The following is a 72089-nucleotide window of genomic DNA, read 5'->3' on the forward strand; positions in this document are numbered from 1 at the left end:
TATTAGCGTATTGTTGGTGGCTACAGATAAAATCCACTAAACTACATTTAGGCATGACGTACTTTATCTAGTCTACCTAGCTCCTACCTTCCAACGCACACAGTCATCTGACTGACGTCGAATAGCTGATCACTGTTGTCTAGTCAACATTCTTACTTTACTCAGTTGTTGGTAAGAAGCTTCCAAAGATAAATAAAGTAAGGGAAGTAACCTGAGACTTTACTAAGTTGTTGGTAAGAAGCTTCCAACGATAACAATTAAAGTAAGGGAAGTAACCTGAGACTTTACTAAGTTGTTGGTAAGAGGCTTCCAAAGATAACAATTAATGTAAGGGAAGTAACCTGAGACTTTACTAAGTTGTTGGTAAGAGGCTTCCAAAGATAACAATTAAAGTAAGGGAAGTAACCTGAGACTTTACTAAGTTGTTGGTAAGAGGCTTCCAAAGATAACAATTAACATTAAAGTAAGGGAAGTAACCTGAGACTTTACTAAGTTGTTGGTAAGAGGCTTCCAAAGATAACAATTAACATTAAAATAAGGGAAGTAACCTGAGACTTTAGTAAGATAACAGAATACTGGTACATGAAATTTGAGTTATTTCATTGGACCATGAAATTGTGTATACTTTGTTTTATTATTATATGAGACTAATAGTAAGACTTTAGGTCTTCCAAAATATAGTTTAATCAACCCAATCACTACTGCATATAAATGCTTTGCCCCTATAATTAAATAGTAATCTATGCATGACTATCAAAGACTCCTGAGCAACACACATCTAATTTTCCAAAGATGATTCAGAGTAACACATCTCGTGTGTTTTAGTTTTCAAATAATAAGTTTAAAAAAAAATTATTTTTAATTCAAAAAAGCTTATGTACATACTCATTTTTTATTTTTTTAAGAAAGAAAAAATAGACCAAAATACTTAAACAATTTCCACATGAAGTTTACAATACATAACAAGTCAACAATGTAAATTATTCTTTAAAGACATGCTAGCCCTTTATATAAGTGATCTACTATTCCCACATTGTAATTAACAAGGTTATAATGTAGTTATAGCATAAATCTAATGGTTTAACTTTCGCTGACCAGTTAGGTATCTGCTAGAATGGATGTTAGTTTGTTTTACATAATTTAGATGTTCCTTCAGAAGTGAAGATTATGACATCCTAGCCCAAATCTTCTGTGGGACAGCAGGGGATGGCAATGGGCAAGATTCGATTCAGGGACCATTGAGACAAACAGTCTAGAGCGCATATCACACAACCAAACAAATAGAAATTCATCCTTGACACTCCTGGTTCCAAAGTTCACATTACAAGAAATAAATATGTGACATTAACTAGTCAAAAATGGAAAAAAATATATTTATAAATATATTTAAAAGCATGTAGATAAGATAAACAAAACAATACATTTCATTATTTTATTTTTAAAAATCTTAAAGTTAAAAAAAAATCATCTTTTATATTCACAATGTAATAACAAAATCTTCTATGACTGCTTGGACTAACATTATCAGGAAAATCAATGACTAAGTCAATTTCATGGTGCTTGTATTTATTTACCAAAAATCATATTCAATAGCGGATTCCATTCTAGCTAATTAATATGATGATAATAGTGGATTCCATTCTAGCTAATTAACATGATGGTAATAGTGGATTCTATTCTAGCTCATTAATATGATGGTAATAGTGGACTCCATTCCAGTAAATTAACATGATAGAAAAGTTTTTTATAGTCATGTGTGTGATAAATAATAAGACAAAAAGTTAAGGCTTATGTTACATCAATAATATCACAGCTTTAGACAAAAAACATTCAAAATCTAAGTAAGGAATACTTATTTTGAAACAAAATAATACAAGTATTTAAAAAAATATAGTTTTCAATTCAATTAAAAACAAACTTGTATTTCAATAACAATACATTCTGAGGCTTTATTGAAGTCTGAAAAATAGGGTAAATATTGAGTTACAACAAGCTTTAAACCTAAAGGGTTTACTGCGCCATTCAAAATCTTTTTTAATTGTCAAGACCTAAAATTTTTCTAACATAGCTTCGCACATTTACATGGAGGAATCTTTCTGTCTCATGGTATACTTCAAGGGCGAATTTTTGTAAATCTTCAGAAGCTTTCATCATCAACTCATACAGAGGCTTAGTGTACTTCTGCTTACCTGAGGAGGACAAGAGTTATCTTCAAATCAACAGAACAAAGTGTTGAAATCCTTTAAAAAAAAAAAAAAACATGAGTGTTTTTCTGTATTTGTGGTTATTTAACTGTTTGTCTCAGTCCATACATTACATTATATTAAAAGCTGATCAGGAGAGACTTTCCTATCTTATGTCCCATAATTTAGATGAATTATTGAGTTAATCACCTTTGTAGCAACATATAGAAGTAGATGAGCCAGCAAAAACACTTAATTGCATAACTAGCAGCTAAATAGAATTAACATAAGTACAAACAATATCAGACTATAGGAGATACAAATAATTCTTCAATTCTACCACTCAGCATGAAGTTATCTTATTTTATAATTTAAAGATGTTCTTTGAAAAAAGATAAAAGATATCCTATGCATATCCACACAATCTAGTTGTGCATGTTAACTGGTTTTCCTGGCTGATTCAGACAACTCATTCCCTGGTCTAAAAGGTACTAGAGAAGAAGAAGGAGTTATAATAAACTTTTGTCCTTCCTAATGGACTAAGAAATGTGATTTTATCTTTGTGTCACTGTTTTATGTATTTTTCCTACTTTACGTTTAAGTCATCTGTTTCTAGATTTTGAAATTTTACTAGTGGTGTTACTCTAGTCAAATTTGAGCATTCGTCTGTTATAAATCTCACTTGCTCTATAGAGCACATATTCTATATTAGAAAAACCGAGGTTAAATAGCCTTTCAGTTTTATTTTCTTGTTTGAAACATTTCTTCACCAAAATATGTAAAATGAGTTATAAATTCTATACAAAATGGTTCAAAGCAAATCAAGAATTAAAATAAATCTTAAGTTAGTCTTTGTGTTTTCCACCCACACAGCTACAGCAGAGCTAGAATTGACCTCACTTATTTACAGAAGGAAAAAAAACATCACTAATTGATAGGGTGTGTCCAAAGACCGTGAACTCAAGTAATTAGAAATTGAGAAAGGGAGTTAATGATGTATAGAAATTGCAGCCAAACAATTGGAGGGCGAGTCTATAAGGACAGGAAATTGCATGCCCCCACTGAAACAATTGCCATTCTTTAATTATTAATTATATGTTCTATATCTAGAACAATATGTGAGGAGTAGTCCCAGTTCAAAGATATATAATCCCCTTCCCCACAAAAAAAAAATGAAATAAAATCTACTTTTTGTTCCTCTTAATAGCATTTCTCTGTCAGATTTTAATTACTAGGGTATTATCTATTATATTATACTTGCAATACATGTAATATTAAACATAATTATAGGCCTACAAGCTAACAAGAAAAACATAAAAAATACTTTTTAAAAACAAAAGTTTTACAAAGTGTAATTGTATCGATTAGTTTGGATCAGTCATGCAAGTATATTTGTAATAGACCGACAACAACAAATCTGTGTGATTAATAATTTTTACCACTTGTTTTTGTTGAGCACTATTTCGTACTTTTAGCTTTTTCAATTCACTATGATCATATCACTTACCGGGACAAGTGGGGAGGGGGGGGGCGGAGAAAGGGATATCTGGGTGGATTTTACCGGAAACGGTTTTTAAAAGCATTTACAAAAAAATAAATAATGGAAAACAACCTAAATTCAAAATCATGGCTCAAGCCTGCTTGGGTTCATTACAGATACAAGGCAAAGTTACTTAAGATGCTTGAAAGAGAGATCTCACTGATTCAAAGTCATTTAATCTTAACCATTAAGAAACTCAGCTCCTAATGTTCCCTTATTTTCCCCTAAAAACTTGTCAGATGTCTGAGTACCCTGTAAAGCTCTTTAATGTCACAATTCAAGCAAGCAATAATCCACTGGTTCTCAAGCCACCAGATGAGATATTGACCTACTACATATCAGCATAATTATAATAACTCTTGAATGTCAGGTAGATGGCCATAGACCATATTTTGACCATGGCTTTCTTAAAGAATAAGATACTTAATCTTAATTGTCAAAAGGTATTTATAATTAGAGTAATGAATTTTAAGAATCTTCATTCTATATTAACTTATGAATGTACAAAAACAAAAAGAAAAAAAACAAGGTGGTGCTTTAAATATTTTTAACTTATGTGACCTATTGACCTTTACCACTTAACTTGTGTGACCTATTGACCTTTACCACATAAAGGATGAAAACAAAACAAAGCGATGAAGAGGAAACAAAGAAACATTAAAGACTGGGGGGGGGGGGGGGGGGGGGTCGATTAACTCAATGAGTGCAGGGCGTCTTTCCCAGAGTCTGACTACCCTAAATGCACGGAGCGTCTCTGGGAAAGACGCTTGTACCCTACCTTAGTTTCATTGCGTTTTTTTATCTAAATTTTTAACTAACAATGCTAGAACTATTTTCTCTCTATAAAAGAGTTCTTCATCCTATGTTTACATAGCAATAACAAGCTTTTAGCCTTATTTAGACTTTATTTAAAATTTTGTTTTTACGATTTTTGATTTGTAAAAAATGTCACCATGGCTACAGTAGTCCAAGACACACCCACAATGTTTACTACTGAAGAAACTTTAAAATTATTCTATAATTTATCACAAATAAATAGTGATTTTGATCGAGATAAGATCCAGTAAGTTTAGATTTAGTCAGTGTACTAGTTTATTAGAATCTAGATTTGTATAGATATTTTTATATCTATAATATTTAGATCTAGAACTAGTATTGTCATAAGGCTAGGTGTAAAGTGTGGATCGAGATTGACTAGACCTAAGCTATTGTCTCTAGTCTAGATCTAAGCCTAGAACAAATAAAAAGAACAGAAATATTAGATCTTCATTTAATAATCATCCACTGTTGGAATTTTTTGCCCATTTTAGATTTTTTTTTGTATTGTTTTTCTGCAAAAATCAACGTCATGGCTAGGCTAGTCCAAGACACACCCACAATGTTTACTAGAGAAGAGAAGAAACTTTATAATATTTCTTAGAATTTCTATAATAGTGATATAAGTGATAATGAAGATAGATACAGTAGGTCTAGATTTAGCAACAGACTTGGATATTATTAGTATTTACTATTTAGATCCAGATCTAGTATTGTTCAAGGGTGGCTAAGGCTAGGTCTGGAATGTATATCAAGATTGACTAGATCTAAGCTTGTATCTCTATATCTAGCTAGATCTCTAGATATATGGAAGCGTGGTCGAGAGGCCAAGTGCGCTTGAACTTGGCTTGGCTTGGCTACCTAGAAGGGGGCTCGAGGTTCGACACCCGACTCGGGCAGAGTTGTGTTTACTGAGCGCCTAAAGGCAGCACGGAAAACCAACTCCTAGATACCCCCTCCCCCCCCCCCACTGGTCTACAAATGAGATTGGACCAAAAGCGCTCTGAGCATGCTATAAGCATGAAAGTAGCGCTATATAAAAGCTATAATAATAATAATATATAATAAAGTATATAATTGAAAACAACAGAAATGGTAGATCTACATCCACTAATTATCCATGCTAGGCATTTTTTGCTTATTTTGTTGTTAGTATTTTTTAGTATTGTTTATTTGTAAAAATCATCTTCGCTAAGGCTTTATTTGTTCATATTGCACTCTGACTTGTAAGTAAAATAAATACTGGTAAATAAAAGTGAAATATAAAATTATTCTACATTCATTATTTTATTACAAATGAACAGTAATAAGGAAAATCTAGGTCTAGATCTTAGGTAAACTGAATTAGAATTGGTATTGTCCTTCGTCTATTTGGAGATGTATGCTTGGATCTCTTGCTAGCCTATATCTTGCACTGGTATTAGAGTCAAAGATGTCTTAGGCAATTAAAAGTAAGAGAAATATAGATCTAAATCCCATTGATTCACATGTACATAATATTTCAGTACATTTGATTGATAGATTTTGTGCTGGTATCTATTGCTATTAGTAGTCATAAAAAGTGCAATAACTTTCCCTTTTTGGCTGACTAGAAAGCCAGGTAAAAATAATAATATAATCAGTGATTCTCATCTTTTATTGACTGTCTTATGACTATTCTTTTTGATAAAGCTGTAAGTATTCTAATATGCTGTTTCAACAGTAATGCAAAGATGAAAATCTAGATTTAGGTCTCACAAGTACTAAGGCTGGCATCCATTTTTTTGTTATAATGTCATATTATTAAGATTATAATTTGTATCTTATATTTAAATGAAAAGTTGTTTACATTTTCAATTTCTCCATTCATTTACCTTTAATTTGATACCAAAAATGTTACTATAGCATCATTGGTACTTGAATTACAAATTTTTGTTTTAGTCATATTAGGAAGAAAAAAAAGTTTTTCTAAAAAAGTAGCATTTTTTTGACAAAATAGCACGGCACTCAATGAGTTAAAGACTGGGGGGTCAACTCTTTCCCCAAAATCACTGATTTTACAGAACAAGGGAGGCCAACCAATAATAAATTATGATTCCAAGTGTGAAATAGTTGGACAAGTTAAGTACCTTGGCTGTGAAGGAAACTTCTAATATCTTCTTTATGCTCCAGCATTTCATTTTTGATGACTACCTCACACCATCTTTGTCGGATCTGATGAAAAAAACAAACATACAATGTTTGGGTGTTTATTTTTAGTAAAGATTTGTGTAAATCTGAAAATGAAGTATACAAGTGGATATGAAGTATATAAGTGGATGTAATGTGGATGTGAAGTGGATGTGATGTACATAATGTGAAGCATATCAGTGGATGTGAAGTATGTAATTGTATAAAGACATATAAAAGTGGATAAGTATATAAGTGGATGTAAAGAATATAAGTGGATGTCAACTATATAAGTGGATGTAAAGAATATAAGTGGTTGTAAAGAATATAAGTGGATGTAAAGAATAGAAGTGGTTGTAAAGAATAGAAGTGGATGTCAACTATATAAGTGGATGTAAAGAATATAAGTGGATGTCAACTATATAAGTGGTTGTAAAGAATATAAGTGGTTGTAAAGAATAGAAGTGGATGTAATGAGTAGAAGTGGATGTAAAGAATAGAAGTGGATGTAAAGAATATAAGTGGATGTCAACTATATAAGTGGATGTAAAGAATAGAAGTGGATGTAAAGAATAGAAGTGTATGTAAAGAATAGAAGTGGATGTAAAGAACAGAAGTGGATGTAAAGAATAGAAGTGGATGTAAAGAACAGAAGTGGATGTAAAGAATAGAAGTGGATGTAAAGAACAGAAGTGGATGTAAAGAATAGAAGTGGATGTAAAGTATACAAGAGGATATGAAATATACAGGTGGATGTTAAATATATAAATGGTTTTAAGTATACAAATGTATATGAAGTATAAAAGTCAATGTCAAGTATATAGATATTTAAATATAAATTGTCAGTTTTGGCACTAGATAGTTTTAAGTTAAAGTGTTGCCAGCCTAATGTCTAGCTATCAACTACTTCTATGAGCAAATTTTTATACTTAAAGTACAGGAGTATATTGATAAACATGGGGGAAGGGGGTACTTCATCAGTGCAACAGAATAAATGTGCCTAAACAAACAATTGACATCGGCTATCACCCACTGACATCTAAATAGGGGTACCAAGAACTACTTCAAATAGCTTGTTAGAGGATGAATCCAGCACTGAATTATTTGCAAAGCTAAAGACAATTGAGTTCTACATAATCAATGGCCAGCTCCTCTACCACCCAAGCGAACGCCACCTTGACCTGCAAAATAGGGCTCTGCAGCCATTAGAAAAAGTGTTCGAGGTGAACCATTCTACAACTAAAGATGATTAGAAATGATAAATATAACACAAACGATCAGGCTGGTCCTAGTCACTTTCTTACATGCTGTATGTCTAGGACTCTAACAACTGAGTTAGAAAGAACGCTTCATGCCATATAGATTCATTATCTCTAGAACCTTTACTATGAATCAAAAGAAATCTTACCTCAGCATTGCGTGATTGTTTCAGTATTGGATAATCTAAGACAAGCCTTTGTTTACTAGCATCAGACAGCGGAGACTTAGCAGATAGATCATCAAGGAAATACATAAGTTGGTAAGTAGTCCATAGACTTATTTCTTGAGGCTTGTCCTAGAACAAAAGAATGAAACTAGATAAAGTATTAAAATAGAAAAATAATAATCGGGCCTGACATCAAGAGAAAACTGAAGATTTTGGTGAAGAAATATCAGTTTCCTACCATGTGTGTTACTTATACATTTGTGCAATATAGTCACTGAAAGCTTGGGTTTAATGCGAAAAATTTAGGTCTTTGAAAATAAATTATTAAACATTTAACATTAATAAAAAAAAATTTAAATCAATAAATCTTTTATAACTATGATGGTGGTCTTTTTTTCCTTTAATTTATTTATTATAGTGCTTCATTATTGTAAGGAGTCTTACCAGTGAGTTCTACATAATCAAGTTCTTTTATTTACAATCCAGCTAATGATTTCTACATGCAAATGTTCATGTTCCAGAATGTTTATTTATTTTAACTCTTTAATGAATACATTGAAACATTTGAGTCTAGTGTTAAAGATTTAAGACAAATTTTTAAAATTATATTAAATTATATTTTTAAAAATCATAATGGACAAACCAAAGTTCTCAATGTGTGGCCAATTACATAGTTATTTTTTTCAAAGATATATATAAACTGTCAACTTTCTAGGAGAAATCATTAGAGCCATTTTTGAAATACCCATCCAGTTTCTATCCAGTAGACCCAAAAAGAATTTGCAAAGCTAATAGGAGGAATTTTTCAAAGATTGTTTTGTTTTTGATGCCATGAGAAGGAAAATAAAGTTGTCTTGTTTCAAAAAGATCAAATATTTCCTTAAAAATTTTTTTTAAATTAAAAAATGTGTGCTTGACAGAGAAGGTAATCAAAAATTAAAAAAAAAAAAGAAATATTGTTTAACACAATATATATAAATTTTTATTTCTCATTTTTTGACTAATTTAAAAAATGTACTTTCTATTGTTTTTTTAAATTATGCTAGTATCTTCTAAGCATTTCTTTTGCCTTTACTCTAATAAAATATTTTAAATGTGACAAAAGACAAGTATTTTGGGTTTTCTTTAGGTCTAAGTTGTTCCCAAAATCCAAATAAAAAAAACAAACTTACCTGTACATCAACCTCTGTGACACGTTTGATCTCTAGATCAACAGGCCCTGTCAGTTCAGCAGAAGCTGAAAGATCTGGCTTATAAGGTGAATGTCCTGTTCCCTGCAACCAGGTCTTGGCAAAGTCAAAGCCTTGCCTGCACAGAGATACATAATAATATAGCTTAAAATCAATTCAAACGTTTTAAGGGAAACACCGCACTGAAAAATGAAAAAGCTAAGTAAGAAAACAACATTTAAACAATGAAAAAAAAATCTGGCTTTTATAGGAAGTGCCACCCACTTACCAACCCGTACACCAATCTAGGTTACAACTTTTTTTTTTCAAATCAAGAGACAAGATTCATCATGCTTAATTTCTTTGCACTAAACTAAGAAATTAAACACATGGTCTTTAATAAATTAGACACTAAAGAGCTCTTCAGTAGGCTGGGAAGAATTAATTCCTATGCCTTGCATATGTAGAATGTTTACTCAGCATAACTAACTTATGAATAGTATGCAAACTGAATGTTAGAATTCCAGAATTTGCAATTATTTTTTTAAATATATGTAAAACTACATTTATAAGTTCTTAATTGAGCCTCATGAGAATTCATACAGCGTATATAGAGAGTATATAATTAGAGAGACAATACAAAATCAATTGATAAACATACCTTTCATGAACATGTTTCTCTTTCAATTCAGGGAAGTAATCCAAGAAGAAATCAAACAAGTCTTCTGCTACAATACTCTGCAAACATTTTAAAAAATAACACTGAGCTCCCTTTATTTCATGAGTATTTTAGGTCATAATTGAGCTAAGGAAATCAAAATGAGTAACTTATGAAGGGAATTTTTTTTTCTGAAGGTTGAAAATGTTAAACCTAACCCTAACCTGATAATATATCATACCAAATAAATAGAGAAACTAATGCTGTTCAACTGGATATGGTGGTAGAGGATTAGAGCACTTGGATCTCAAGTGCAGGTCTTAGGTTCAAAAGCTGAGACCATAGATTTTATGAAAGTTTCACTCAGCTCTTGCAGGAATAATGAGTCTGCTAGACAATAAGATTGCTGAGACCTCAAATCACCCTTCTAAAATGTTGGTCACAAAAAAGGTTAACTCTACTACCATATCTTATATATTACAGCCGTTACTTCAAATAGATAAATTACATAGTACACATATCTGTGTGCCAATTTAGTCATGCATGTCAATAGGTGACTTAAGATCTCCCAAATCATTAGTTTTTCCTGTATTATTCAGGCAACCTATTCCATGCTCGAATTGCACTAGAGAAGATGGAACAATTGTAAAAATCTGTCCTAGCATATGGAATAAGAAATATTCCTTTATCTTTGTGTCTTTCTGGGTATTTTATTGGGTTGTTTGTTGTTGCTTTTTTTGTAAATTATGGTTTTCAGTGTATTATATACTATTGCTACTTTACTTTTTAGTCTTCTGTCTTGAAGGGTCTTTAATTTTACTAATAGTGTAACGCTAATGTGAATACTCATTTGTTATAAATCTCCATATGTTCTAGTTTCTTTGTCTTCTAGAGCTGAAGAGTTCTATACAGAGGATGCATATTCTAATATTGGTCTTACCAAGGTTAGATAACATTTTAGTTTTATGTTCTTGTTTGGTTTGTACAAATTTCTGTTTATAAACCCTAATGCTTTGTTTGATTTTTCCCAAATTTTTTTCAAAATGGGGATTCCATAACATTAATTTTTCTCGACAGAAACTTACTAGGAGTTTAGATTTAGAAAAACAAGACAAGCAAAAAGGTGGAAAATAAAACATAAATCAGTCTAACTTGATATTTAAACTTCTGAATGTAAGCTCGGAGAAACTTGTCAAATTTCTCGACATCATTCACAAGACTCTGCAGGTAGCAAACAAAGGAGAATCCTTTCTCATAGGGAGTTTCATTGTAAGTGTCATCAGGGTCGACACCTTTTTCAATGATTACACGAAGTCTAGTTAATGGGTGGTCCTGAAAAACAACACTATATAACTGGATACATTTTAGAAGTAAATATTTCGAAAGTCAGATTTACTCTATTATAAACTGCAAAAATATCTCAATTTAAAAAAAATTAAATATTCAAATTTAAACTAGAAATACTTTGAAAGTATTATTTATTTCACAAATAGCAGAAACCAGAAGAAACAGCTTTAATGTGAAGAAAACATTAGCAAAGTTTTTTCCTGTGTTTTTTTTTATTTCATTGTCTCTGTAATTAATGCTACAATTAGCATAGCACAAACGAAGAAGATCTAACATACTTGCCCAATATGCTCAATGTGTCGATGCAGCAGATTTTGACCAGTTGTGGCCTCAAGACACATACTTGCTCGTCCATAGAGTGTTTCTGAAATCCTTCGCTGCCCAAACATAGTGAAGCCCTGGATTAACAAATTTTTTAGAGAATAAAAATGAAGCTAAAGTTGTGGTTAAATGTTGTTAATTGCATTTTTTTAAATTTTATTTTTGATCATCAAAACATTTTTTAATGAGTTAAATCTGATTTTTGTTTTTTCCATGTTGTTATGATTTTAACCTTAATTTATAAGAATCCCATTTACAACCAAATATCAAAAACATGTTGCTAACCTCATTCAGCCAGAACTCACTCCAATTTGCATTGGTAACTAAATTGCCAAACCAGCTGTGAGTCTGTTATGAATATGAAATAGTTATACATAGTTAGGACATTAATTTTTCATTAATTACGTCAAATACAATAATACTGAATGTTAAGTTTAAACATAATATTAAACATTGATCTGATTATTGAAAAATAATGATCAGGTTTGAGCTTACCTTTCTAAAGCCTGTAGTAATAAATATATATTTAATCATTTCATAGTGTTTTTTAAAAACTGAATTATTTCTATTAAAAGTTGAAGTATTACTGTCACATACTCATTTGAGACTCACTGTGACATGAAGTGACTTTGTAGTCAGTTAATATCTCGTGCCTTCTTCACGAGGAAATTATTGGTCTGTAACTGACCACGAGGTGAAAACCTCAGTTAACTGTGGGTTGTAGCAGGAAGAGGAGACATGTAAGCTCTCTGATATGAAATATATTTTGTGAAGTTAATTCGTTTGGATATGGAGGTATACTTATATTTGATGGTATTCAACATATTGCTATGTGTAACCTTGTGGCTAGTTTAGCCAGGATATATTTTATTATTAAACTTATTGTCTGCTGATACCTGTGTTTATTTAGTGTATTCAGAGAGTTATGTTGTTATATGAGTTATTCAAGTTATTCGCGATAGCGTTAGTAAACAACTTCAAGGAGAAGAGAAACCACATCTACTAATACAGCACAAGACTACACACCTTAGATGACCTGCAGCAAACAGGTTACAATTACCTATTATTTATCTCCTTTGGAGAACACTAGCACTATATTAGAGAATGATTTAAAATAAAGTCCATAACAACATAATGTATTGTGTACGTACAATCTCATGTATGACGACATCAGTCAAAGATTTGTCCCCAACAATTATGCAAGGTGTCACAAAAGTTAGGCATGGGTTCTCCATTCCACCGTAAGGAAAAGAAGGAGGCATCACTAATATGTCATATGTTCCCCACACATATGGTCCAAAGAGTTGCTCCCCTGTCTTTAAAAAGTCTTCCACCACACCATCAAACTCATTGCGAGCAGACTCCTGTATAAAAACAAACATATAATAATTATCGCTTTTATATAACGCTGCTTTCATGCTTATAGCATGCTCAGAGCGCTATGGTCCAATCTCATTTGTGGACCAGTGGGGGGGAGGGGGTATCTAGGAGTAGGTTTTCCGTGCTGCCTTTAGGCGCTCAGTAAACATAACTCTGCCCGAGTTGGGTGTCAAACCTCGAGTCCCCTTCATAGGTAGCCAAGACAAGCCAAGTTAAAGCGTACTTAGCCTTTCGACCATGCTTCCCACGCTATGAAAACATTCAGAAACAAAGTATTACACTACAATGAATAATGACAAAATAAATTTAACGTAAATTACAAAAATAATTTTTTACAGAAATAATCAAATTTTGTAACACTTGCTACCATATTATTAGCCTCAAGTAAGCGAAAGCTGACCTTTTGAGATTTAGTTTAAGTATAATCAAATATAATCTACCAAAAAAAAAATTCCAGTTTTCAGTAGTCTGGTCATGCGGTTTGCATGCTGGACTGTTGTTCTGATTTATCGACGATCGAGGGTTCAAACCCTGCCCGCTCCCATCCCCCGTCGTCCTGCGGGAGGTTTGGACTAGGAAGTAAACTATCTTCAACTCTGAAGGAACATCCGAAACAGTAAAACATTTTACAAACATTTTACAACTAATCTTTATTTCAGATAATGCAATGTATATGTGTGTAATATTTAAATTATCATACTTTAGCTCCCATAAGCCACAAAAGTTGATTTTGCTTAGTTTCATTGTAAATTAACTGAATGGGACATATGGCTTAATCCAAATTTCATGCTAAATAAAACTGAATGGGATACATAGCTCAATCCAAATGTCACGCATAAAACTGAATGGTACACATGCCTCAGTCCAAATGTCATGCTAAATAAAACTTACTAGAATACTAGGCTCTGCCCAAACTTCACTTCTAAGTCCAATCCTGGCAGACTTTATATGACCAACCGCTAACACTATCAAGTATGACTGAATTGGAACTGTTTGCTAAATAAAGAAAAAAAAAAGAAAGTTTATTGTATTTATATTATTGTGCGGAATCAATAAAAAATATTTTTAATTGATGTTTTGCTTTAATTTTGATATGCATACCACTACTAAAATGAACAATTCAAAATTGTTCAAAACTTTCTATAATAAACTGGAAGGTTCTAGCACATTTTCAGCTATGTCACAGAAGTATGTTGCTGAATAATTATTTGCACACAATAAACTATATGTAAAGGCTACTTCTACACAAGATTATCTAAAGTATAATCAACCTATTCTATACTTTACTCAAGATTAAAACTAAACTAAAAAAAGGTCCTGAATATTCACTGCTTTTTGTCAATGAAGTATTTATTGTTGAATCAGACAATAAACTTTAGAACAGAAGTTTAGCCAAAGCAAAACTCAAAGTGCAAAAAACACTGGAAATAGCCAAAAAGTACAGACATCCAAAATCTAAAATTATATGCATAGAGCCATAGAGTTTTAGTTTGCCTTTTTGCTACAGTAGTCAGCAGATCAACGTGGGGTCCAATCACTGTATTATCCTGTTTCTAATCTTTTCGTTTGTGTATATTCAATAGCATCTAAATTCAATTGCTTTGATCCTCCTCTCTAGTTCTGCAGGCAGCGTCCAAGATTCATAAGCATATAAGAATGTGGTCATGACTAAGGAGGGCATTAGTTTGATTTTAGTGTCAAGCGCTATGCCTTTGTCTTTCCATATAGTTTGAGTTTTGCAAGTGCTGCTGTGGACTGTGCAATTCTGGCCAGTAGTTCAGGTTAGTTTCCTTCATCTGAATTGATAGCTCAGAGGAATTTAAAACTACTGACACTGGTCAGCTTTTCACCTCCAATACTGATGTTTATTTCAAAGCCCTGATGGCTACCTGTCATTATTTTTGTTTTTTTCTGTATTGATTTGAATATCATATGCAGCGAATGTCATGTCTACGTGCAACACCAAGTCCGCTAGCTATTCTTCTGTCCATGCCAGATAATCCATGACGCCAGGGAAGTGCAAGTTAATAATTCTTCTTCCTCCAATGCTTCATAGACCTTGAGAGCTTCTTCTATTGTCCTTTCAAGGAAGATATTGAAAAGAGTTGGTGAAAGTAGACAGCCTTGTCTCACTCCGACTGTGGTTTTAAACAATGTTGTTTTTGAAGAACACAGCACTACTGGCCGCCTTGTAGAGGTTCTGGATAACTTTTATAATGTTTTTATTTTCATTGTACAGAGTTGTACAGAGTGACCCATGCCACACTGTCGAAAGCTTTCTTGAAATCAATAAAGACATGATTTTGAACATATTTCTTGCAGAGTATCCTAAGGTTTAGGATTTGTTCTGTTGTGCTGTAACCTTGTCTAAAACCCGCTTGTTCTTATGATATAATTTTGGTTGCTATCAGTTTTAGCTGGTTTAATAAATTTTTAACAGCACTAAGAACCATACACATGCATATGAACCATACATATGAATAAAAAAAAATCCACTTTATGTTAATTATTAAGTAAAACATACTTCAAATGAGAAACAATTTGTGTCTCCCTTCCTATTGGCCTTCTCCCCAAAACTTTTCTTGTTTGCACTCATGACAGCTGTGAAGCCTTTTGGAACAGTAACCAAAGCAGAGTATGTTGCTTTGACTGCAGGCGTGTCTTGACAGGGAAAAAAAGATCTGTTCAGAACTGACTGACCTTGTGTGTACATGTAGGGCTTCACTTTATCTGAGAAGAATTATGCTTAAAGGTTTTATTATGATTAGAAAATATATATTCAGGTATGCATTCCTTTCCCTTCTAATTATAAACAAACAAAGCAAACTCCAAAAGAAAAGAAAAGTAATATAACCTTTTTACTAAAAATTTTGAAAATCTATGAATTTTTTTTAGGCTCAAAATTAGATTTATAAGAGTGAACTCATCAGGTGCTGAGAAACATAAAGTTTATTCATTCCACAAGTGTAGAGCAACAAAGAGATCATTAATTGTATGAAATGTTAGTTTGACTTCTATTTGTGAGACCAAGTTTTTTTTTAAGTTTATTGTTGGGGGTGTCTACACTGTAACCATCATCTCTTTAACTGGAACTGACCTTTATTTGATCAGTTCTAAATAGCTTATTAAAGTGATTACTGATACATTTAACTTTATAAGAAATAGTTAATGATATTGCTTTCCAATACATTTCTTAAATTGGATTGGAAGTGTTGAATGTTTTTTTTTCAGGAATCTCAATGTGTTGATTTAAGTTATATGAAATGTGTTGACTAAAAAGTTGGAAGGATTTACAAAGTTCATGCTAATAAACATTAGTATGTTGGCTTTAATAAACGTATCATGACATATTAGTATATATTATAGATTTTGTATTTTCTTTATTCATTACAATTTTATTGTGCATTTAAATTAGTTTATATCTTTTTTTTTTAAATCAGTCTGGAAGGGAAAAAAAAGAAAATGAATTCTATAGATGAAACTTTCTAATAGAAAACAATATTTCCCCCATACATCCTTACATTTAATTTACAGCAGAAGTTAAAACTGTTTCCAAGTTACTTGACTATTGATAACAGGCCTCAGAAAAGTATTTTAAAAAAAAGTTACTAATTTAGTAACAATTTTTAAAAGAGGGGGAAAATCTAGCCTGATGTTAGCTTGGTATTTCATTTTTTTTTAAATTAATAATTAGAATCTATCAGTGTTTGTTTTTTGTTAATATAATTTTTACCTTATATGAAATTCAGAAAAAAACATTTTTATTAGAAGCTTATTAAGATTACGAACCTGCAGTTTGCTCAGGCTCCAGCCAGCATATAGAAGAACCTTCTCCGGCCTGATACTCAATTTCTAGATTGAACTTCTCATCTTTCTTGACTTCTTTAGGTAACTATTTGTTTTTAAATATATAATTGCAGCAGAACACTATTTATAGGTTAACCAAGACAGCTAAAAAAAATACTGGCTAAATATACTACCTCAACAACCAAACTCTCTCCATAATTGGTAAACTTACTTTTAGATTAAAATTCATATTAGTACACAATTGTTTTAAAAATTAAATTCTAAAAAAAAAAATATTTTGTTTCAATTTTATCATATAGCAGGAGAACAATATTTATAGTTTAACCAAGACAGCTTAAGAAATACTGGCTAAATATACTACCTCAACAACCAAACTCTCTCCATAATCTGTAAACTCTTTCACACTAAATTGAGCATTTGTTTCACCACACTTGACACTGCTGACTTTCAGGGTATTGTGTATGTCCAAGATCACTAGAATCAAATAAAAAGTATATTCACATTTTTGTGTACCATTCAAATATACATGCTGTTCAAAATAAAAAATAATTATCAAAGAGACTGAGTTACATTAAGACAAACTAAATGATAAGAAAATAAAGGTAGAGTTAATTAAATAAGCTTTTGGTCAAAAATGTGATCTCACAACTTTTTATTAACTTAGCAATATCCTAAATCATAAAGGTATGAAGTTAATGTACTGTAACCCATTTGAGCACAATCTGTTATATTTAAGACAAGAATTCAACCTATCCACTAAAAAAGTTCATTCAATTGACTTTTGATCACTGTTAATTACTGATATCTTCTTCTTCTTATATAATACAGATGTTACTTCAAAAAAAAAAGATGATTACGTCCTACGATATCTTGCATTAATGTTAGAGTTAATTAATAAGAAGCTTTTTTATTTCACAGATGGAACAGTACATAATTGGAGAAATCAGGAAGGTTTTATTGGCTTAAGAATAAAAATCTTACCAGACTTAAGATTACTATCCGACACCATTAAATGATACTCAATAATGCAATTTTTTAAAAAGTAACATTTAACAAACAAGTAACATCAGTTATGTTTATGGTATTTAATCTATTGAATCACCAGTGTTGAGGTTATCCTTGAGACTCATGAAAGTGATTTCCAAAACTCCAGTGATCTTTTTAGTTTCAAAGTTCACATCTAAGTCAAGGTTGAGTTTGGTTGTCCTAACTTGTTTGAAATTGGAACTAGTTGCAACATCCTCAACATTCTCAGAATGTAATCCCATGATTAACAGAAAAATATGGATTTACTTTTGTTTCCTAAGCAACTCTGAAAGGAATAAAAAAAAACAAGTAGATGCATGAGGAACTATTTGAAACAAAGGTTTTGTGTTTGTGATAATGTCACAGTCATAGTAAACAATTTCAATGTGGACATCTAGATTATTTTAAATCTATATATTCTAACGTAGTTTATTAATAGATCTAGATTGCTATTCTAATGTAGTTTTAATGTTAGACCTAAATTATAAAACTTGTTACCAAAGTTTAGGTAAAATCTAGATTTTTTTCTAGTTTTAAAATCAAATAAAATAAAGTCTTTATCTATATGACTGCATGGTCAATTGGTATGCTGCATTTTTTACTGTCATCTCAATGGTCTCAGGTTCAAATCCTCACTGCCACAATTCCCTGACGTCCTGGAGCAGGTTTGGGCTAGGATATAATAATTTTCAATTCTGAAGAAACTGAATATATATATAATATGCAACCTTTTTATGTGAGTAAAGAGGCCAAACCTTGATACACATGTTGGGCATCTGTAATCACCAGGCTCTGTTACACTTTCACCCTTTTTTCTACTATTATTGTGTGTGGCATCTGCCATGGACAGGCTACATCTGCAGGATGGAAGATTCTTGCATCCCTAAACGATTCCTTTAAGGTTAATTAAAGAAAGGGAAGCACTCACAAGCTGGAAAAAGAAAACTCTTCAGGGGCACCCTCAAGCTTCAGCATTGACCCTGCCACCTAGGAGACAGAAGCACATGATAGAGCATCATGATATTGCAATGTGAAAACTGGCGTACAAATTGCAGAGGACAAGAAAACATCGCTGGCAGAAGATGAGCATTACTGCATTACAGAAAACAAAAGCTCTAGTTCCAGCTCGAATAGCCTGCCCAGTGTGCAGCCAAACATTCCAGGCTCACATAGGTCTCACCAGCCACATGATGAGTGCAAAACACTCAGCAACAAGAATGACCAGAGTGGTCATCATCGAACCACTTATGGATGAACTATAATATAAATATATATATTATCATTAAATTATTTGAATAGTCTCCTCTGACTTTGTTAGTTTGTTACTATGTAGATTTAATAGATCTAGATCAGTAGATCTACTGCCCACCACTGTCATTAGTGTCAGAGCTGTGTTTTGACTTGTATTATCATATATGATATAATGATTGTATATATATAACATTATCATATTATATCAATTCAATATAAAATTATAAATATATATACTTAAGACTTAATAGATTCAAATTCTAGATATATCTATCTAGTATAGATTTTAGATCGAGAACTAGTCTAGACCAGTGATGCCCAAACTACGGCCTGCGGGCCGGATGTGGTTCAGACCGGCCCGCCAAAACATTGGCACAAAAGATAAGAAATAGAACAAAATTAAAAAGGTTGAAAAATTTATTCTCTATGTTAGGACTCGCTTTTTCTTTGATGGATTTCATTCTAATTTTTCGTCTTGTAGTAGTCACGTTAATTATTTTTTTCTATAAGAACACAAGTTGTTGTTTTTTCGGCGACAAGAATTAACAGTTGTTTTAGAGTCTTGGATAGTTCCATGGCTGTCTTGAGCTAGCCGTGTCCTTGACATCTCATGTGTATAACACAGTGCAACTTTTCTGCATCATTTTGATACCAATATGATTGGTGCTGTTCCATATAACATTTGTTGGTTATTGAAATGGGATGGTCGAAGAAATGAAAATTGGAAGTTGAAACTTTAAGAAAAAGTGGACGGATCTTTTTTTTTTGTGGAACATAATAAGTCAATATGTTTGATCTGTACAGTAATGGTTTTAAGTAACATAACATAAAATGCATTCTAAAACAAACCATTACAAAAATATTGAGGAATTGTTGTCTTAAGCCGCTAAGAAAAGATACGCCAAAAGTTGAGTAGAGTTTTGCAATTGGCGAAAATATTTACCAAGAAGTCAAGAAATGAGTCAGCTGTAATGTAGACTACAGAGTTGATCACATTTTAAGAAGAGAAATGAAGCATACAAAAGTGATTGCTGACAGAGATGGAATAAAATCAACAGTTGTAGCTTTCAGCTTTTCTGCCATGATAATTGCAAAATGAGTGAAAAATGTTAGTGAAAATCCAAATTCAAAACTAAACGACAGAGCAGCAGATTTTGAAATCATTTCTATTTCCGCTGAGGAGTGACACCAACTGGAATTGATTGACTTACAAAGCCAGACTTTCATGCTTGAGAAATTTTGAGCGATACAGACAATAAATTTCTACGCCTTGTTGTCCTCATAAACCTTGCACTTTTCCATTTCCAAATACAGTTTCTGGGTATGATCACAATGTTTACAAGAACTTAATTTAATGGAAAAACTTTCAGTTACAAGACGCCTGAAACCATTGTTACAAATTGACTTATGGGTGTAAGTAGATCTACACTTCTACAGCATTCATGGGATTGTGATAAAACTATTTAAAATGTTTTAGTCTCTATTTCTTTCTTTTTTTATCTTTCGCTAATGTGGCCAGCGACACGAGTGTCGGAAATTAAAATGGCCAGCAGGCCGTATAAGGTTGGGCAGCACTGGTCTAGACTATAGATATAGATCTAGATCTATACTGTCTAGTCAGTTTATAGTAACATTAGCCTATAGCTATAGTTACATAGTATAAATTATAATAATATCTAAATTTCTAAATAGTTAGATCTACTTACAAGTTACATAGATCTAAGATAATAAGTGTATTCAACACAGTATTATAACTATAAATATTTATCATACTTAACTGATACTATACTATTGTCAGTATTGACAATAATAGCATCTAATAGTTACTATAAATAGTATAAGTATAAATAAGTAGATTCTACTTTAATTCTAGATCTACTTTACTGTCTAGATCTATACTTAATACTAGTGACTAGTCTATTTAATCTATTATTATCTAAATCTATAATATAGTATTTATAGTTATAATAGAGTCTAGTATAGTCACAGTCACAGTGTACACTCAGTAGGTAGGCCTACAGTGTAGTATAGGCAGTATATTAAAATAAAGGTATAGGTATATACTTATATAGGCTTACTATAGTGATATATCATATAGTGACACTATAGTATAGTCAAAGTCTATACTACTATACTTAGACTATCTATACTATAAAAATACTATAATAGTAGCATACTAACTTAACTATTAGTAACTATTACTATACTTATACTACTTACTTATAGATCTTATCATCTAGTTAGGCCCTATACTCTTAGCATACTCAGCATAGTTATAATAGTATTAATAGCATACTTACTTATCAAATCATAGAATCTACTTACTTAGTTACTACGAGTACGAGTACTACTACTAATAGTACTAAACTTAAATTTAAAATTACTACAACTACAACTAAATTTTACTAAATCTAAAGACTAATCTATATCTACTGTCGTACTGTATAAACTTTATCTAGCCGTAAGCCTCTGGCTCTATTATATCTAAGAAGAGTATTTAATACTAACTAAGTCTTAGAAAGAGACAGGGCCTCTCATGTGACAGATAACGCCTTCTAATTTTAAATATATTTGTTTTCTTGCTATCTCTCCGGTAACATTCGGTATTGTTTTTATATTTTTCGGGATTTCCATTAGATCTACATAGATCTATGTTATGATATGTTGTAATATATAGTCTATGGTTATCAATGATAGATCTAAGATCTAAACGACAGAGGAAAGGTTTAGATCAAGGGTGGCCAACCTTTTTCTGCCGAGAGCCGCATTAAATAAAAAAAAAACTAGTCGACCCACGGCGTAGCATACGCCGTAATTTTGCAGGGCCGGCCTTAGGCCAATGCAAGTACCTATGCGACCGCAGTGGGCCCCGCACTTTCAAAGGACCCGCGCTATTTCTAGGTGTAAATTATTAAATTAAACCATTTTATAACTTATAACAGAATTCCCGCAGCCTCCTGATTTACCAGGAGCTCCTGGAAATCTCCTGAAATTGCAAAATATACGAAAAAGTCCCGGAAATCTCCGAAAATTATTTAAAATCTTTTGAAAACTCGTACAAATCTCATGAAATATATAGACAAAAATTGTCATTTTGGGGTGTCATTCAATATGGAAAACGCTAATCTTACTCGCGATAAGTAAAAACATCATTATATGCATTCAAGACTAAAACTACGTGAGGTAGAAATAAAAAGAGTGATCTTTCCATGACTTGGTCACAAATTTAACGGCTTAGTCCGGCCCTGCTATTTTGTGATGGGTGAATACTACTTGTTCTCCCCCCCCCCTCTTTTTTTTTCGTTGGATAACTCTAGTCCGTCCGATCTTTCCTTTACGTGGTGTCCAAACTCTTGAGCCATGAAGAGAATTATATATAGATATATATATATATATATATATATATATATATATATATATATATATATATATATATATATATATATATATATATATATATATATATATATATATACTGCACTCTCAATGGAGGAATTAGGCCTATAACAAGAGTTAGTAGGCCTAATTTCTTGAAAAAATTTTACGAATGATTTTTTCTTTAAATTCTACAATAATGTATTTCACAACATTTCACCACAACGTTATATAGTTGTACCATAATGTGAAGGAACGTATATAACTGTTTACTCTCGTGCATAATGTTCCGCGTACCATGGAGCTAGCTCATTGTGACTGTTGTCAAATTACAGTCAATAAACATGTTCACATATAAATGTTGTTCCAAATAATGTGAAAATTTAGCAGCAAAGTTGTTTTTTTTTAAGTGTGGATATACAGCTTCTGGCACCCATGAACTCCCGCGCAAGAATTGGCTGGAACTTCACTTTCAGGTCATATAAATTTGCTAGGAGGTATGTCATCTAGAGTTTAGTCAGCTTCTGCATCAAATGGTTAGCTGAGGGTACTGAAAACTGGTTCCAAGTTGCTGGTGCCCTCAGACAGGACAGGGGTGAAGAGCCCCATGTCCAGGCCTGGTGGTTGGATAAAAGCCTTTCTAACCATCAACGGGATAATGGCGCCTCCGGCGCCGATTCCCTACTGGACTTCATCGAAGGTTCCAAGTTGCTGACATCTTGAAATTTGCTTTCCAATTCCACAATCAAGGAATCCAGATAGGCCTAAGTCTTGTACTTTTCAATCATTGCACTAGAAATACTAGTTTCAGCTAAGGAAAATAATTAATCCTAATTTCACTTGATGGCCTCAAAAATTGGAATAGCTTTTTTTTTTTTTTTTTTTTTGAAAAAAATTAAGATGCACATACATTTCATATGTCAAAAACAAATTGCAATACTTCTGAAGTTCTGATGATAAGTCTTTAACTCTTCTTTAGAAATATTAGTAACAAAGTCACAGTCAATAAAAAAAAAAGGCACCTAACAATTTTTTACTTGAGATTCCATTCTTCTGCGAGGCCAGCGAATACTACTGTGTTACCGAACATCAGAATGTTTTGATTCAAAATCTTCAAGTACTTTTTTAGATAGTTGGACGCCCTGTGAGATGTGAATTTGTTGTCACCAAATAAAATAGATAAATTAAAAGCGAAAAAAAAATATGCAGCTTATTAAAAGCCTAGTGTACTTTACAAGTTTCGCTTTTTCTCTAAAATAATAAAATATATATTATGTGCGGGGCTCTCAACAATCGTAGGCCCTAATACTAGAGATGGGAATCGAACCCAACTTTTTAAGTTCGGGTTCGGTTTGGTTCGTTAAAATTTAAGTTCGGGTTCGGTTCGCTTCAATGACCAGTATACTTCGGGTTCGCTTCGGACCGTTCGGTTCGGTCAGATCTAAAGTTCGAGTTCGAAGTTAATAATAGCAAAACCTAGGTAGCCTACATGTAATAAGGTTGAATTCAATTATTGATTAAATAAAACAACGATGTGAAACCTTATTTTGGCCGGTGTCGCGGGCCACATAGGTAACAGAAAAGGTTTTTTAAAAAATACATAAAAAAATAAATCATTTTTATTAGAAACCCGTGGATATCATTTTAAAAAGTTTCCCCCTTAGACCTTACGATCTATAGGACAGATGATGTAAAGGTCATCTATTTCTGTGGTCCACGGTTAACGATGGCGTCATGTAACCATCACAATGACCAACCGCCTTTACTCCCCCCCCCCCCCAACTAACTTCAGGTACCCATTAGAGCTTGGTGAACTCAAGAGGTGACCTTAAGATCCCGAAATTAAAAATCTCAGTCTTCATCAAGATTCAAACATGGGACCCTCGAATTGCAAATAAAACGCTTTACCACTCAGCCACCGCGCCTGCCTCGAGGATATAATATCTACACTAATTCATGGGATGAAGGAAGTTACCCAAAACCAACTTCTGCTGAGGATCCCACTGCATTGATGAGACACCAAGCTCAAGCACTGAATCTAGACGTTCGTCTGTGAGGCGATTACGCCACAATGGTTTTGCCCCTTGCCGCCTGCTAAATGAAGAGTTGCTATTTCGTTTAGAAAGCGCGTATGTCAACCTCATGGGTGGATTGGGTGTCGAAATCGGCCTGGGCATTTATATACCATTCGGCCCATAACTTGTAGGCCTATATCATATGATGGGCACCTTATTAACGCACAAATATTTATGTTAAGGTACTATTTACGTTGAATCAGAAGAAGACGACCCAAAATGAATCAGTTGAGTTTTCCAATAATTAAAAATAACTGTCAAATCATCTCACTGAAACTAAGAATTTATTTTTTTCTTAATAAAAATATTACAAAATCTTTGATCCATTTCGGTCCAGGTAAGGACAGTTCGTTCGATTCGGTTCGTACCGATCAGTTCGGTTCGGTTCGGTCGTAAGTGAGGTTCGTTCGGGTTCGGCTTGTTTCCCATCTCTACCAAGAAGCTGCATAGTTTGCCTATGCCTTTTATATGCAGATTTACAAATGTAATTGAATAACTTGATCTCTATTCAATGCAGATTTGTGTAAACTTTCCCTTAATGAGTTTATGGTTGGGATATTGCTCTTTATTTTATTACAAAGCCTATTTTTTTCAGTCAAAGCACGGTCTCCATAAGTTGTTACCCTTGCCATCCTATACAATCCAACCCAACACTTGCAACACAGTTCTTCATAGCATTGAATAAATACTGGCCTGGGTTTGTGTCTTTGGATGAATTTTTCGAAATATTGCCATTTAAAATAATCTTTGCTTACTTTAAACTTTTTAGAATGACGTTTAGAGAAAATGTTTCTTTAGCCTCTTCATTGTAAGTGATAAGTATCAAAAGTTTCAATAATTTCTATACATATTTACAATTATTTATTCTAAATACATTTGTATATTTGTATGTGTAATGTGTGGTCACACCTGATTTCTTTAGGTGTCCACGGGTCGCATAAAACACTTCGGCGGGCAGCATGTGGCCCACGGGTCGTAATTTGCTCACCCCTGGTTTAGACCAATAGAGACAGAGGCAATAAAAAGTAGACAAACGTGGAAATATGTCACGGTGAATGGAGTTTCTCTTGAAAGAGTTACAGAAATTATTGTTTATTCAAACAATATTTAAAAAAAAAAAAACGGCAAAGCAGAATATGGTTTATTGGTCTCTTAGAAAATTGCATAGCTTTTTTTTTCCACAATAAAAAAAATAAATTAAAAAGTCTTATGATGGTTTTTAATTGATTAAAACTGAAACTACATAGTCAAATGTAACACGAAAAGACTTTTTTTCCGTTAGAAATGAAATATTATTTCAAAATTGTGTAGTTGTGTAACTTATTGCGACTTATGGGGCACCATCAGTGGTTGGACTCTACAAAGGCTTCATAAGTAATAAAAAAAAATCCAGGTGTATACACTATTCACCTTGTGAGTTGTGATACACAAGCAACATCTTGTTTAAATTTTATCCCACACGCTTATTCCTATTTGAATCTAATTATAAAGAGAGTAAATTAAATACAAACCCACGCCGAAAATAACAAACAGCTGTGTGAAACAAATGATGAGATCATGAGTAACGTGTTCAACTCCTAATGTAGGCCCTACTCTGTGGTCCGCTGCTTTCAAGAGTGAGTGTATATTGCTTGTTTTGTTAAACTCTTTAATAACATTTTTTGGAATTATTTCAGAGGTAGGAAGATTCATCGGTTGGCGATGACTTAAAGATGGCTAAAAAAAAAATGTTTGTTTTACATGGTTGGCATCTATTGCTATTGAATGAAACCAAACTCCGACTGCAAAGAAGGAAATTGACTTTCATTGATTAAATCAGTTTCTATTTTATTGAGATATCTATTTTAAAGGGTTTTACAGTGTTGACAAATGAATTAGCCTACTACCTTAGGACAACAATATATATGCGATGGGCTATGTTGCGCGGATGTGTTTCTTTTCTTTGATTTGAATTTAAAACTAGAAATGCTAAATTGAGCCGGAAGTACCTTTTTCCTGATATATCTTTTGCATTTTTTTATTTCTCATTTTAAATTAACCCTTAAAGTGCTGAGCTGTTTCACAATGAGTGCATACACAATGGAATTACAATTCTGATGTTTAGAGGCTAAACTACCACACGCGTTTTAAGGGTTAAACTGGCATTATAAGGCTGCGAATTTAAGTGTACCTGATAGAAGAAAATAATTCAGCACAAAAATAAGGGGAGTTGGAATCAAACCCGATAGATAAAAAGAAAAAAAAACTGAAACAAGCGCCTAAAAGTACAAATTTACAGTAATTTATTTGACGAGCTTTTTGCCCAAGATCTGTGTATTTTTTAGGACTAGCCATAGACATAATTAAATATAGACAGGCCGATTAAAGAGTTTTATGAAACGAAAATTTGTGACTAGCTTATTCCAAGTACCCAGAATTTTTCGGTACACAATTTCACACACAAAATAATTGTAGAAAAAGAAATTGAAGTGATTTTAAAACTTTTAATCAATTTGGAATATTCGTTTGTTATGAAAGTCACTGTCTATTTTGTGTCTGTTCTAGAATCTAGAGTCTTAGACAGTCATTATTTTAGACTAGATTGAAGTCTAGTATACACTATAACCCATGGGCGTAGACAGGGGGGTCTTGGGGCTCAAACATGGAGGCCATTACGAGGAAGCGGAAACAGGGAAATCCTAGCATTACTTTACGCCACTCTTTCATGGAGGAGCTCAGAGCAGTGGACATCAGGTGGGAAGAGGCTTTAGACATTGCGAGTGACAGATTTTTGTGGAGACAGTTTGCTGCCCAATGCGCCGAACGGAGTGGGAGGATCCAAGTCTTAAGTAACTAAGAACAGCAGTTTAGGTTTGAAAGAAAACAAAATTAAAAGCAGTATAATGCACTGTAGATACACCACAATATGTTTTTTTTTGTTTTAAATACCGAAATGTACCTGACGGCGGGGCTCCGCCCCAAACCTCGCTGAGGTATCCCACAGCGCCCCCCTAAAGCCCCTTGTTGGCAAGGGCGGGGTGTCTACAGTTTTTTTTAATAACTCCAGGAAGAACCTACTCTAGGGTACAATAAACTTTCGAAAGAATGAAGGGTCAGAATGTAATAAAGATTAATTATGTACACACACACACTAATGCGTTGTAGATGCCAGGAGAATGAATTTATGAAGCTCAGACTGCAGATAATGATTGTTGGCTGGTGAGACCTATGTGAGCCCGGAATGTTCGGCTGCACACTGGGCAGGTTATTCCAGCTGGAGCTAGTGTCATTGGCCTTGCTTTTCTTCTCTGGCGTTTTTCTTCTGCCAGCGTTGTTCTCTTTTCCTCAGCAACCTGTGCGCCAGTTTTCACAGTGCGACGCCATGTCATGTGCCCCTGTCTCCCAGGTGGCTGGGTCTATGCTGAACGAATTCAGAGAAGCTTTGAGGGTGTCCCTGAAGCGCTTCCTGACCGCCTTGCGAGCGCTTTTATTCGCTTAGTTGGCCATACAAGAGTCGTTTAGGAATGCGGCGGTCTTCCATTCTGCAGACATATCCTGCCCATTGCAGCTGGGACTGCATCAGGATTGTGCGAATGCTTTGCAGACCCGCTCTTCGAAGGACTTCAGTATCTGGTATTTTGTCTTGCCATTTGACTATTACTAGTTATGTTAACCACTTAGTGATGTCTATAATATATATATATATATATATATATATATATATATATATATATATATAATATATATTTTTAAAAAAGTATTGTATACTTACAGACACGTTCTAACGAAACATTTTATAACTTAAGTTATTTAAGCTTAGCCAAGTTAGAAATTATCGTTGACAAAATTATTCTAAATAACAGCAGAACAGGACTACATCAGGACCTAATATCGATAGACATACTTCAGATATATATATATGCCAAATATCCTTTGTTAAATATTTTTTCTAAAGAAACCTGATTTCTGAAGAATCTAATGGTTCCAATACCATGAATAGAAGCTTGTCATTTAAACCACATTATTGACTTTTTTTTTCTGAGGAAAAGTGTTTCGCTCTGGTGGGGGGGGGGGTGTTACAAAATATTTGTATTCGTAAAGCTTACAGTGAGAAGAAATAGGATTAGCCTACATGGGAAGAGGAGTGCAGCTTTGTTTATCCGTGGGCTATATGTCTGTGCGGTAATATAGCACCCTTTAATAGAGTCTCGCTTGCGTTGTCCTTTCTGCTAAATCGATATTAGACTTTCAAAAAAAAAAAAAACAACACTTGTGTATAGTACATCTTTCATGCTCTGGCCCATTTCCCTTTGCGGACGTGTGTGTGGGTGGGGAGGTTTGATCAATTTCTTATATCTGATTTTAAAGGTTTTCCTATAATTAGTCAATGAATTAAACAATGAAATTAGCTTTTTAGCTTTCTTTCTAAAGGCTTTAATACAAGGTAAAAATACACACACAAACGCACATCTTTGTTTTATTTTATTATGCAAATAATTACTAGGCCTACTGATTTTGACGTGTTTTCTGTAATTGTAACAAATTGGGCAAGGTAGTAAGCCTAATGGTGTCAGGCGTGGCTTGAAGTGATCACCTGTCTATCAGTGAATTCAATATGATGGACAAAGGGGGTGGGAGTTGTTCATCTCTACCTCTGGATATATACCTGCACAGCTATACAGACAGCGTGACATCGTCAAGGACTAAAGCATCTTAACATGTTAGCCAACCCACTCAAAGGCCGAGACACAATGAAAAAAATGTGCCAGCCATTGCTGCTCTTTATGTCAAGCGCATTTATAATGTAAAGTTTCATTTCAATGGCAATGTTTATATATATAGTAAGAATGGGTTGCCTGAGCTAGCCAGGGAAATCAGTGACTTAGCGCAGTATAAGTCATTGGTTAATATGCATGACGCGCAGGACGTAATCATCTTCTTTTTTTAAGTAACGTCTGTATTACATAAGATAAGATAAGAAATGAGAATTCCAGATAAGTCTAATACCGTTAATTAAATTTTTGGGATGATTTCGTATGAAAATTATACATACCATAGCCATGTGGAGAGATTTTTATACCACACTGGACCTCATTCGCCAATCGTAAACAGAAAAGGCAAAGATTCCTTATCTCTTGTATACAAATTACACAATCCATAAAGGCTGTCACGTAATACGTTTTTTTTTATTGTTTTATCAATATTATCACGTGGCTAAATGTTGTTGGGTTTACAATGGGTGAATGAGGTCCCTTTGGTGTTAGGAAGTTGTTTTCCTCTAAATCGGAACTTAATATTAACGATAATTAGATTTTGTAACTTTTTAGCTAGAAAATTAAATGTAGTGTAAGAAAGAAGTGCGATTTGACATAAATAGAGTAAAAATGTTTATCATTTTAAAAATCCGGAACAACCTATTTTTGTAAATGAGAAGAAAAGTATTTGTTTTATTTATTAGCAGAGGGATTTTAAACAGTAATTAGTTAAATAATAATAATAATAATAATCTTTATTATCCGTAAGGAAATTTGTCTTACAATTAGTGCATTACACCAAACAAAAAACATTATAACTATAAGAAACCAAAATGTACATTCACACCAGACTCACTCATAATTTACATGTGACAAAGTTTATACCAGATTGTTCTTATTTAATGATTTGATTGCCAGGGGAACAAAAGAGTGTTTATATCTGTTTGTCTTTGCTATCGATGTCTTGTATCTCTTTTGTGATGGTAAAATCACAAAATCCTGACACAAAGAGTGATTCTTTATTTCGAGGATCTTGTTAGCTTTTTTTATAGATGTTTGTCTCAAACAACTGCCCAAATGGGGTTTGTTTTTTTGCCAATGATTTTGCCAGCAGCATTTAGGATTCTATGAAGTTTATTTTTATTTTTAATGCTCAGATTGCCATACCAGGCAGTGATATTGAAACTTAAAATATTGCAGATGTGAGCGTGATAAAACATAGCCAAGGCCTTTTCGCTAACATTAAACGAGGACAGTTTTCTTAGTAATCGTAATCTTTGCTGCCCTTTTTTGCTGATATAATCAGTATTTGCAGTAAAATTTAGTTTATTGTCTAGGATAGTACCAAGGTATTTAAAGGTTTGCACAATTTCAATAGTTTCTCCAGCTACAGAAACACTATCGTTAGTAGATTTTTCATATAAAATTCGGAACAAATTTGACGACGATTTGTAAAAAATTAAAATAATGTAGGTCGATTTCTTTTTCAAAACAAAATCCGGAACCTTCTTTACTGATAAAAAAAAACAAACTTTTGTTATGTTTCAGCAAGAAAATTAAATGTAATATAGTCTAAGAAGTGATTTTCAGTAATCGTTTCTAGTAAATTACTTTCTTATTTTAAAATTCTGAAAAACCTATTGTCGATATTTTTGAGAAAAAAAAAGGCATTTGAAATAAAATTGTTTTAAGTTTAAAATACGGAACTATTTGATATTGATAATTAAGAGACCACTTGTCCAAGAATATAAGTGTAATGTAAGTCAATTATGCAATAAAAAAACAACAACATCTGACATAATTTATTTTTATAAAACAATATCGGAACAATTTAATAGTTAATTAAACATAAGTCTGAATAGAGATTTTCTTTGCATTTATATGCCATTTACATTTTTAAATAACCGGAACGACGTTTAAGGACGGAAATGTAATATAAGTTTAAAGAGCAAGAAAACATTCGTTGACATTGATTTGTTTTTCACAAAAACATTCATTACAACTTATTACAGATAATAATTATAATAATTATTGCTTTTATAGAGCGATACTTTCATGCTTATAGCATGCTCAGAGCGTTATGGTCCAATCTCATTTGTGGACCGGGGGGGGGGTATCCTGGAGAAGGTTTTCCGTGCAGCCTTTAGGCAACACAACTCTGCTCGAGTCGGGTGTCGAACCTCGAGCCCCCTTCATAGGTAGCCAAGCCAAGTTCAAGCGTACGTAGTCTTTCGACCACGATTCCAACTTAAAACTAATGCAATGTTTCGGAAGGAACATAGAAGATTAAAATAGATTTTCAATATCTTTTATTGCTGTTGCTTCTAAATGTGAAGAACAGACAAACGAACAGATAAAACGCACAAAAATTAAATCTGAATATTTGAAAATTTTGAGGGAACTAGTTTGGTATTGTGACTAGCTGTAACCGTCACGCTACTGCACGAAATTCGCTGCACAAAAAGTCCGTTTTAAAAAATGTGCGTAATATTTACATGCTAAGTGCATTCTTAGCCTTTATAAACAAACATGAGTGATTTCTTTTAATTTTAGCAGCTAGTTGACAAAAATATAACTAATATTTATATTTGTTGTGAACATTTCTTGTACATTTGATAAATATATTTGGCATAGTGATACTGAAAATACACAAAAAATACCGTTCTTTATTGATATATTGTAACATTATCTCCCTTACAATTGTGTATTGTTTAAGAATTGCTGTATTTTTATGAAAAAAATATTTCAAAATATAGTTAAACTAAACGAAAAAACAATTAACCTATACAATCTCTTTGTAATTTTTTTTTTGGGGGGGGGGGGGGGGGGGGGCGGGCTGACCTAGACCGTGCTAATCATCCGGCTGTATGCCTACGGTTCGATCAAATTCTTTTAACATTGTAGAAATTATTTATTGATAATTGATAATAAAATCAGTAATAAGAAAAGATGTTTCTCACATTAAACGTTATTGCAAGATAAAATTCGAAAAATAAAGATGTCTAAATAAATATATTTGCTTGTATTTTTTTCCTTGAATTAAAATCTTTAGAAAAATTATATTAACTTATTATGTAACGGAAAATTTTACTTATACCGGTAAAGTTTAAAATGTCATTAAAGAAAATTAGTTTGGAATTTCACATTTAGATCTAGTAACCAAATAAAAAGAAACGAATTTGTTGGAGTTTTATGAAACATTTAACCAGTGTAACTATTTTAGTGTAAAGTACATGCTTGACTAACCATACCAAAATGTTATTTTCTTGTCTAACCATTCAACATAAAACCAACACTATTCCATAACTGTTAAACTCAGAAGGAAAAAAAAGTCAGGTGGTCTTGTCATTATTGACTACACTCTACAGTGCTACCTACATGTGTACGTCTATCTAACAAGGTTGTTAAAATCAGTCGGACACACAGTCTATTTACTTTTTGGGCAGGGAGTGTGTAACTATTTAATTGTAAAGATAGATCAACAAACATGCTTGACTAACCATTCCAGTTAGTTTCTTGTTTGACCACTCGACATTAAGCAAATGGTGACCGCTCATTTCATCCCCGGTCACTTCATCTCCGGTCACTTTATCCCCGGTCACTTAAGCCCCTGGTCATTTCATCCCCAATTAAATTTTTTTTCATTGTTTAATTGTGCTGTTTAAGCTTTGAATTTAAACCAGTGGTTCCCAAACTTTTTTGTCTCGTAGACCCCTTGACATGTTTTCTGGTTATCGGTAGACCCCCTGCTTAACTTTCAAATTTTTGCAAATTCAACATTTTTAAAACTAATTTCTATCTGTACAAAAAGTAAAGTAAAGTTCCCCTCTCAGACCTTGTGGTCTATAGGGCAGATGATGTAAAGGTCATCTGTTTCTGTGGCATACGATTATCGAGGGTGTCATGTGGCCAGCACAACGACCAACAGCCTTTACTTTCCCCAACTAATGTCAGGTACCCATTAGAGCTGGGTGGCCTCAGAGGCGCCAAAAAAGATCCCGAAATTAAAAATCCAAGTTTTCAACAGAATTCAAACTCGGGACCCCCGGTTCAGAAGCCAAACACTTTACCGCTCAGCCAAAACGCCTCCTAATTTCTATCTGTAGAGAGTTGAAAAGTGAAAAAGTAATTTAAAGCTACATATTAGAGATTTTAGCGATCTCTCTTTTTTATTGATAAAATTCAAAACCAATTAAAATAGCAATATGTAGGCCTATTGCTGGAATCTCCAAACACAATGGCCTTAAGTATCATCGTAAGAGTTTTCGCAAAGAGCAGTTTCTCGTGTCTATCTTGATGTTTCACGTGTTGCTCGAATATTGAGTCTGCGAAGATGTTATCACTATTGGGAGAAAGAGCGAAGGCGAGTGACTGTCGCCTCAACCAGTAAGATTCGAGCAGGAAGCGCTCATTAGTCTTGGCTACCCACCTAGCAGAAGTAAAACTGAATTCAAAACTCTCCCCTTCTTGCAACTCAAACATGGGAACGTTTTTGTGGGTTAACTTGAGGAAAAATAAGGAGCCGGCGACCATAATGCAGTTTGCAGCACACACCACTACATCCTGTCAGAACCTGTGACGCTGCTGAGCCCAAACTTATATATGTCGTTTGCAAAGAATTACATATGAAGCTTTTAATTTTATAACTCATGCCACCGAAGCAACCTTGAACTGTATTGTTGCTTAAAGAAATTATTTTAATAATATCAGATGTGGGTTTGTGTAAAACAGGTTTTAAAACTACAACGGCTGGTAAAAATCAATGTTTTACCTAAGGTGTTTTCCGCAATTTGCCATAAATAAGTAAATTTCCCCTTTCAGACATAGTGATGATGTTATGGTCATCTGTTTCTTTGGCCAACGGTTAACGAGCAGGGTGTCAAGTGGGCAGAACAACGACCAACCACCTTTACTTTTACTAACATAATTCAGGTACCCATTCGAGATGGGTGGACTCTGGGGAGCCCTGAAAATCCTGAAATTCAAAATTCACAGAGATTCGAACCCAGGACCCCAATTACGGAAGCCAAGCGCTTAACCACTACCACCACACCTTTATTTTGCTATAAGTGAACAGATATTGTAAGACTCATAAACCACCATCTTTTCTACATGATGTTGAATAGAGATTTTGTGGGTCTATTCTGAACTTTATCTTTGAATGTTCAAAAGTTTTTCAAATCTATATCTTTTTATCTGGGTGATATTGTCGCAGATGATCCTCAAGCGTAATTAGTTTCATATCGTCATAAAAAAGGCAATCGGTAACTGCTTGGTTGACAAGGAAAGAATAAACAATTTTATATAATCAACGCTAGACAGTCTACATTTCTTTTTGTTAAACATTATTTACATGAAGACAAAATTAAGTTATTTTAATAAGTATTGAAATTAAATACAACAATTTTTCGTTTCAATAGCAGGATAAATATTTAAATGATTAACTAAGTAACAAATTATATATAGTGTGAAGAATTACATTAAATTAATGGGATGTAAAAATTAAAGTCACGACCTGCTTATTTGAAATCTATTATCATAGACCCCCTTGGACATCTCATGGACCCCCAATTTGTTTTTTCACTTTCGTAGACCCCTTGAAAGTCTTCGTAGACCCCTGGGGGTCTATATAGACCACTTTGGGAATCACTGCTTTAAACCCTCATTTCATCTAATATATAAATATATATATTGTACATCTGGGTGAGACTTATGGCGGTTTGTGCCATATAGAGAATAATTTTTGATAATATGACTTAGCAAAGATTAAGTCATTATACCACTCAGCCATACATCCCACGCCTCCTCATTTAAAGCACATTTGTGTAAAATGAAACATTAAAAATCGTGGGAACAGAAACTGATCAGTGCCACAAAGAATTGTATTTTTTTACGACACGTCTTTTTCACTAGGTTTCAAAAGACTGGCTAATTAAATCAACAAAGCTTCAAGACAAATGTAAAGAAATAAAAGAATAAGAATCGTGGGAACAGAACCTGGTCAGCGCTACCCGCGCAAACAAAAGTGGAGAACAAAAGAATAGACAAAGCCGTTGGTCACATTGTTTGTGCGCTCCATCTGGACATTTACATCAACCTGATTTAATAGAACACTTAGACCCACGGTAAGACACTTCAATGTTACACCGTATTGAATTTATATTGAAATTTTCATGCTTCAAGACAAATGTAAAGAAATAAAAGAATAAGAATCGTGGGAACAGAGCCTGGTCAGCGCTACCAGCGCAAACAAAAGTGGAGAACAAAAGAATGGACAAAGCCGTTGGTCACATTGTTTGTGCGCTCCATCTGGACATCTACATCAACTTGATTTGGTCAGGACGCTAAGAGACACAATAAGACACTTCAATGTTACACCGTATTGAATTTATATTGAAGATGGCCACCTCCATGCATAAATAACACTATATACTCTAAAGTCACACAGTCGAATTCGAGCTGTCTGTATTTACTGGTGAGTGTAGCGCTTTTTCAAGACTAATTTCTTCACAATGAAAACTTGGATAACTTTAGGATTAATGAAAAAGAGAGTGAATAATAAATTCAAATATGTTTATATTCTGAAGAGAGGAAAACCAATTAGAAAGGTAATTATGGTAAATTTAAAAAACAACATTTGTTACATTAATGAAACTGTTTTGTGACTGATTTTACATTTGATAAAATAAATTTAAAAATAATCTCTAAGTAACATATGAAGATTTTCAAATGTAACTACTCTAGAAGCACTGGGTGTAGTGGACTTGATGAGATGGATGGAGGGAATTTTATGTAAAAAATCACACAATTTATGTACACAAATATTTACTCATTTTAAGAACATACTAAGTAACATTAAAACAATGGCGAAACCTCATCCCTTCCATTATCGCTACCGAAACTGAAACGGCATGATATTTAACGATCCCCACTAATATAATTCGCTTGTGAATTCTAGTATCTTTTACCTTGAACTGAACGGCCTCGCTCTGTCTCTTTATTTATCTCATTCTCTCTGTTGAGCAGGGTTTCTCAACTAGATCTATAGGCCGAAAACAAAATTCGTTGGTAGGCCTACCTCTTCTTTGCGGCAGCTAGGGTGTCTGGGGGAGCGCAACAAGCTTTTCAGCGAGGTTTGGGTCGAAGCCAGCTTTTTCATGCATTCTCAGTAGTACAAATACATTCTTCTAACGTCTACAGCTCACCATCCATCAAATCCATCATATTTAAAAAGGCAGGTCCAATTTATATATATAATTCTCTTCGTGGCCTAACCTGGCAAGACAATACGATGAAAAAGTCATGGAAAGATAACTCTTTTATTTCTGCAAGTAGGACTATAGTTACCTTACTTAACTTTCGCGTGACAGAGAGTGTGGCTCAGAAAGAAAAAGAGGGGGGTATGCTACGCCGCGGGTAAAATAAGTTAGGGGCAAGGGACGATACTAAAGTGTGAGTGACAATCGAGGCACATGTTGTGTAATTTATGTCTTTATTTTGTGTATTTGTAAAAAGATTAACTTAATATTAAGGTCTTTTGTAGTAGGCAAGTTTTGATCATGCATGTTAATCAGTCACTTAAACTCTGCTAAGTCGTTGGTTTTCTTGACTGATTTAAGCAGCCATTCTCTAATGGCATTAAGGAAGAAGTAGCACTTGTAATAATTTTTCCTAGCATATGTTACAGAAATGTGCCTCTATCTTTGAGTCTTTCAGAATTTTGGCACTATAACGATTGGTTTCGGTTCATAGATCTTGAACTTATAATAGTATTTATTTATAATTTAAATAATAGTAATTACATCCAAATATTATTAAAATCCTTTTTGGAAGTTTTATTGTGTATGTGTTAACAATGTCTGTATTATTTTTTCGAAACTTGGTTTCTTTTCAATAATAATTCTGCTAAAAGCAGAGGAAAATATAGTTCTTACCATACGGATAATTTTAATAGTTCTTAATAAAAAATAAATAAATCAGGTTTTCTTATCTTTTTTTTTAACTTCTGAAATAAGACGTTACTCCAAAAAGAAGCTGACTACGTCGTAAACGTGTCAATCTAGTCATGCATGTTAATCAACGAGTTAACTTTGCCAAGTGTCCTGGTTAGGATCTTGTGTATTGTGTACAGCCTACAGTACCTCACTCTAGTCTAAACTAGCCAAGGGACATTACAATTAAATACAATACACTTGATAAGCCTTCAACTGGTATTTATTTACAAATGGGTTGCTCGTCTTGTCTCACTATCCGTCGTTACTTATCAGTCTCTATCAATATCTTTCTTTCTCTCAGTCCTAGCCATCTTGTTCTTCTTTATGTACCCTTATTCTGCAAACGTCATTCGTCTGTCTATGTCACTAATACCTTCGCTAAAAACAATGCAAATTATATTTATTTACGAACCAAACATAATCTCTAAGCTAAACTAGGTCACTACATTTTCTTCCCCCTTTTCTAAAAAGAAATGGTGTAACAATTTTTTAAAACTCTAGTCGTATGTCTTTACAATAGCAAGGAAAAACTTTTTGAGAAAAAAAAATACAATAAATATGGGCAAAGATTAAGCAACATGTAAATTTTCTGGAGTCACTGACATCTCAGTAAGATAAGTTCACTGGCATTGAGGAAAGTAAGTTCATAGTCATTTTATGTAACAAGTCCTTTGACCACTTCCAAGACAAATTCAGTATCACACTATCAACTATCAATGAATCTTCATATAATAACTATAATAATGTCGCTGCCAAAAAATCACAATTTATAAACGTCCATAAAGTCTCTGACACACAGTTCAATAGTAAGATTGCTGGTGAATGTAGTACGTAACGTAACACACTTCAAAGTACACATGTCAAGTAAAAGTGTGAGTGTGAAAAATTACGTTGACGATTCACAATGTAGTTATCACAAGTTACGCTGTACGAGGATAAGGTCGTCACGTGCAAGTCACAATAACGTTGTTTCTGATGCCAAGTACAATTTCACTGTTCATCTTCAACGACATGCAACACCGAGACGCATCACAACTGCACATTTTCCTATTTTGGAAACAGATAACAAAACATCCATTAACTACTTAATACAATTTTTAAACAGTGATACTTGAGGCACCCATACATTTCCAATCCATAAATAGATTTAAGTTTGTGTATTTCTTTGCTTACCATTTCCTTTGGAATCTACGATTTACAAATGATCGATGAGATGATGAACACAAATAAAATAAAATAAAAATACTTCTGGTCATACTTACTTTCCCGTAAATTCTGTTTTTATCTCCCTTAAATTATAATTCTTCAAATTATTTCCTTTTCTCATCACTATATAATATTCTTATAAGTGGCATGTTATAGAGCACAAATCAACAGCATAACATGTACGATTTGTTATTTATAGTTATGATATATTAATGAAATAACTTCTTAACCCTTAAATTGCTGAGCTTTTTTTTTTACAATAAGTACATACAATTGAATTACAATTTTAATGTTTAGAACAAGCATGTCAAACTCATTAAGGTGTATGGGCCACATAAAAACTTACTATGACCTGAGGGGCCGCAGCAAAAAAATCAGTTGCTAAACAGCCTACTAGTTTTATGTAAATTAGAAACAATACAATAGAATACAATAATTAATGGCATATCTGTCCCATAGTTAGCTAAATTTGTAGTACTATTTGGTAATTAAAAATTATTATGATTACGCATTATTATCTTTGTCCTGATGCTTGACATCTTTTCTGGGATACACGTTTATTAATGTCAGGTTGAAAGTTTGTTTGCCATTGACACTTTAATCACTGATGACAAATTTTGAACTGATAATCTCGAACGGTGAGGTGTTTCTGTAGCTTTCATTATGGACAAGAACTGCTCACAGAGATCGGTGCTTGCAAACATAGCAAGAGTTCTGGCTGCAAATTTCCGCAATTCAATGTACTTCTCAGGTAAATAACTGTAAAGTTTTGGTTAGTCAATTCTACATTCTTCGATTTCAACAAAGAATCTGACAGCTATTCTATCAGCTCTAGTTGCACATTACCAGCAGCATTTTCAGAATCAAATGAGAATGGAGATACTAACAACGAAAATTCTTGCTCGTAGGAAACGAAGTCACGAAAACGGTCATTGAAAGCATCTACTAACGATTCCAGGTGTAGGACATATTTACCAAATGTTTGCAGCCGTATTTAATCTTTTTAGTTCCTGTACGTTGAGAAGTGAACAAAGTTTTCTCTTTATATTTGGTTTATCCAGTCGTAACTTGTTTGAAAGTACCTCACATGATTACACGCAGTTGTGACAATTTTATCTTTACTTAGAAGTTTCAAATTCAAGTCTTGCAGGTGACCAGTGAGATCAACTGCTAATACCAAATCTGAACCCATTCGTCAGTTTGGAAATGTTCAACAGGTTCACCTTTCATGTTCAGAAGCATACAATTTTCTCACGCAGTGCAAAAAATCTCTTCAATACTTTATGACATGAGAGCCATCGCACTTCTGTGTAGTAGGGAACACACAATCAAATTCGTGTCATCCAGAAACTTTGAACATTGGCGATGATTTAAAGAGAGCGACTGAAACCAGTCTTATGACATATTGCAACTGTAATTGATTTGCACACATAATGTTTATTGGTGAATGATGAACTGAAAATTAGCAAACCTAATTTTTAAAATCACTTATGCAAGAATTTTTTTAAAAAAGTAAACATTTGTTCGTGTGTAAATATAGTACTTAGTATAACAGAACTTACATAACTTAGCAATACAAATATAAAAACAAAAATTTTCTACAAAAAATCTACAACCGTTTGCATAAATGTGTTAAGGATATGGAGATCAGTCGTCTCCCTTACTAAAAAGAGCCTCAAGTGTTTGAGTGTTTAATAGTTGATAGTTGTAAAAGTGGTGTATTTTTATGAAAAAACTGCTTGCGTAAGTGATTTAAAAAATTAGATTTTTCGCTTTCAGAAAAGAAAAAAGTAGCCGTTGCATCAGAAATATTGTGATGCCGGATTTTCACTATCTATTCTAGTTTACGAGATCTAAACGGGACGGACGGACAGACATTTCACACAAAACTAATAGCGTCTTTTTCCCTTTCGGGGGCCGCTAAAAATGGGTAATCCTTTAAGGAAAATCTATAACGTGAGTGTATGTGTGTGTAAAAAATTTCAATATCCATTTATTGGGAAAATTGGTCTCTTACAAATACGTATTTTCCTGGAAGCAGAGGAAATTCTGTAGAGTTCTTACTATTAGTATTATCTTAACAATTCTTAATAAAACAATGACGGCTACCTTACCACCCCCTTTTTTTTACACAACCAAAGTAGATGGGGTAAGGTCCATTATATGCGTCGTCGTTACTCTCTGATCCTACTATTTATCTATCAATCTTTTTCTGTATAGTTGATGGTCGGGGGGTGGGGGCTTTTTGGTAACGTTTACTACCTCACCCTCAAAGTTGAATTTATATTTACTAAGGATTTATATTTTGCTGAATTTTAAATTAGAGATGGGTATCGACAAAACATATATTAAATATTTTTTAAAATAATATTAACAATTATTCTAAAGGGTTGGTGGCGGAGGTGAGGCAGTTAGCGGGGAATCATCTTTACCTCCCATCAGGGCCGCCGCTACCTATTGTGCAATGTGTGCATTGCACGCAGGCGGCCGACTTTAGGGGGCGGCCAAATCATTATTCCAAGGTTACTTTAAAAAAAATATTAGTCAAATAAAAAAAAATTCTTAAATATTTTATATAAATTCTAATTATTCCATTTTCCTTTGAAAATATAAACGATATTCGTACATAAGAAATTATTTTGGAAACTAGAACTAAAAAATAGAGCAGTGTACGAGGGAATCCCACGGGTTTTTCCATAGGCACCTACTCATTTCTGGCCATGAATTTTCGAGATTGTAATTTTCGATTGAGTCGAATAGCCCGCACTATAAATAGATCTATTACTGGACTTATCATTTTGTCTTTCCCTCGCTTCGACAGGACTTTTTCCATTGATATATATATAGATTGCAATCAGATTTCCCGTAAAAATATAATAGAATGAAATGGCGAAAATTTTGCCAGTCTGTCAGCGTGCTAGACAAGGTAATAGCGAATGTTCCAAACTCCGCGAGCTTATAAAGACATAGGGGCGAAGAGATTAAAAGAGAGGGGTGGATGTTGGCAGCTTACGAAATTAATAATAATTAATAATAATAATTTTATTTATAAAGCGCTGTTAACAAACAAACTGTAGGCTCAAGGCGCTGTAAAAACATTATAAACACAAAGTTTAAAGTTAAAATTAAAAGTTTAAGATTATAAATTCGCACATAGGGAGTCAAGAAAAGGGTGGAGGAAAGAGTATGTGCAAGGAGTGAATGTGCCAAGAAGAGAGGGGGCGGGATAGGTGTCACAGGTAATTACTGGTCAAGGGGAGATGTGTCAACCAAATTACCCCTACCCCATTTCTAAAAATATATCTTTTAAAGTATTTTAGTTTGTTCGGATATATTCTTTTTTTTTTAGCGGCCTACAAAAGGGGAAAACACGCTATTAGTTTTGTGTGGCCTGTCTGTCCGTCCGTCCCGTTTAGATCTCAGAAACAAAAGGAGAAAATCAAAATCGGACATCATGATATTTTAGATCATTAAAAGTTCTAATGCAATTTTATTAGCAACGGCTACTTTATTCTTTTCTGAAAGCGAAAAAATCTATTTTTTTGAAAATCAATTATGCAAGCAGTTTTTTTTTTCATAAAAAAGAATACACTATTTTTTACAACTATCTATATTATAAAGTAGAATGTGTGGTGTATGTATGTATGTTACTTATAGACATCAAAACCGCTTGACCAATCTTGATAAAACTAGGCAGGAATGTTCCTTGGGTACAAACTTAGACCGTAGTGTATGTATTTAAGCCCTAAAACAAACTTAAGACCCTCAAAAAAAATAAAGTTGTCCGACTCTATTACAACTATAGTATTTTATGGATCTAGGCCATGTCTACAATGTTGACATGAGAAAAGATAGAAAGGATTTAGACCTAGATCTAATTTTAAGAAATACACTTTGCGCACATAGTTTTTTACTTTGACACATGAAAATACAAAAGAAGATCCATTGATTTCATTATATAATAAAATTAACCTTCAATTTTGTGTTTCAAAAGCATTTTTTACATTAATTAGTTCCTTATATCTGTGATTACAGATTTCCTGACGAACATTCTTTCATTAGACAATACCGTAATGAATCGCGTACTAAATATTAATTCGTTTAATTGTTTACTTTATAATCCCATCCCTAGATCTAAAACTCTAATTCAACTCTAAGATGATAAAACTTCTCTTCGCACAGATAGTTTTATACTTTAACACATAAACATATTAATTAAAGTCCATTCATTTCATATTTTGATCAAATAAACATTCAAATGTGGTTTTCTAAAGCTACATTCGTTTACGAAAGCTGCGAAGCCGAGTTGAGATAGGCGTAGATCTATATTCATTCATGAATCGCGTACTAAAAATTATTTCGTTTAATTGTTCACTTTATAATCCCATTCATTTAACAAAGCTATCGCTCTTTTCGTTTTTAATAGGATAAGAATGTATCGACTTCGGGTAAACCCATTTTCGCAAAATTAATTTTATTTTCGTAGCGAAAGAGAAATAACGTGAAAGGATCATTATCTACGTTTAACATACATCTAAATCCAATCCACTAGATTATTCAAAAGCATTTTTTACATAAATTAGTTCCTGATATCTGTGACTACAGATTTCCTGGCGAACATTCTTTCATTAGACATTACTATTACCAAATGGTTACACATTAACACATCTCTCTACTGAGTCTCTTCCTAGGCCTAGGTCTAAAACTCTTATTGAACTCTAAGATAATAAAACTTCTTTTCGCAAAGATAGTTTTATGCTTTAACACATAAACATACTAATTATTGTCCATTCATTTCATATTTTAATCAAATTAACATTCAAATTTGTTTTTCTAAAACATTTTTAATACATTCGTTCGCTAAAGCTGCGTAGCCGTTTTGAGATAGGCCTATATTCATTCATGAAAAAAAAAAAGCACTCATGCTCAGCACAGAATGAACTCTATAAAAGCCAATTTTTAACTCTAGATTAGTCATCATTAGTGTTGATTTAGATCTATGTCTACCTCAAGATTTACTTTATACTTTAACACATGAACATACAAAATTAAGTCTATTCATCTCAAATTTTAATCAAATATGTAGGCCTACAAGCAAATGTTTTAATTTGAAAAAAAAAAAAAGATTTAAGCCTATTAGCTATTTGGATTTGATAGCTTCATTTACACCATTTTTACATTGACACATTCGCTTTACTTATTACATTATTATTTCGTTTAATTGTTACAAAACACTCTCAGTGACTATATCGAAAGTAATGCGCAAATAAAGACCCGCGGGTCGCGGGTAAAATAGAGTCTATGTCTAGTTATTAATATAACAAACACCGGAGGCTTTTTAGTAAGGGAGATGACCATTTACCATTTTTTTAAACACATTTATGCATTGGTTTGAGATTTTTAGTAAAAAATATTTTTTTTACAATTGTATTGCTAAGTTATACTGTCTTACTAAATACTATATTTACAAAAAAATTTTTTACTTTTTTTTAAAAGAGAAATAATCTATTTACTATGCAAATAAGTTGGACATAATTTAAAACAACATTTAATAAGTAGTTTTTCATATTATCGCGTGAACTGCACTACGCACAAGAAAACACGGAACACAAAACTAAAGGAATTTTTTTTTACGGAAATATTTTCTTTCTTGAGGCTTTGAATAAGAGACTGACCCTTTACCAAACAATTGGATCAATTAGAAACTCGTTATAAGACATCAGTTAGGCCAGGTTCACATCTAACTACCATTCACTTTCACCTACCCTTTGTCTGCTGGACCTTTGGGGCACCACACAGGATCTGTCAAACTTCTTTCTCCATTCTTCTCTGTCATTTGCCTTTGCTATAATTTCATTATGATATTCTTTTTGAAAACATTGATACCTGCCTTTTTTTCCTGCCTGGGTGGACCCCCCACTTCGGGGGGCCGATTTTGAGTTTGTTTCTACACAAACTGTCTTAGTAACCTTGTTTTTAATGGAAAGAAATCGAAGAAGGTCATCCAGTGAGCTCAGCAGAACTCACGTATAATGAAAAGGGGGGGGGAGCATGTCATTACCATTCAGTAATCTAACTTATTATATATTCATAAAATAAGCAAAACCTGTATAAAAGAAACAAAAAAAAAAAAAGAAACAATTCGCTGGATGGTGTGAGATAAACATTGTTATAAAATCTTCTTTAGTAGGCTATTAATTATCGTCAAATTATATCTCGCGCCAAAACGTCTCCTGCGCCAAAAACGGTCGCGATAAAACGTACCGCCTTACACAAAGTAAGGGTCTGTCGGTTAGGTTGGGGAGGAGACGATTGTATCTACTACAACTATATACAGGTCATTTTGCATGAGTTCTCTTCTTTTCATAACTGTCATTACATTCATAAAAAAAAAAATTAAAAAAAACAACTAAAATTTTTTTTTTCAGACATCTTTTTGTAGAAACTCACATCCATCAGCTTTAAAAGACTTTTTGAAGAGAAAACTAAAGAATCCTTTAACACAGAGAATCGGATTTCTTCACGGAATACATCAGGTTTTAAACATGGCTTCTATGTACTGCAGGAAGTTTATAGTACCAGAGATTAAAGAGTATTGCGGAACTGAGAGAGATAGAGACATTCTGAATCTTAAAATTGCATTTATATCACAGAAATTAAATCTCTTCGATTTAGATGATTTAGTTGAAGGAATTCACTACTTTGGCTGTAAAAAGGAAAATCTCAATAAAGAAATGTTCAGCGCTGTACAGTTTTTGAATAACCTAGATATACCACGTTGTCCATGTAATAATTCCATTTACTCTCACTACTACGAAAAGATGGAGAAATGTCTCACCAAAGACAATGTTGCCTTCAGTTCCGAATATTTAAGTTCTCAAAGACTACAGAACAAAAGATCATTTTTTCTTACACTCCAGAAAAGTAATAACACTCTGTTTGTAAAAAACCCTAAGCAATATAGCTGGAGATGAAAATAGTACAATAATGCTTGGTGTCTGTTTCTGTTAGCTAAGTTTTGATGTGTGCCTGTTTTAACATGTATTTATAGAGATATTTGATTCGATAGAGGATATTCTATTTGTTAAATTTACATTTAGGTCTACACATTTATTATTAATATATCCTTGCAAATAATAAACATTTTTGATTACTTTTATAGTTTGAGTACATGTATGACTGAAGACTCTGAGAAACACTTAAAGAAAATCTGTGTCACTGGTTTAATTTTAATTAAATCAATTAATTTTATCACTTAATAATATGGTGTAAATAAAAAAGGGCATAACAAGAATGATTGTTGTCTGTACAGAAGGATGATCTTACGACCACCAATCCCACTGCAAACGTAGGCGCTCTACTGTCGCGCGTGTCCCTCATCAGTGCTAAACAAAAGTCCAAATTTGCTAGCATTTTGTGGCTTGGAATCTGCCCAAAATTGTTTATAGCAGTTATGCTCAAAATACGGCCCGCGGGCCACATCCGACCCGGGACGTTGTTTAATACGGCCCGTCGAAATGTCGGCATAAAGTGTAGAAAATGAACTATAAAAAAAATGGAAAAATTTATCTTTACCTACGTTAGGGTCCTTCACTTTTCTCTGATGAATTGATACCATGACCTTTAACATTTGTGTGTTTATGAAATAGGACTCTGAATGTAGAAACTACCAGGGAAAGTGAACGGATCTTTTTTTTTTTTGTGGAACATGAAAATAAGCCAACATATTTTATTTGTATTTTATTTGTAAAGCTAGCTACAATGTTGCTTACAGTTTAAGTAGAGAAATGAAGCCATTTTCCGGCGTGTAAAAATATTCTTCATATAGGTTATAACTAATGTAAGTACTAGATCCTTATAGGGTTTTGTAGGCCTAGTTTCTGGTTAATTTCATTTCGTGTTTGTATCTTATTATTAATTTGGCCCGCGACATGAGTGTCGGAAATTAAAATGGCCTGTAGGTCGAATTAGGTTGGGCATTATTGTTTTATAGGGATAGTTTCAGTCCTTTTGAAAGGGAAAATTGTCATAAGTTGATTATAGTAAAGTAAAGTTCCACTTTCAGACATTGCGATCTACAGGGCAGAAGATTTAAAAGTCATCTGTTTCTTTGGCCAACGGTTAACGAGAAGGGTGTCATGTGACCAGCAAAACGACAAACCGCCTTTACTTTCCTCAACTAAAGTCAGGTACCCATTAGAGTTAGTTGAACTCACAGACACCTTAAAAATCCTGAAATTCAAAATCCAGTCTTCAATGAGATTCGAAGACGGGACCCCAGGTTCGGTAGTCAAACCTTAACCACTCAGCCCTCGCGCCCTCATGTTGATTATAAGGGCCCCCATATCTAAAAAAACAACTTTGGACCCTATCAAGTCTAAATGCGGGTAAAGAGAAAATGCTTTGTAGATGCCTGGAAAATGAATTTATGAAACTCAGACTGCAGACAACACTTGCTATTTTTAGCCTAATAGGGTGTCACGGGTAAATGTTTTACAAACATTGCGGTCAAACAGTACATTAGGCTTTGTACACAGTGATAAGCCTTGCCTTGTAGTTGTTGATGCCTAGTCTGACTTCGACATATTACTCTGGAGATGTCTGAGTTTCTTGTGCGGGTGTATTTAATTCAACTAACAAGAAGAAACACAACCGTTGTCTAACACAGATGAAGGTTTAATACTGAAAAGGCCACAGTCGAGTCTCTGTCTATAAAGCACGTTATCCCTATAGAATGCTAATACATATTTCTATAGGCAATTAGCCGTATTACTATTTATATTAACCACTTAGTGGTGTCTGTAGACTATTTTTATATATTAAAAAAACTCTTGTATATTTACAGATAAGTTCTCGTGACAAACTAGAGGAGAATATACTGCTAATGTTTAAAAAAAAAAACAACTTGAAGACAATATAATCGATAGAAAAAAATCAATTCAATAGCAACTGATGGAGCCAGAAATATGATAGGAAAAAAAAGAGGCAACTACGATTCTTTGGCATAAAATAAACCACCATATTTTTACGTTTCACTGCATAATACACCAAGTAGCGCTTTGTGTCCAAACATTTACGATCAATTCAAGATTTTCAACACCATCTTGTCAAAAGCACTCTACCGTCGTCAGTGAAAAGAATTCTTATTCAGACCTCCTTCTTTACAATGAAGTGCGATGGCTTTGTGCCTGAATTAATTAAATACATTCCTAAATGAAAGAAGCATTAATCCCCCTGAATTAGAGAACAACAAAGGGTTGCAAGCATTTTACTTTATGGTTGATTAAAAAGAGAAATCAAATGTGCTGAATCTAAAACTGAAAAGAAATGGAAACCCAGCCGATGTTTCGGTAGAAAAAATTGGTATGTTGTGAAGAAAAATTAATTCTTTTACAGAATATATTCAGAGGGGTCACTTATTTTATTATCTTTCTATAAATATAATTTTCTTCATGGCTCAAGAGTTTGAACGAGAAGAAGAAGAAGTAAAGGAAAAATCGCTCTTTTATTTCTGCGGATAGAGTTTTCACACGAAAAAAACGAGTAGGGAGGAGAACAAGTAGTATTCACACGTCGCTACGGATGGCTGCCTGGTCGTGCGGTTTGCGCACTGGACTGTAGAACCCTGCCCGCTTAGTGTTTGTAAAAATGTTTGTTTGTAAAATATTTTACATGTTTCGGATGTTCCTTCAGAGTTGAAGATAGTTTACTTCCTAGTCCAAATCTCCCGCAGGACGAAGGGGGATGGGAGCGGGCAGGGTTTGAACTCGGGACCATCGATAAATCCAAATGACAGTCCAGCGCGCAAACCGCACGACCAGGCAGTCATCCGTAGTGACGGGTGAAAAAATACTTGTTCTCCTTCCCCCCCCTCTTTTTTTCCTGAGCCGTGCTCTCTGTCGCCTCGATAGTTACTACAGAGTAGATGGCTTGTTCTCCCCCCGCCCTCTTTTTTACGTGAGGTAGAAATTTAAATAAAAGAGTGATCTTTCTTGGTTATAACGGTCCGGCCCTGCTATTTTGTGAATACTTGTTCTCCACCCCCCCCCCCCTTTTTTTTTCGTGGGGTGACTATCCGCAGAAATAAGAGAGTGATCTTTCCTTTACTTCTTCTTCTCGTCCAAACTCTTGAGTCACAAAGAGAATTATATATATATAGATATATATAATCTAATTTGTTTGGGAAAAACACTATTTATATAAAATAAATGTATATTTTTTTAATGGATGATTTGTTTATGTTTTTTTTTATCAGAAATGTTTATTTATGCTAGTACTATTTATTGTTAGCAAGAAAAAAAATGTGGCTCTTTAAAAACGTTGAAATTTTGTAAGTTGTAATTTTTGGCTCTTGCGACCCCTGGCCTAACCGCTACTATTAACGGAAGTGTCACGTTGAAGCCACGGGAGATGGAATTACGTCTCCTACCCGTCACCATCTCCAGTCGTCCTGCGGGAAATTTGAGCTAGAATGTAATACTCATTTCTGTAGGAATTTCTGACACTCCAAAAAAAATCAGGACTTGTATAGTTGACTTGTAGCAGAATGCCATTTTACCTCATTAAACAGAGGTGTTTCTGAATATAGTGAAAAATAAGAACGCTTCTGTTTAAGAAAAACAAAACAAAACAAAAAAAAAACTGGCCACCTGATGATTCGATATAATATACTACTGGATTTTTTTTTTTACAACATACTTTTAATGTAGAGATAATTTTAAATTTGTTGGCAAAAATTCAATTATTCGTGGCATTTATAATATGGTTCAATATCTTAACAGCAGATCATCATCCAACTCCATGTGAGTGAGACTCAAATTCTCGCTAGAAAAAAAAAAAACCTGGAAGGAAATCCTGCTGTTGTAATGCATGTAGGCCTAAGTGACCTGAATGTCCCTATACAGTCAAAAACTGGTGGCTTCCCAGATCTGTCAAGTATGGGGGACAAGGTTTCCTCCCCCTCCCCCAAGCGAAGTCGAAATTGGACCTGGACCAAAGTATGAATCAACTGGAAAGTGACCCGTCCCGCACAGCTTGATTAGGCCTGGGTAGCCCCCACCAGGAGAGACCAGGTCAAGTAGCGTCATGTGTTTACAGACTCTACTGGCTTTTTTGGGACTTGTCCCAGCACTCAAATCATATTTCTAATGCTATCGTTTGCCTTGTTGCTGGGAACTCACAGGATGCTCATAGGCCAAGGAGTCTGCAATGGTGTTGCAAGTTATGTACCCACTGAATTGCTACCAATTCTAAATAGCCTAACTACTGACAATGACACACACACAAATTAGTCACAAGTCATTTGTAACATGTGCAGGTCGTAAAAATATGCAAAAAAAGAGCATAGGTCAGAATCAAACTTTTGTTTGTAATACATATAATTTTTTTATATCTGAAAATATAATTTGCAAAATATTCTGTTTATTGTACTAAAATAAGATGAATCAATTGAAAATAAAACATCAAATACAAACCCATACAGAGTACATTTTAAAAATAATCATTACATTACAGTTAAGGCATATTAAAATTTCCAGAAAATATTCTATTGTAAATAGCTACCAATTATTAACTTCTATACAGATGATGCTATAAAAAGAGTAATACTTTTTGGTATACCACAAATCTTCCTACATATTCTTTTATTAAACAAAGCAATCTGTGTTGTTTATGTTGTACAATCAACTGTAGTTTATCAATATCAATGAGACTTGAGTAAAACTAACTATTTACTACAAGTAAACTTAATTGTGCAATTTAAGTGAGTGCAGCATTCCATTTCTTGTACACTGTACAAATATTGGTACAAAATATTTTGATAGTCAATAAAAAAAACTTATTAAACATTATGGTCTACTATTGTAGTAATTTGTTAACAACTCAACAAATCAATAAATATATATTATGAGTAAAGAAACAACACATTTTCAATAGTACTCTCAGGCATCTGACAATCCTTGATCAAAATAAGTACAACTAATGATATCTGTGATGAGCCTTCTGTATTGTAGTTATTGATGCCTGTCTGACTTCGACAAATTACTCTGGAGATGTCTGAGTTTCTTGTGTGGGTGTATTCAATGCGATTAATTAACAAGAACATAGACTCATACAAAGTAACAAGTGAAAAAGCTAAGTCCAAACCGTTAAACAATTCAGGTTTAATACTGAAAAGGCCACGAGTCTCTGTCTATAAATATGTGTTATCCCTAAAGAATCCTATCACCAACTGACTTTATGTCTCTAGGTAGTCTCTAACCCAACTAGTCGCTTTCAAAGTCTGTCAATAATGGTGCATCTCAAACTACTAATACTAAGTGTCTCACATATGATAATCAGTTGTTATTTTGATAATAGTAAATAACTTTTACAAGTACTGCCAGCACAAAAATAAACCTGAGGAATTACTGATTAAAGAAATTTGTTAAATTATCATTATCAGTTTATAATTTAGGCTGAGGTGATGCCACATGTCTGCCTCCATCAACAAAGATCATCTGGCCTGTTAAGAAGCTAGCTCGTTCAGATGCCAAAAAAACAATGGCATCAGCCACTTCTGAAGCTAAAACCATTCGGCCCAAGGGATGTAATGCTGGTGATGACTGGTACTTTTTAAACTGGTAGAACAAATAGAATTAAAACCAACAATAAAAAAAACAACAAGCAGATATTGTGCTGGTTTCTTTTAAAGTTTACCTAGTACACTACAAGATATGTATAAGAAAGGTTTGAATAATTACAAGGATGTAAGGGCAACTGATTTGTGTTTGTATTAAAATAGTTTGAAACTAATGGCAATGCTGTAAATAAGATATAGATATAAATTTGCTGGTGATGTTGTTATAGTGTGATCTAATATGCAAGTTTCACCCTTAAGTTGTATCCTTTCATGTAAATATCATGTGTACAAGTGGTGAAGATGCTTATTATTAACAATCATGGGTATTAAAAAACAACAAAAAACTTAATTTGTCAAAATATGATATAAAAAAAAAAGCTCCAAGCTACTATTCTGATGTTAAAATACTGGTACAAACAAAAAAATAATTAAAAAGTGTAAACAACTTTGAAAATACCATTCAAAGAAAATAATTTTCAAGATTATTAGGCCTGGGGAAAAAAAATATTTGGATGATCCTAACCATGATAATTTTCTGTTATTATGTATGATACAATGTAAAAATAACAACAACAAAAAAACAGAATAATAGTTTAATTTTTAAAAAATGTATGCTATTGTGGTAACTTACTTCTGAATATTTTTCTTCAGAAAAAGCTTCTTTTCCTCTCTTATACAGTTGACTAACTACAGAACCTGGACTGAAAAAAAAAAAAAGATAAAATTGTGTTTAGTTAAGTTGTCAACACATTTATTGAATGAGATTTAGAATACCCTGACAACATACTTATAACATACAGCATCTTTTTTTTTAAATGTCTTTCAAAACTGTTTATTCTGACGCTAATTATTCCAATTGTTAAAAAAATGTATTGCCATAAGTTAAAAGAGTCATATAGTAGGCTAGTTACTGAGACATCATGTCATCAATGAAAATTAAAATGAAAAAAACAGAAAAAAATTAATAAAATATGGACCATATAAACAAGAAGCTCAACTCTAAAGGATATTTTTTTTTTGTTGACATATTTTCTTTTTTCAAATACGATTTGCAAAAAACATTTAAAAAACACATAATTCAAAAAAAAATTTGTAACATGTTTTATATGAAGTTGTATTAATTAAATTGTACTTTATTCCATTTAAAAATGTGTGCAGTTTTATTATTTGATAAAGCTCAACCAATTGCACTTACTTGACAGAATTCACCCTAACACCATATGGAGCAAGTTCTGAAAATGAAGATAAATTGTAGATTTTAAGAAGACCTAATAGATTAAAAGCATTTTTTAGCACAAAAATGTCATTCCATTATTTGTTAGTCAAAGTAAACATACTAACCTAAAGCCAAAGATTTTGTGTAAGAATCAAGAGCAGCCTTGGACATACAATATACTATTGCTTTAGGGAACTGGAAATAAATTATAATGAACAACAATAACAAAAACTTAAAAATCTAACTGAGTCAAACTGCTGTAAATCAAGCTCTACTCACTTTACTATGCAAATGTTGTTTACTACTAACTTGCAGAATTATGTCAAAGGATATTTTTATAGTATTTTCATTACATTTTGTTTTGGACCCAGTAAGGAAAAATCTGCAATTGGTTTCGTGTTGTCTATCTGTTATGTTTAGATATTAAAAACTAAAATCCTTATTGAAAATATGATTTCACCATCACATGTGACATAATGTACTGAATTAGGTCAAGTTCTATCTCTGGGTGGGGGCGCAGCTGCTGAGTGGTTGTGTGCTTGGCTTCCAAACCTAGGGTCCTGGGTTCAAATCTCAGTGAAGACTGGGATTTTTAGGGCACCCCTGAATCCACCCAATTCTTAACCAATGGCCAAAGAAACATCTGCCCTAGGTCGGAAAGGGAAACTTACTATCTCTGGGTGGTACATCATTCTTTAAAAAGTGAGGATTCTGTTTTCTCTGTCTTGTCTCATATTACCTCTAATGGAAAGACATAGTGTGCCTTATATGATATTTTCTTCATATACAAAATGAAAAAAAAAAAATGCTGGTAACTTCCCATCACATTCTACCTTGTTTGGAGTCTACCCAGATATGGCATCCCATTAGGAACTAAGGGCAGAAGTTAATTTTTTGGTTCAAATTTTTTTTTTTTTCTGATTCAATTTACTTGTGGAGCACATGTCCATGTTTTTGTTCATCCAGCTTTCTAATTTAAGATGTTGATATAGTAGCATATTTGTAGTAGAAAACAAAAGATAATACATAAAAAGAACAGTTGTTCAAATTACTTTTACTTTCAATTTTTAAGCCATTGTTAAACTTTCAGAAACAAAACACTTACTGGTCTCTCACTCGCAATACTAGAAACATTGATGATGGTTCCTGTTAGAGTGAACAAATTAGAGACAGAATAAATGTTTTTCTATGAATTATGATGGTGAACATTTTAAGGATTGTTCAACAGTATTTTTTATACTTTTCACAAAATATAATGAGTTTGGCTGTATGGTAAAATAAAGAAAAATTTACATTTAAAATCACAGAGGAATCTGCTTAGTTTTATGTTGTAAGAAACAAAGAGTGTCTGGTTTATCAATGTTGATTAACAACAACTGAACTAGCTAAATTATATGCTACAAAACTACTTTCCTTGTCACTAAAATCCTGAAGGCTCATCATTTTGTATTTTATGTTTACATTTGTTTTCTTGTGTAGTGTTGTCTTTTTCAATTGTAAGAGATTTGTATTTTCTCTTCAAAGGATTAGGACTTGAGAAATGAAATATCCCATACTGTTTAAAGATTAGAAAATATCAATCTAACAAGTGATTATTTTTACATCACATTGCATTATGTCTGAAGTGTGGGTGACACTAGGCACATCGACAAAGCATTGACTATTAGTGCCTATACCAGTTAAAATATTTATTAGATACCTGTTGCACACATACAGTGCCATCTAGAAATCACTTGAATCAATAGCAGGATTGAAGGATTGATAAACATGTAAAGCACACTGGCTAGTTATGTGTGGGTTAAAAATGAACACAGGGTATGAACAAATTTTAATGTTTGATATGACTTATCAGAAACCAGACATAATTGACTTTCATTAACCAATTTTTTCAATAAAGAGAAACACAAAAATTATTTGAATTAAGCGGAATTCTGAGTTATGTTTGTTTTGAATTATCTAGATTCCACTGTATTTGTATTTTGAAGTACCAAAACATAGAGTTAATTTTGACATGAAAATAATCTCAACAAAAAAAATGTCAGCAAGTCATAATTTATAAATAAAACACAAAAATATTTTGTCAAATTTTTTAATTTCGAATGTTCCTACAGAATTGAAGATAATTTACTTCCTAGTCCAAACCTCACACAGGATGATGGAAGATGGCAGCGGGCAGGATATGAACCTGGGACCATTGACACATCCGAGCAACAATCCAGCAAGCATACTGCATGACCAGACAGCCATCCATAAAAATATAAATCACAGAAAATCTTGACATGCACATTTTAGTTTTTGATAAGATTACCTTTAGATTTAATCAAATGTGGCAAAGCTTGCTGAGTCAGAAAAAATACACTCTCCAGATTTGTACAAATTATCTGATGGTAGTCTTCTGGTTTAGCTGTGAAGGCATCACGCAATATGTTCATGCCTGCATTGTTCACCTGTTATCACAGGAAATACATTAGCCATATTATCATTATATCAATTATTTTACAATTTTAGACCTACACAATAAAAAATAAACTTTCAACAAACGTGCAGAAAAAAAAAAGACATATTTAACCCTTATACTAGCATGCTAATTAGGAAACTTAATAGTAATGTGTACATCTAGCTAGTTTTTTTTTATAGCAATGAGAAAAAATTAGTTAAATATTTTTTTTAATGTATGGATCCAAAAACAAAGTGAATTGTAGATTTTAATTTTAAATTTAGAAGAATAAACATTTTTTCAAAAGTGAACAAAATGTGATACCAACCAAAATGTCAATGCCACCAAATGCTGCAATAGTATTCTCAACAATTTTCTTCTGAACAGCTGATTCAGTGATATCTCCAATGGTTGTTTGAACCTGTGTTTAAAAGAAAAAAAAGGAAGTTTTTTTTTATTATCAATTTATACAATTAGGCAATTATCACTCTAATTCACTACCATTTCATATTAAACAAATTGTTCTGTTGCAATATTTTTTTAAAGTGATGTTTCTACTCTAGGTTTTTGAAAATACACTATAAATAGATGTCAATAAGCCAAATGAAAAAGAATAATGATATGGTACACCAATGTTCTTTTTGTCTATATTGTTAAAGTGAATATTTTTATTATCAATATCATATACAATTCTTACAGTGATATTATCTCCCTCTTTTAAACAATTGGCTGATACATTTTCTAAATTTTTCTTATCTCGCCCACAGAGCATCAAATTACAATTCTGTCTAGCAAATTCTAATGCGGTTGCTTCCCCTATTCCAGCACTTGCTCCTGGAAAAAAAGAAAGAAAAAAAAAGAGTATCAAAATGTAAGTAAAGTTCCCCTTTCTGACAATGCAATCTATAGGGCAGTTGATGTAATGGTAATCCGTTTCTGTGGCCCACAGTTAACAAGGGTGTCATATGGCCAGGACAATGACCAACTGCCTCTACTTTTCCTGAAATGATGTTAGGTACCCATTAGAGGTGGGTGGACTTAAGATCCCAAAATTAAAAATCCCAATCTTCACCAGGATCTGAACCCAGGACCCCTACTTTCGCAGCCAAGCATTTTACCACTCAGCCACCGCACCTCCATATCAAAATGTGTTCAAAGTTTTGTTAAAGAAAACAAAAGGTCCTAAACTCAGATGAAAAAAAGAAGAGTTTGATTATAAAAGTGATTATTAGTACAAAAGAGATAAAGATTTGGATAGTCTTTAATTAAAAATAAAAACAAAAAAACAACTGTGAAATTTTTTGCAGATTAATAATGAATCACATTAGGCTAAAGTAACATCATTAGTAAAATCCTTTAACTTAGAGACACTTTAGGACTGAATTTTGGATAGTCTTGAGCTTTTCTTGTATTGTCTCCTATGAACTCTATGAACTTAGTCACTCTCAATGACAGTCTCATAATGAATTCTGATAATTATAATAATTATATAAATAGACTATACTAACAGACATTTTTTGTTATCTTGGCTCCATCATATCCAACGATATTCTACTGGATAAAAATATAAACAACAGGATAGCCAAGGCATGGACATTTCAAGGCTGCAGAAAAGAATGTGCGACAACACCATGCTGACTGACAAGACCAAAAGCCCTGGTCTACCAGACCTGTGTGATGAGCACTCTGCAATACGTAATACATGGTCAACTCATGGCAGGGAAAAAGCTATATATCTTCCACCTCTGGTGCCTAAGGCGGATCTTTAAAATAAGGTGGCGAGATAAAATAACCAATGAGGAAGTGCTTTGAAGAGTAGGGTGTTATCAGCAGCAGACGCCTTTGTTGGCTTGGTCATGTTCACAGAATGCCACAAGGCAAGTTCTTTCACAAGACATTCTGTATGGTTATCTAAAGGAAGCAGGAAAGTCACTTGTATAAACTATGATTCTTCTTCTTCTTCTTCTAGCCAGATTTTTGCTGCTGAGCTGTGAGCTCTTTTGCAGACTGTGCCAAGAAAAAAATGAACTATGATAAAAGAGTCTCGGATTGAAAATATATATACAAAATACAATAGTAGTGGAAAGAAGGGTAAAAGTGCAACAGCACCAGGTGATAACAGATACCCAACCTGTGACTGCAGCTGCTGTGTATAGTGTATCAGGATTGGAAAAATATCACAGAGACAGAGCCATACCATGACAGAAAGACTCTTAGACTCTATTGGGTTTTAGCTCTATTATCTCTCTAGTCTAGCTCAAGACCGGACAGCATGGAGACAGACTGTATGTGCTGGTACGAACTTCGCCAAGTGCAAGAGAAACGAAGCTGCATCAGTCAAGAGAAAGAAGAAGAAAGCTGCCCTGTCAACTAGCCCTAAGTAAGTCAAATGCATATACATCCACAAACTGTGGCAAATTTTGTGCTCCAGAATTGGCTTCATCAGTCACACCAGATTCTGCTCTGTCTCAAGACGAAACCAAAGCCTCTGATTCACCTGGGCACATCCATTCATTGTCTTCCGAGACACAAAGAGACATTGACATATTATTATAATATAATAATATATAATCTAGATCTATCTCTCTAGTCATCATCTAGTTACTCTATTCTAGTAATCTCTACTGATAGACATATAGATCTAGTCATAATGATTATCAGCAAAATAAACACAAACAGGAATGAATATGATTAACTTAATAACTTAACTAGGATTCTAGGTCTAGATCTATTACTACTATTACTAGATCATATCTAGACCGTATTAGTATTAGTATTACTAGTATTAGCCTAATTAGCCTTTAGGGCCTACCAGTAATTATCACACATTTTCCTCGCAAATTTAAAAAGTTCTTGCAAGCCATGATGATTGGTAGATCTTAAGGCACATGGACTAGATCAGTAGTAGTACTAGTAGATCTAGATAGATCTATATAGAGTCTAGATAAATCTAGTCTAGTAGTAGTAGTAGTAGATTTAGATCTACTAAAAATGTAAACACGGATCAGCTGTCCGAAGCTAAATTAGGAAACGAGATATATTTTAGTAAAGCAGTTGAAAATTAATGTCCAACAAACTACATGTATAGCCTAGGTATCTCATTTCGCTTTTTAATAAAGGATTAGAACTTTAAAGCATCTCGATGACTATACTAGATTTATATGTAGTTTTTATATATTTCGACCATCGTGGTTCGATGATGATTCGACCACTTTCGTCATCTATGGAATGTGGACTTCGCACTGCGTTTTTGTGTCTCTTCACAGGCTGGTGAGACCTACGTTAGCCCGGAATGTTCGGCTACATACTGGGTATGTTATTCTAGGTTATTATTAGATAATGATGATCTATGATGTTTGTAAAATGTTTTACATATTTCAGATGTCCCATCAGATTTGAAGATAATTACATCCAAGCCAAGACCTCCCGCAGGACGACGGGGGATATTGGGAAAGTAGCGGGCCGGGTTCGAACCCGGGACAATCGATACCACCGAGTTAGGCCTACAGTCCAGATCGCAGACCACACGACTAGGCAGCAATCCTGACAATATTAATCAGTTTTAGTTTTACAAATTTGTTTAGCGCAAACATTCCTATCCAATATGAATTGTTAATTGTGATAGCAGTTTCTAGATAATAATGACCAATAGAGAGCAGGGCTTTACTCTTGTCATCAGGATCGGAGGCGAAAAACTAACAAGTGTTAAATGCTTTAATCAAATATCTCGGAGTTATCGTCTCAAACGAAGTAACGAGAACTGAATTACTGGCCAGAATTGTTCTTATAAAGCTCAAGGCAATTCGGAGAGACAAGAGTAAAGCTCTCAGCTCAAAAATCGAACTGATAATTGATGCGCGCCTTGGACATGGCGACATTACCTGAACGTGTGAGATTTCTTTACTTTTTAACAGCTAAATTAGAATGGAAGATTCTAGTTACAGTAGCACTCTAGGCATCACGTAGTAAGACCATTACAGTAGCACTCTAGGCATCACGTAGTAAGACCATTACAGTAGCACTCTAGGCATCACGTAGTAAGACCATTACAGTAGCACTCTAGGCATCACGTAGTAAGACCATTACAGTAGCACTCTAGGCATCACGTAGTAAGACCATTACAGTAGCACTCTAGGCATCACGTAGTAAGACCATTACAGTAGCACTCTAGGCATCACGTAGTAAGACCATTACAGTAGCACTCTAGGCATCACGTAGTAAGACCATTACAGTAGCACTCTAGGCATCACGTAGTAAGACCATTACAGTAGCACTCTAGGCATCACGTAGTAAGACCATATTACAAAATGTGGAAATCCGAAATAGGATCGCAAGTGCAATTGGGTTCCAAATATGAGCCAGTCAGTGAGCTATGACTTATATAAATATAGATGATCTGTCTATGCGTGAACACTCCAAATATGAGCCAGTCAGTGAGCTATGACTTATATAAATATAGATGATCTGTCTATGCGTGAACACTCCAAATATGAGCCAGTCAGTGAGCTATGACTTATATAAATATAGATGATCTGTCTATGCGTGAACACTCCAAATATGAGCCAGTCAGTGAGCTATGACTTATATAAATATAGATGATCTGTCTATGCGTGAACACTCCAAATATGAGCCAGTCAGTGAGCTATGACTTATATAAATATAGATAATCGGTCTATGCGTGAACACTCCAAATATGAGCCAGTCAGTGAGCTATGACTTATATAAATATAGATGATCTGTCTATGCGTGAACACTCCAAATATGAGCCAGTCAGTGAGCTATGACTTATATAAATATAGATGATCTGTCTATGCGTGAACACTCCAAATATGAGCCAGTCAGTGAGCTATGACTTATATAAATATAGATGATCTGTCTATGCGTGAACACTCCAAATATGAGCCAGTCAGTGAGCTATGACTTATATAAATATAGATGATCTGTCTATGCGTGAACACTCCAAATATGAGCCAGTCAGTGAGCTATGACTTATATAAATATAGATGATCTGTCTATGCGTGAACACTCCAAATATGAGCCAGTCAGTGAGCTATGACTTATATAAATATAGATGATCTGTCTATGCGTGAACACTCCAAATATGAGCCAGTCAGTGAGCTATGACTTATATAAATATAGATGATCTGTCTATGCGTGAACACTCCAAATATGAGCCAGTCAGTGAGCTATGACTTATATAAATATAGATGATCTGTCTATGCGTGAACACTCCAAATATGAGCCAGTCAGTGAGCTATGACTTATATAAATATAGATGATCGGTCTATGCGTGAACACTCCAAATATGAGCCAGTCAGTGAGCTATGACTTATATAAATATAGATGATTTGTCTATGCGTGAACACTCCAAATATGAGCCAGTCAGTGAGCTATGACTTATATAAATATAGATGATCGGTCTATGCGTGAACACTCCAAATATGAGCCAGTCAGTGAGCTATGACTTATATAAATATAGATGATCGGTCTATGCGTGAACACTCCAAATATGAGCCAGTCAGTGAGCTATGACTTATATAAATATAGATAATCTGTCTATGCGTGAACACTCCAAATAGAGACTTGTTGAACACTAAACATTGGGAGAAGCAGTTCATCTCTGACAATTTATTCGTTTGACTGGATAAAATATAAATGTTGTGTCAATTATACGAAAATATTTTATACCAACAGACAACGACCATTATTGCCTGTCAGTTTAGAAAGAAAGGGTCATTACAAAATATTCTAGACGAGGCCGTTCCCCGGATCGGCAGTAACATCTGTAGGTTCGCCTCGGGATTGGAACTCACCTAATCAGACACAGTCACAACTAGCAACAATGGCGGCTCATCGGGGTTACACTGTGGCAGCAGTTGTCTGAAAGACTGAATTAACAAAATAGCACCAATACTTTTTATGTACTTTTTAAAAAATCTTTTCTCTGCAGTTATTTCATATATTTCAAATTGTAATACTCAAGCAAAATAGAAAACAATTCACAAAATACAAAAGCAAATACATTTAATATAAGTAAACCATTTTTTTATATCCTACGTATTTTATATCCTTCACATGATAAAACATATTGTAGGCTAATAGTGACTATTGTCCATAATAATAGACTAAAGAAGCTTTGTAAACAGAAGGAAAACCTATATAGAAAATTTAAAGAAACTAATGCAGAAAGAATTTACAAAAAGTATATAAAAATTAAACACTTAACCCAAAAGTAAGCAGACAGCTGCAGAGTGAATACATAAACAATGTAATATCTAAAGATAACAACAAAAACCTATGGTCATACATTAAGTCTAAGAAAATGGAAACAACAGGCATAGCGCCATTAAAAGATGAACATAACATAATACATAATGATAATGAAACTAAAGCAAACATCCTAAACAAATACTTTGCATCAGCATTCTCAGCCCCAGGAGACAAAGACATATTACTGAATTTGAACCAAGTAGACAACATAGAAGATATAGTAGTACAAGAAAATGGAATTCAAAAACTATTAGCCAACACCAAACCAAATAAAGCGTCTGGACCTGATGGTATTCCAGCTAGATTACTCAAAGAACTAAGCAATGAGCTAGCCCCAGTGTTCAAAATACTCTTTCAGGCTTCACTTAACCAGGGCAGAGTACCAAAGGACTGGAAAGAAGCCAATGTCACCCCCCTATTTAAAAAAGGAGAAAAATCTGACCAAGGAAACTACAGACCAGTATCACTTACCAGCATCACATGTAAAATCCTAGAGCACATAATATGTAGCAACATCATAAACCACTTAGACAAACATAATGTCCTCACACCATACCAACATGGCTTTAGGAAATATAGATCATGTAAAACACAACTAATAGGACTAATTGATGATTTTTCAAAAGGTTTAGATAATAGTGAACAAATAGATGCTATCTTACTAGATTTTTATAAGGCTTTTGACAAAGTTCACCACCATAGTTTGCTTAAAAAATTAAAATATTTCGGCATTAATGGTCCACTGCATCAGTGGATTAAAGATTTTCTGATAGGGAGAGAACAAACTGTAATAATAAATGGCTCTAAATCAACACCGATAACAGTAAACTCAGGTGTATCTCAAGGAACAGTCTTGGGTCCACTACTATTTTTAATTTACATAAATGATTTACCAAATTGCATTACTTCAGGAACAAAAGTCAGATTATTTGCAGACGATTGCATAATATATAGAACAATAAAAACAACACAAGACACAGATATTTTACAAAGAGAATTAGATGAATTACAGAAATGGGAATCAAATTGGAGCATGTCTTTCCATCCAGAAAAATGTCAGTTGTTAAGAGTAACAAAAAAACTAAAACAAATTAATTCCACTTATCTTATTCATGGCAAACCAGTAACACAGACTAAAAACGCAAAATACCTAGGTGTTATAATAAATGAAAAACTATCATGGAATCCACATATTGATGAAACTACAAAAAAATCAAACAAAGCATTAGGATTTATTGAAAGAAATTTCTATAAATCAAATAAGAACATAAAACTAAAATGTTATTTAACCTTGGTTAGGCCAATAATAGAATATGCATCCTCCGTTTGGGACCCCTCAACTCAAGAAAACATTAAGAAACTGGAACAGACACAAAATAGAGCAGTGAGATTCATAACAAACGAATATTGACATTTGAGTAGAGTAACACCTTTAGTAAAATCACTAAATTTAGAAAGCCTTCAGGACAGAAGGCTCAAAAGTAAAGTAGCAATCATACATAAAACACTGAACCATAATCTTCAAATACAAAAACAAAATTTAATAAAAATACTCTGAAAGACACAAAGATAAAGGCACATTCCTCGTCCCATATGCTAGGACAAATTTGTACAAATACTCCTTCTTCCCTAGTGCTATTAGAGCATGGAATGGGCTGCCTGAGCTAGCCAGGAAAACCAGTGACTTGGCAGAATTTAAGTCATTGGTTAATATGCATGACTAAATGCATGACGCGTATGACGTAATCATCTTCTTTTTTGAAGTAACGTCTGTATTATATAAGATAAGATAAGATAATAAAACTTGTCTTCGAGTCCGAAGATAAATGAGGAATACAGTATTTCAGTTGACCATAAAATGACTTACAAAAATAGACTGCCACAGATTAAAATTGTATGCTTTGTCATGTAGAAATTTCTAATGGCTTGTTGAAATATATTGGCAACTTATTTGCTAGACGACTGTTACGTTGGACGCAATTTGTCTAGCTAGCAGCTTGGCTTCGTTCTCCGGCATTGCTTCGAAGAATCCTCTTCTCTGTATATTTCTGTTTTCTGAGGAAGTGATTGATCGGCTTGTAGACATTAGGGTGGTGACTGCCAACAGACACTTGGTGCCATCACTGTACTAAATGGTTCGTTCGTGGCAGATTGTCTTGTAGATTTGAAATTGTCCTTCGCGTATTGAGGAGATGGGGACGAGATACCCATTTTGATGTCCTCTACGTCACGGCGCCCAAAGAGGCTACTGCACACATCCTGGCAACGGTATACAACTGCTTCTGACAGATAATCTAGATTTTAGATCTAGGAATCTGACTAGATTGTAACGCATATATGTAGCATAACCATAATGTCATATATATGATTATGTGTCGCGCTATTTTGTCAAAGCAGAATCTGCACTACTTTGTCGTTCGCTGTTCTGTTGGGTAAACTATGCATAAATAGTAGGCTACCAAAAATAAATTATCTTTTTTTATTTGCTCTCCCTTACATTTATGCATTGTAAAAACAAAAAAAAAAGTTCACTTTTATTTTAAAAACAACAATAGAGCAATAGAAAAAAGAATAACTGTGCAAAGTTTTATCTTGATCCGAAAATGGGAAATGGGAGAAAAAAACAACATGTTCAAACTTTTTACCAGATAGACGGACAGACTGACAAAGTGAGTTGATATAAGCTAAGTAAATGAAAGGAATGAGGGGGAGTGCATATTTAATCGAAAAAATAAAACGTTTCGCTTTTAGAAAACAAGAGCTAGCCGAAGCAATCCATAAAAAGTAAAGACAACAGATTTTTAGTAGCTCTTCTAGAGAGATAGGCATATAAACAGGACAGACGGACAGACAAACTACACAAAACTAGTTGCCTTTAATGGGGGCCGCTAAAAGTGAAAATAATTTTATTGAAATATAATATTGTTTAAGTGTGTAGATCTTTGAGTCATGGTCTATAGAGAAACAATGGACCTTACTCACCAATAGTAAACAAACAACATTTAACCACGTGGTTCTCTATCACGTGACAGTTTTTTCATTGTTTCATCAATATTATCACGTGGCTAAATGTTGTTTGTTTACGATTGGTGAATGAGGTCCATTGATTTGGGGACATATCTATCCTGCCGTCTTTGTTTTTGCCTCCCGTTTTGCGCGCTTTTACACCACTTCTCACTTCACTTCTTTACACTGATAGCCAACAACAACATCGGACCGATAAGTTAACTCCCATTTAGTCGTTTTCATTCGTTTGTAGCCGATGAAGGACTCTTGGCCCAATCGTCCTTTGTTCTTACTTTAGTCCGATATGCTTCCCTGTAGGTATTTTACTGCATTTCATTTCCTATAACATGTTTACAGCTGTCTCAAGTCTCCAAAATCCTAGATTTTTTGATAGAAATATTTTTACCTGCGTCAGTTACCATGACACCCAGTCGTCACAGTGTAGCCTATGTATGTGTAGGCCTACTTTATGTTTTATTATCATAGTTTAGCTGATTGCCTTTCTTTTTTTCTGAATCCAATGGTTCCTGTATTCCCTTAACAATTGTGTAACGCGACGCGTCTAGAGAAGCGACAACTCTTGATAATTGAAATAATTTAAACAGATTAAGACAATTTTTTTCGCCACAAAGCACAAGTGCTACAAAAGCAGTCAAAGTGACAAATAATAACAATGTTCGTTGTTATTTAAGATTATTCCAATTAATATTTCGTTAGCCAGATAATTTAAGGTTATCAAATAGTCACTCCGTACTCACATTTCTTTATTGAGTATGTTGGATAGTTTATTAACAATGACGTCGTGATTTCAAAACGAGATCGTATCCATTTCATTCTTGTGTGTGTGTTTGTTATCTCATATAAAAACAAGAGCTCTTTTGTTTTCTTAGCGATAAAACATTGAACAAGCAAAATATTTTACAAAAATATTTATTAAAAAAAAAAAATTTTCTAAGGGGAAGAAAATGCCACTTATCTGAATACTTCAAGAATAAGCTCCCTTTTTATATAAAAAAAATAATTAATTACCACTTTTTGATTAACAGGTTGATTTTTTTAAATTTTATTTATTGATTCACGTATTGTCGTCAACTATGAATAATTATGCAAAATGGGAGAAAAAACGATTACAGAAAATATATCACTCCAAAAATACAACCCTATATTTCAGAAAAGTAGCATCTATTTCCCTTTTTTCAAAACCAAACAAAAAAAAAAAAAATTGACTATATTCAGATATGCTCGCTCTTCATGTGGATCTATCCAGTGCCACTTTTCCCCAGATGTTAGTGTCGATTTTGAAAAGCTTTTGCATACATCAGTATACCTTAAACGGGGTAACCAACGGCTCTCCTGCCTCTGTTAGATCACATACAGAATGTCTTGTGGAAGTGATCTTATATTATTATATTATATTATCACGCCTTATTAAAAATTATTTTTCCTTCATTAAATTTTGTACAATCTATTTTGAACTAATTAGTCCTTCAATTTATTGCAGTCTGTCCTCTAGGTGTCTTGTTTCAAAAACTTTAAATGTCCGCTTGTCTATGGTTCGTTGTTACAACAACCTGCACCTAGCTGCGCATGGGCGTAGCCAGGATTTTTTTTCGGGGAGGGTTTTAGGGGGAGGTTTCCACAACAAAATCATACAAAGTGCTGAGATTTATTTTCTGAAGTATGACTGCTTGTTTAAGTCTCATAAGGTCCCTATCTCTATCTGGTCCACAGTACTCTTTGATCCCTTTGACTATAAAGTGTATAGAGTAGACATAAGCCATCCTCAAAACTTCATGCATTCCATGAAGAAAATTGATTTTCTGTGTCAAAGGATTCTTGGGTTTTCGAACCAAAAAGTTTTTTATAGCTAGTGGGTGTGACTTCCTATAATAAGAACTCTGCAATAAAACAAAAATTCTTGTTATATATTTTTAACAAACTGTTTAATGTATGTAAGTAAAGATCTAGAATAGTAACAATCGACATAAAGTGATCTATGTAAGATTTGTTTTTTTTTTTACTAATTCGCGTTGATATTGTTTGCATAAAGCTGATTGATCAAGTTTTTTGTTTTTTAATGAGTTCTTAACATCAGTATTCTCAGCTAAAAAGACATTTTGCTTTTTTAAAATCACGTCAAAACAAAACTAGGGAAAAAAATCCTTTTTTGTTTAAAAGGACAATAACTCCTCTCTACAGCTTATAAAGGAGGCGCGGTGGCTGAGCAGTAAAACGCTTGGTTTCCGAACCTGGGTCCAGGGTTCGAATCCTGGTGAAGACTGGGATTTTCTATTTCAGGATCTTCAGACACCTCTGAGTCCACCAAGCTCTAATGGGTAGTTTAGGGAAAGTAAAAAAAATAAATGCGGTTGGTCGTTGTGCTGGCTACGTAGCACCCTCGTTAACCGTAGGCCACAGAAACAGATGACCCTAGAGACCACAAGGTCTGAAAGGGAACTTTACTTTACAGCTTATAGCGATTATTTTCTCTAATAAATAATTAGTTTGTTTACATACAGTGATACAGTATTGTATGTCCAGCAAAGTAATTTAACATTTTGCTTTGTGTTATTGGTTTGTATGAACTTTTTATATGTACACAATAAATTATAGAAAGGTAATAGTGAACTATCGTACGTATTCCGCATCAAATTTCGTTCACAGGTTTCTTTTATCTCCTAGGTGCTCATTAAGAAGGCTATTTGTCAGATTCACAAAATGACGACCTCCATTCGCGAAAAAACCGCAAGCTCTATCAAATCTTTCAGTGGCGTAGCTGGGGTGAAGGGAGGAGAATTCGACCCCCCCCCGGGGCCCCCAATTGAGTTTTTTTTATATTAAATATTACGCAAAATGCAGGGGCCCCCAAAGAAGTCAAGGCCCGGGCCCCCTAATGATGGCTAATTTTTAGCTACGCCCGAGAAACCTTTGTAATTTCATTTTCGGTAAATCCCAAAAGGCCGCAATCTATATATAAAGTATTTTCCCTTAAGTCTAATAATTTTTAATATGTCATTCCACTTCCTTTTAGAAGTGGTATATAGGTATAAATAAATAAATAACAAATAATAAAAATCCTAATAGTATTGATGAGTCAGATCTAGTGTCTTTTTTCTTTTTTTGTCAGGACGCGGCGCCCCCCCCCCCCTCTCCACATGAGAGGAACTAGCACCTTCCACCATTAAAAATGTTTTTAAAATTGACTTTTAATTACCGGTAATGGATCTACTTACAACTCAAAACTCATTTAACAAACAACCTGCGAAAAGTAAGCGCAAATGGAAAAACCCGTGGGAATCCCTCGCTCGCTGCTATTTTTTTTTTTAGTTTCCAGAATAATTTCTTATGTACGAGTATCGTTTGTATTTTCAAAGTATAATGGAATAATTAGAATTTGTATAAAATAGTTACGTTTTTTTTTTTATTTAACTAATTTATTTGTTTTTGAAATAACCTTGGAATAATGATTTGGCCGACCTTAGCCTGCGTGCAATGCACACATTGCACAATAGGTAGCGGCGGCCCTGACTAGGAAGATCAAGTCAGATGGCTGCCTGGTCGTGCGGTTTGCGCGCTGGACTGTCGTTCGGATTAATCGATGGTCTCGGGTTCAAACCCTGCCCGCTCCCATCCCCCGTCGTCCTGCGGGAGGTTTGGACTAGGAAGTAAACTATCTTCACCTCTGAAGGAACATCCGAAACATGTAAAACAAAACATTTACAAACAGCAGTTGCAACCTACATCTTTGGCCACACGGGGACTACTTAAGGGAGAGATCTATATTGATGCAAGAGTTGTTTTTTTTTAAAGTAAAAACAAAGAAATAATAGGTCTTTAACTGCCCCCTGTGATGTCAGTGCCGTATTACAACACCAATCAACTTGTAATCACTTCTATATAAGGTCATAAACAATTAGCATAGTAATACTTCTATTTCTAATGTGGATAAAATAATGTTCTTAAAAATAAAAGCATACACTACATAGACTAAAATATTATATCTAGACTGGAAACCGGAAATAAATCCTTATCCGCGACTGATCGATTCACAGACCTATATATATATATATATAGATTTTTATGTACGTAAACTCTTTTTTAAGCGCTAAGGGGAGTAGCCCCAATAAATCTTAGAAAAGTAATGATCTTTAGTTTTCAAATAATGCAAAATTATTTCTCGGATATTCACGCAAACACAAAGCCATTTCCTGTTTGTTTCCATTGAGATAATGTTTCAAAATCCTAGATCGAAATAATACATGTACATTTAAATAGATTTCTATATCTTTCTAGATTATGTATCTAAAAATTGCAAAATAATAATTATGAGACGAGAGTGCTCTTATTTTTTATCTTCAATTACTAGATCTAGATCTAAAAATCAAATGTTTCATAGGTTAGGATTGAACAAAAAAAAAAAAAAAAAAAGACTTTCTAAAACTTTTTCACATTTTTTTTTTGTAGTTTTAAAAAGTCTCCATGGTCAGTCTAGATATAGTATATATAAGTCTATGCTACACTAATCTTCACTATTACCTCTCTGAAGTTTATTGTGTACTTATGAAAACCTTGTAAAAATAAATAACACAAATCAAAATGTTAAATTAGTTTATTTTCTGTTGGAACTGTGGTAACACACAACTGTTGACAAACCAATAGATACAACACATGTACATGAACTGATGAGTTTATATTACATGAAACAAGATACTGTTCATTTATAAACACATATTTCTCAAGGGGTGTAGACTTGTATCTACACCATCCTACCTATAAACTTATACATTGTACCATCTTAGAATGAATTCAAACAAATTCCCCATTGAAATTATGTAGAGGACAATCACATGACATGAAAATAAAAATTTAGAATAAATGTTATAAATAAACTTGTGAAATAAAAAACTAAAATTTGCATCCTCCAGACAATATATTGATCAAACAGTCATTCAGCTTGACAGATATCAGCTTGTTCTTGATGTGAAGGCAAGCATTACAACTGAGACATATGCATCTTAATATATAGATACCAGTAGTTTAAAAATTATGATATATTTACTAAAAATCTTTGCGACATTGAGTTATTGAATCCAACAGAAATAATAAATTAAAAAAAAAAAAAAACGCTGTCAGAAAATGACATTTTAAATTTTGATAGTATTCATAGAATGACTGGCCCTTTATATGGCATGGTCACAAAAGCCGATCTGACAGATACAAGACAATCTGTTCCAATAGCCTTCTGCTTACTTTGACCCTATTCATTCTCAAGCTTAGAACACTGCAACACATTTCAACAAAGTCAACTTTTATAACAAGTATCACAATGAACTCATTTTTTCAAAGCAGTAGGAAAAAAAAATGTTTTGTAGAATAGATACAAGAACAATGAAAAAGGCAATTTCGACCTAAGTCAGCTTTCAAACCGGTTTGCAAAAGAAACAATTGGACAATTTTGTAGTCTAATTATCTACTCATTTTAAAACATTTCTGGTGCACTTTTATTCTCCTTTTGAGAAGTTCAACATTTGAACTAATGTTTTTAGTAGATAACAAGCAAAAAAAAAAAAAAAAAAAAAAAACTCCCAATCATAACAGCACTTAAAAGTATAGCAAATTCCGGCTGCATGTTGTCACTGGCCAGCTAAGTTTTAACTTATTGCAACAGAAATATTTTTACTAGCTAAAAACTGTTTTTCTTTGCTTTTCTAGGCTTGTCAGACGACAGTCAATGAACTAAGAAGCTAGGAATATAAAGTTGCCATAGGCCTAAAAGCCCAGTGAACAAAAAAATGTCCTGAAAAATGACAAGAGATTTCACAATGTTGGACTGAAAGCTTCATGTAAAAACAACAAAAAGACCATCATTGGATGAAGCCAAATAGCTTGATTGCATACAATAGTACAGGAGAGTCATTGAAAGTGATAAGTTCTCAATTTCACACTAATGTAGTACATTAGTGACTTGGTTAAAAGGGCATACTACTGACAAACTTTTATGGTGGAAATGTTTAAATCACAATAACTGTTGTGTGTGTGGGGGATGGGATGGATTGGACAGGTAAAATGTAATTACATTACACTGGTCAAGGCTTAAAGACTATATATGGTATGTTTCAACTTGTCATGACCTTTGTTTCCTTTAATGGGCTTATTTTTTTTTTTTCAAAAGTACTAGTTTTTGGATTTCTGATTTAAACAACTTTAAGTAACATTTTTACCTTTAGACTTTTAATTGCATACAAAAAAAACCCTTAACATTTACATACTTGTATTACATCGTAACCAAGCAAACAAATAAATAACATTTAACAATGTGACACAATCTTAAAGCAAGTTAGTGTCACTAATACCAAGCCATTCAGTCTCAATGAATTTGATCTAGTACTTACATTATCTATCTCAAAACATAATTTATATATCATATTTAAATATATATTTCTAATTATTCAATGTCAATTGCATTTCCAATGGTCTAGAAGAAATGTACAGAGTCAAAAATGTATTTATTAGTACTCTATATGTACATTTTTTTTATACAAGTAAAAAATAAATGGCACAAAATATATTATATAAATAAACCAGACATTCTTAGCTACATCTTGTTTTGAAACCATGTGTGTATGGTAACAAGACATAAACCCAGATTATATGGTTGCACTTTTTAAATTTAGAAATGAAATGGAGTAGATGCAAATAAATAAACTGAACCCCAGGCAGTTAACCAAAGAGGTGATATTTGTACTGTCTACTTTTAAATTGGGAAGGACGGGTTAGGGGGTGGGGTGGCTGAGTGGTTAAAAGCTTGGCTTCTGAACCTGTGGTCCTGGGTTCAAATACGGCAAAGGACTGGGATTTCGAAGTTCTGTATTTTAGGGCGCCCCTTAGTCCATCCAACTCTAACTGGGTACCTGACTTTATTTGGGGAAAGTTAAGGCGGTTGGCCATTGTGCTAGCCACATGACACCATGCTTGCTAACCATTAGTCACAGAAACAGATGACTTGAACATCATCTGCCCTATAGATTGCATGGTCTGAAAGGGAAACTTTACATTTTTTTAATTTACTTTAAAATTGATACATTAATACTAGATTGCTATTGTTCCCTTTTCCATCCCCTGATTCATAAGCATAAATTCTAGTCATCACTTGGGACCACTAGTTAACACTAAATGGTTTCTTATAAATTTCTCATGAAATATAAAACAAAATTCACATTAACAATGTGGAAATACACAAACGATAAGTTACATTTTAAGAAATTGAATAAACAGCCAAATTAGAATAAAATTATTTAAATAAATGTATGTACACATTTAATGTACAGTTCTTTCAGGTTGCTCTATTGTTGTTTTGTGGATTTAAGCCTCTCAAGCCCTCACTCAAATGGAGTTTGATGATGATGAGTGTTGTTTTGTAACACCATAAAAATCTAAGTTATTCAAAACTAGTTCAAGCATCTTTTTCTTTTTTAACAATGACAAAAATTTAAGATGCATTCACAGGTTTTTTCCCGTTTATCATTTGCTTCATTTAACAGGGTATAATATATACTTCTATCTAAATATATAAAGTAACAGACATCTATTGGTATGAAGAGCAAAGAACATAATATAAATTATTACAAATAAAAAATTTGTAACCACGTGAACAAGTAGGGTCATGTTTAGAAAAAGGTTAAGTCAGCACAACAATAAAATTTTAGTTTTGAAATTGGAAAAATGCTAAAAAACAATAAGGATGCATATCACAATACTGTTTTAAAAATTTTGTTAATATTTATCTTCTCCCAAACCAATCTTTTTCAAAATAAAATCAATGGGTGAAAAAAACTATTAAATTTCAATATTTAGCTGTTTCCTTTTTTTTTTCTTTATCTTGAGAAATTTTCACAAAATGCTTATTTCTATAGTGAACCCCAATAATTACTAAGTCTATCTCTAAATATATGTCTTTGAACAAAAGAATTATTTGAAACAAAACAACCTAAAATATTTAAAAATAAAATTATTAAAATTAGATGAGTGAAATTAAAATGAGTAATGAATCCACCTTTAAAGAGTATTTTAAGTCTGAAGTATTATT

At 33.4% G+C, this 72089-nt stretch overlaps 4 protein-coding genes across 11 annotated transcripts in view; 1 reads left to right on the plus strand and 3 right to left on the minus strand.

The window, feature by feature from the left end:
* Nucleotides 1–873: 873 nt before the first annotated feature.
* Nucleotides 874–28431, minus strand: LOC106073241 (aminopeptidase B-like). Of its 8 annotated transcripts, XM_056041169.1 has the most exons (16): nt 28274–28406; nt 18750–18808; nt 17898–18107; nt 17157–17269; nt 16778–16880; nt 15513–15718; nt 13880–13984; nt 12760–12972; nt 11894–11956; nt 11566–11685; nt 11093–11272; nt 9944–10020; nt 9286–9421; nt 8096–8242; nt 6648–6732; nt 874–2189 (listed from the first exon to the last, which is right to left on the minus strand). In XM_056041169.1, exons 3-16 carry the CDS (start codon nt 18061–18063, stop codon nt 2035–2037), a joined length of 1869 nt encoding a protein of 622 aa, XP_055897144.1. In that variant the 5' UTR covers nt 18064–18107; nt 18750–18808; nt 28274–28406; the 3' UTR covers nt 874–2034. The 8 variants fall into 8 exon arrangements, with proteins under 8 accessions (XP_055897144.1, XP_055897142.1, XP_055897146.1 ...); XM_056041167.1 differs by lacking the exon at nt 18750–18808 and having other exon boundaries at nt 28274–28431; XM_056041171.1 differs by lacking the exons at nt 18750–18808; nt 28274–28406 and adding an exon at nt 21514–21589.
* A 7222-nt stretch (nt 28432–35653) lies between these two features.
* Nucleotides 35654–45592, plus strand: LOC129928284 (uncharacterized). Its single transcript, XM_056041981.1, has 2 exons — nt 35654–35863; nt 44884–45592. Exons 1-2 carry the CDS (start codon nt 35768–35770, stop codon nt 45427–45429), a joined length of 642 nt encoding a protein of 213 aa, XP_055897956.1. The 5' UTR covers nt 35654–35767; the 3' UTR covers nt 45430–45592.
* A 3513-nt stretch (nt 45593–49105) lies between these two features.
* LOC106058772 (3-oxoacyl-[acyl-carrier-protein] reductase FabG-like) lies at nt 49106–57946 on the minus strand. Its single transcript, XM_013216268.2, has 9 exons — nt 57540–57946; nt 55425–55561; nt 55056–55148; nt 54599–54737; nt 53396–53436; nt 52416–52485; nt 52270–52306; nt 51706–51775; nt 49106–51072 (listed from the first exon to the last, which is right to left on the minus strand). Exons 1-9 carry the CDS (start codon nt 57589–57591, stop codon nt 50899–50901), a joined length of 813 nt encoding a protein of 270 aa, XP_013071722.1. The 5' UTR covers nt 57592–57946; the 3' UTR covers nt 49106–50898.
* Nucleotides 57947–68596: 10650 nt separating this feature from the next.
* The window catches only part of LOC106058766 (PHD finger protein 19-like), a 15497-nt gene continuing 12004 nt past the window's right edge, over nt 68597–72089 (minus strand). Inside the window, exon 15 of the mRNA XM_056041578.1 lies at nt 68597–72089. This exon is cut by the window's right edge and continues 1381 nt beyond it. The gene's annotated coding sequence lies outside the window, so the exon portion shown is untranslated.

The sequence above is a fragment of the Biomphalaria glabrata genome, chromosome 9, assembly GCF_947242115.1.
Source record: "Biomphalaria glabrata chromosome 9, xgBioGlab47.1, whole genome shotgun sequence".
Lineage (NCBI taxonomy): Eukaryota > Metazoa > Mollusca > Gastropoda > Planorbidae > Biomphalaria > Biomphalaria glabrata.

Bases quoted from the DNA above. Each gene is read 5' to 3' on its own strand.
- LOC106073241 (XM_056041167.1), bottom strand. From the start codon at position 18,063: ATGGGATTACATTCTGAGAATGTTGAGGATGTTGCAACTAGTTCCAAT. The intron at 11,686-11,893 runs GTTAGCAACATG...TTGTTAATCCAG, and splicing joins GTGAGTTCTGGCTGAATGAG to GGCTTCACTATGTTTGGGCA. The intron at 11,273-11,565 runs GTATGTTAGATC...GTTGTTTTTCAG, and splicing joins ACATTGAGCATATTGGGCAA to GACCACCCATTAACTAGACT.
- LOC129928284 (XM_056041981.1), top strand. From the start codon at position 35,768: ATGAAAACTTGGATAACTTTAGGATTAATGAAAAAGAGAGTGAATAAT. The intron at 35,864-44,883 runs GTAATTATGGTA...TTTTTTTTTCAG, and splicing joins GAGGAAAACCAATTAGAAAG to ACATCTTTTTGTAGAAACTC.
- LOC106058772 (XM_013216268.2), bottom strand. From the start codon at position 57,591: ATGGCTTGCAAGAACTTTTTAAATTTGCGAGGAAAATGTGTGATAATT. The intron at 55,149-55,424 runs GTAAGAATTGTA...TTTTAAACACAG, and splicing joins AAGAGGGAGATAATATCACT to GTTCAAACAACCATTGGAGA. The intron at 51,776-52,269 runs GTAAGTGCAATT...TTTTTTTTTCAG, and splicing joins GTTAGGGTGAATTCTGTCAA to TCCAGGTTCTGTAGTTAGTC.